This window comes from Vombatus ursinus, unplaced genomic scaffold, assembly GCF_900497805.2.
Source record: "Vombatus ursinus unplaced genomic scaffold, bare-nosed wombat genome assembly UNPS02014841.1, whole genome shotgun sequence".
NCBI classification, from domain to species: domain Eukaryota; kingdom Metazoa; phylum Chordata; class Mammalia; order Diprotodontia; family Vombatidae; genus Vombatus; species Vombatus ursinus.
In genome coordinates, this window is record NW_020954619.1 from 6,407,222 (window position 1) to 6,476,946 (window position 69,725).

Genomic DNA, 69,725 nt, shown 5'->3' on the forward strand with positions numbered 1-69,725 from the left:
GTGATAAGCATATTTAGAAATCATAAAGTTAACAAAAGCAAAATATATAGCAGATTTAGGTCAGTCAGGTAACAATCTGCTTGTTTCTCCCTTGTCCTCAGCTTGTCCAGTCCTCTCATGATGACTTAAATCAACAAAATATCCCAAAGGTTTGAATCATAAGACCAGAAAACCAAATAATTAAGAACTAACCAAATTCACCAACTCACATTCTAATCAACACTTGGCTAGGTGCTGAGGATAGAAAGATAAGAGTTGACCCAGGGCCCATACTCTCAAAGAGTTTATAATTCAAGTGAGGGGGGGGTTGAGAAAGGTAAACACAGACAACTATGATACATGGAAGAAGGAAATAAGTGCAAAGAAGGAGAAAATTCATTTTTAGCTGAGTTCAGTGGGGATAGGAAGGGGAGGAAGATATTAGGGATGGCTTCATGGGGTTGGTGGGACCTGAGCTGTGCTTTGAAGAAAAGGAGGTACTTAAGCAGCTCTATATGGGGCCTGTCCATGCCAACCTTGAGGACTGACAAGAGCAAGTACATAGAGATGGAAGAAAGATGGAAAGGAATGGGAAAGAGAAGCAGCCTGAAATAAGGTGGAGAACTCTGTAGATGCAATATGTGGTTGGAAGCAGATTATGGAGGGCTTGAAAGCCAGGATAAGGACTTTATACTTTCTTTGGTAGCTCTGGGGAACAATTAGAGGTTTTGGAATAGAGAAATGGCATGAAATTAGGTTTGTGTTAGGAAAATTGCTCAGGTAGTGGCATGAAGGATGGATTGAGGAAGGGAAAACATGAGAGGCAAACAGACCAGTTAGAAGGCTATTGCAATAATTTGGGTAAATAAGGGATGAGGGCTTCAATCAGGGTGGTTCTATCAGGAGTAGAAATGAGAGCATATATATTTGGGAGATGTGAAAGTAGGACCAATAGGATTTGTTATTGGTTTGGATGTGTAAGGAAAATGGAGAAAAGCCAAAATTGATTGTGAAGTTGTACTCCTGAGCTTCAGGGGCCGTGCCATCAAAAGAAATAGGGCATTTTGGGGAAGGGGAAGGTTTTGAGAGGAAGATGAGGAGTTCACTTTTGGACAAAATAACTGTGAGATGATGTTACATCCAGGTGGAGATGCCTTGCAGGTAATTCCACATTCTTTGGTAGGCACAAGTTGAATGGCTACACAGTATTTGGTTATTGGAAAGGTTGCCAGATCTTGGTGATGGAGATAACTGGAGGCAAAACCAACCTGTGAAAAATACTGCTGTCCCTGAAGTATTATTGGTTGACAAAGGAATTATTGGAGAAAGAATTAGAGATATGCAGTACTTTGCAGATAGTAGGAACTTAAATATTTTTGGTCAAACTTAATGTTTGTTGAATGAATGTTATTGTCCTAGACTTCTAATTTAGCCACAGAAGTTGTATTTTTGGCTTTGCAATGTTTGGCTGAATGAGAGCCCTAATCTCTCTGAGCCTAGGGTTTTCTCATTTGTAGAGTGAACAGTATTACCCTCTTCTCTGTCTGCTTCACAGAAATATGATGAGGATGGATTACCCTTTTTAAAAAAAATCTATATCATGCTTTGAGCTCCTCAGAAATAGATGTTTTATAAATGAGGTGTTATTATGTTTAATGAACCAGATAGTACCATCACATAATGGATAGTACCAGCTTGATGAATATTAGATACTCAGAAGTCATAACATATATCATCAATCATAAATTCAATACCCTTGGATCAGTATTTAAGCCATAGTTTGTAATGACCAATCTTGGTTCAAGAAAACAGATAATGAAATGCACCTTCCTCCTTTTGACAGAGGTGGGGGATTATAGGTCTAGAATGCTGCATACACTATGAAACATAGTTCCTGTGTTGGTTGCTTTTTTTTGAACTTTTTTGTATTATGGTCAGGCTATCTGGAAGTGAATGATTTAAAAACAAAAGGTAATAAAATTTATCTTTCCAAAAGACTTCTATATTTATACCATGTTGAGAAAAAAAAAGGTATTATAGAACTTTTCAGGCAATTATCATTTTATCAAGCTCTTCATGTTAACCCAGCTCCTAAACCTAAAGACAAATCATTATGAGAGAGATAAAAGACCTCAAGCCTGTGACAAAAGACCTTAGTAAAAGCTCCAGAAGGCTTAAAGAAAAAGTTCAGCTATGACCCCATGATTGTTTCCTAGTCCAATGGTCCCCAAATAGAGGGCCAGGGTCTCCTGGTGAGTTGGGGGAAGGAGAAGGGGCAATGGGACTTTTAGACCTTAGTGTTATCAAACAATCAGAGGGCTTTCTCATCTCACCCTAGCTGAATAGCAAATCAATAGCTAATCCAGGGGCCGGTCTCCAACACAATCATATCTACCTTTATCTCCACCACCCTTACAGTTCCCTCCCAGTTCTCTGCAAATCCCTAACCCTCCACCCTACCCCCACTCAGCCTAAACCAACCTCTCCATAGCAGCTCTGGAGATGCCATTAGGAAAATTCCACCTCTACACTCAGGGGGTCGTGACCAAGGAGCCTTCCCCCTTTTGTGTTTTGGGTGAGATAGATTCAGTCACACAGGATCAGGAGGTAGAAACGGGTTATGACCTATGTCATAGATATTTCATTATCTTTCCCCACCCCCACCATCTTCCTGATTGCTGTCAAAGGCACCACGGTCTTCCCAGACACCCAGGGTTTTACAATATTGACTCTTCCCTTTCCCTTATCCTACCCATTGAGGAAATTGCCAAGTCTGACAAATTCCCTTTCCACATCTTTCATATCCAATTGCTCCACATTCACACAGCTAGGCCCTAGTCACTTCTCCAATGGACCACTGTGAAGGCCTCTTTGTTAACTGGGACTAAAGCTTCTCTCCACTCCAATCCACCATCCTCCACACAACTGCCAGTTACTCTTCTCAGTCCAAGTCTGAACATGTCTCTCTTCAGCTCAATAACTTGTGGCTCCCTACTGACTCTGGGATCAAATTTACAATTTCATCTTTTTCTCATGCTCTTTTCATTTTTATTTTTCATTTTGTATTTTATGATGTACACTTACAATTAGCAGTACAGTAGTACATAAATGGGACTTATAAATAGCTTAAAAATTTCACTAAGACTTAGGGGATGTTATATATACCAAAACAGGGTGTGTGCTCAAAAAAGGTTTACTGATAGGTAGGCACAATCCAAAAAGTTTGTTTTAGTCTATGAATTTTCTGGGAATATGTTCTGCTAATCCTCATGTCACATTCACAGATTTCTCAGATTATTCTTCTCCATGTTTTATGAGAATGATTTCTTGATGTCTCTGAGTTCATTTGCTGAAGTGGTAAGTGCTAACCATCTGGCAAAAAAAAACAGCCATAAAGGACTCATGGCTCTAGTATCTGTGTATGCTGGAGCCAGCTCTTACCTCCCCATCTGCTGCCTGTTAAATTTTCAGTGTATTTACACTCCAGAAATTGACAAAAATCAGGGCTTGATTTATTGTTTTGTTGATTATCTAGTCTTCTGAAAGTGCTGGAGAAAATGTTAATAATAATGCAGATTAAACTTAAGTGTGTACACTTTTTTTTTGGAGAACAAGTTGTTAAACATTTACCAGCACACCATCATTATCAATTAGGTGCAATAAGCCACAAACACCGTGTTAAAGACCACAAGGGCTCTCAGTTCTAAGACATTTCCAAAAGTTTCATGACGGAAAATGCTATCCACATCCAGAGAAAGAACTATGGAGTTTGAATGCAGATCAAAGCATACTATTTGCTATTTTTTCTTTGCTTTGGTTTGTTTCCCCTTTCTGATGGTTCCTCCTATTCCTTACAACATGACTAATGTGAAAATATGTTTAATAGGAATGTATATGTAAAGCCTATATCAGATTGCATGCTGTCTTGGGGAGGGAGGGGAAGAAAAATTTAAAACTCAAAAGCTTATGGAAGTGATTGTTGATAAATCAGAATAAGTTAATAAAAAAATAAAAATAAAAACATTTTAAAAAAAGAATATAAGGGCTTGGCACACAGTAAACACTTAATAAATGCTTTTGGCTTGACTGATTTGCTCCTCTGTAAAACCAAGAGGTTGGATTACATGTTCTCAGAGTTCAACATCCAGCTCTCTCTCATATTAAATGACCTGATAATTCTGATGCTACTTTTATGCAATTTCATTCAGCCAAAGCTGATATTTTTTGGGATATTTCCCTATTCATTGGAAGTGGGGGTGGGTAGAGGGAATGCCTCTGAAAGATCAGCTGTAATAGAGGTATTGTGGGATACTAGAAAGAATGCCCTCTCCTAATAGTAGGCAGGCCTGCTAATCTAGTTGCAACTCTGCTTACTTACTATGTGAAAGATCCAGGTAGGATAAGTAACTTCTGAGTCTCAGTTCTGTTCTCTGTTAACACAAATATAATAACACACAGGTTGTTGCTAGGTAAATGTTCTGCAAATTTCAAAGTTCTATATAAATATGTCCTGTTGAGAAGAAAGAGTTGTTTTATCGTTGCCTTGAATATTATACATCCTTCGGGTGACTTGTTTGAGGTCAAAGTCCTTTGGTTTGTCAGCAGAATTTCGTGGGTCACATCTGGGATCCAAACAATATCTCAGTTTTCATAGCTGAGGTGAAAAAAGGACGAGGACGAGCAGGGTGAACCCTTGTTCTCTTTGCCTTCTTAGGCCAGGAATCCTGTCAGCACGTAAACTTCTTGAGGAAAGGGACCAAGCATGCTCTGTTCTCAAACACAGTGACCTGTATATTGAGGGCTCAAAGTACACAAGGAAAGACTCAGCCTAGGACAAAGCAAAGAAATCCGTTAACAGGTTTGCCGTTTCTAAAGGTCCACTTCAAGGCGGAAGAAGAGAGAGGGAGAAAAAAAAAACCGCTGTGTTTATTTCCCTGTTGTGTTTGCAAGGGCCTGAAGCCTCTCGGGTTACGGAAAACACAGACAGGTGAGATTTTTAGATCTGGGAGCTAGAGAATCCAGCCTTCCTTTCAGCCACCCAGCTCAGGAGGAGACAGACATCTAAAGATCGCTCCCTGCAAAGCAGACGGCAAAGTGCCTGGAGCTGCGGAGGTCGGGTTCCAACTCCAGCCACGCTGCTACTGTATAAGTTTGGAATGTACTGTATGTTCCCACAAAGTCAGTCCTGATCTCACATGTGTGTGCGGATGAGTTCAGAAGCCTGGCTGTAACCTTCCTCCCTCCCTCCCCTTCGGTATACTCCAGAATGTGAAGAGCTGCCTCAATTCCCTCATGCCCTCATTCAAGGGGCAGACCTATGATCCCAAACTTGCGTCAGTTTCTCTCGAAGAATGTTTTACTAAACATAAAAATAACTCTTCAGGATTATTTCGCCACTCTCCATCCCTACCCCCATTACCTGTGCTCTACCAATACGGCAAGAAAGGAGGCAGAACCCCACAATCATCATTGGGGATAAGAGGTGCAGAGAAGGGAGAGAAGTATATATATACCCGTCCCTAAGTTCCAGAAGAGGGCATTTCTCAGCCCCTTCTTTCCAGGTATCTCCCCCCCACCCCGCACCCCCCTTCCCCCCACATAAAGCTCCGGCATCTGCAATCTGGTGAAATTCTTCCTCTCTTCTCCCCCTCCCCCCATGATTTCAGCAAGCCCAGGGAACCATCCTCAAGCACCCGAAAGAACGGAACCATTCGATTGCAAGGCGATCTGAGACAAACCCACTCATCTCCCCGGCCATTTCGCGAAAGGGGTGGGTGGGGAAGAGAACACGATGTACAGTTTAAAAAAAAATAATCCGAGTTGGGATTTCCCTCTGGGATTTGCATTGACTATGCATGTAATGGGGGAAGGAGCGTGTGTGTGTGTGTGTGTGTGTGTGTGTTGGTGGGGGGGATCATGAAAAAATGTTCTTCCCTTTTAAAAAAAATTTTTTCAGACGTTAAATTCTTTTGCAAACATTCATGCCTAAGGAAGGGTTGGAACAAACCTGAGCTGCCTGAACCGGTCAGACAGGTAAGGAGGCTTGTTGACACCGTTATGTTTGCAGGGCGCATGCTCACTCCCAAGTTTCCTGGTGCATTTTCTATTCCACCTTATGAAACTTTTTTTTTTCTCCGTGTGGTCTCACCCACGATTTAAGAAATAAGCGAGGAGCAAGGCAGAGAGATCGAGGACAGGGTGGGGGCCCAGCTGGGATACTAGAGGACTCGGGGCCCTGGGGGGAGTGCAGGGGAAAGGCGAGGCAAGGCGAGGCGAGGCGGGAAGGTGGGGTGGGGAACCCTGGAATCCCCGGGCAGGAGAAGCAGCCGTCTCTTGCGGAGTTCTGAGAGAGGAAGAGAAGAGGGGGAAGGGGGCTGCTACCCGCGTGGAAAAGTTCAGGGACGCGAGCTCGCCAGTCTGAGGGGGAAGCTTGAACCAGGTAAAGATAGAGGTTACTCGAACCTCTCTCCCGTATTCTTCCAAACCCCACCATGCCCAAAGTCTTCCTGGTGAAGAGAAGAAACCCAGTGGCTGCGATTCGCAGTTGGGATGAGCTCCCAGACGAGGAAAGAGCCGACACCTACATCCCAGGTGAGCGGGGAAAGCGGAACGGGGATGGGACCTCACCGCGTGGGCCCCCTCTTCCCAAATGGGAAGGAAGCGGGGGCGCTGATGGGCCAGGGCATGGCTTCCCATCCCCGCTAAGGGGATTGGGGGGGGAGGACTGGTAAGACCAAGGAGGAGCAGAGGAGGGGGAGGCGGGGACATTGGACAAAGTGCCCCCAGTGGGCGCTATTACCCGGGCACGACGGGACCCCTGGCTGTAGATTGGGGCGGGGGGGGGGGGGGAGGGGGGGGGGGGGTGTGTGTGTGTGTGTGTGTGTGTGTGTGTGGAGGGGGGGGCGGTTACGGGCGATACCTATTTCCCTGATTTGATTTCCACCTCCCGAACACTCCTGCCCAAGGACCTTCCCCTAACTCATCTCCGCTAGAAGCGGGAGATGCAATTCAGCTGATGAGACCCTTGCAGCTCGCCCGCTGCCTCTCATAGAAAGCTTGCTCTCAGACCCTGGCGTACAGTGCCCACCCGTGTGCCTACGCAACGCTACCCTACTAAGCGTCGATGGCGACCCCCAGAGCCGTCCACTGCAGCTGCTGTTGGGATAAAATTGGGAGGGGGAGGGCCGTGCTCCCGCTCCCCCCACCCCATTCTCGTCTCCTGTTGACAAAGCAAGAGAACCCACTTTGTAGTCTCCCTGGGGCTCCTAGCCTCCCCACCCAAACGCCTTTCCCACTTGGTAACACTTGGCACTATTCCCAGGTCCCAGGCTGGGGCCAAGGCTGTGGCGGCCGCTGCTAAGGCACCGCCCGGAGGTCAAACGGTTTGCTTAGTCCTCTCCCCACCGCCCCGGGCTCCCAGTACGGACCCCCGCGGGGACTGACTCGCCCATGTTCGGTGTTGTGTTTTCCCCTCCCCCCCCCAGTGAGCCTGGATTGCATGCTCCACTACAGCACCGAGGACTACCGCAGCGAGAGCAGCAGCAGTAGCAGCAGCGAGAGCAGCGGCAGCGGCGGCGGCAGCAACGGGGACCCCGGGGGCGCCGACCTCTGCTGCCTGGAGAGCAGCAGTGGAGGCTCCGTGCAGCAGCCGGAGCCCAGGGACCATCTCGCTCCCCAGCCGGGAGCCCCGGAGCCCAGGACCAACGAGGAGCCAGTGCTGCACCTGGCAGGAAAGCGTCCGACCGCCAGGTCTAAAATCAAGGTACTAGATAGACTGTGCCCCCACCCCGCCCCCGCCCTAGCCGCGCCGCCACCACCACCACGCCCTGGCGTCTACCCCTCTCCCGCTCCTCGCCCCTCCCCGCCCCCAAGCCCGCTCTGCGCCGCGCCCGGGAACCTGTGCACGCAACCGTCGCCGGCTCGGTGCACCTGACTCTGGGCCCGGGCCAGCTGCGCTTTCCTGCAGGGCGGCAGCCACAGCTGCTGCCTCCGGGCTTGGGCACCGTCATGATCCCTGATGGATTGCTTTCTCATCACAAATGGATGTGTGCAGAAAGGGGAGCGTGGCCACGTACACTCGAGTAGTAGGTGTTTTTATTGCACCTTTTGTAGCTTTCTGCTTATTGCAAAATGGCCCTCGCGCGTCATTTGGTGAAGGCGTCGGGTGCAATTTTTGTTGCAGTTCAGTAGCTGTCGTTTGTAGCGGAGGTAGACCCCACACAGTCAGAACATCTAAAGTTGACGGGACTCCATATTGAAAATGTTAGGGTTTTGTATGGACCACCGAAGGGGTTGGGTTCCCGAGGGTCTGCTTTGTAATCCGAAGTAGTTTGCATTTCCATTGATCTCTGTTGTTTCGGGGTGTTCAGTAGAGTAGGAGGTGGAGGGAATTCCCACCCTTCCGCCGAGGGCAAACTCTGATATTCTCCTTTAAAGGGAATGGAAGGACAAAGGGGCCTACCAAAGGTCGAGGAAATCAGTTAATTGGAAAATGGGATAGTAGATTTCCTACAGAACTTTTTCAATGCCCCGTACTTCAGCCTTGATCAAGCCTCCCACTTTATGTGGTTCCATGCGAATTGGTGAGACCAAGCTATTTTCAGAAGGGAAGAACTTATTTCCGAGGAAATTGACTAGTGTTTAATTCTGTGTGTTTTCTGTCGGGAGGGGTTGGATGTGTGCTGGGGGCTGTTTGGGATTGAGTCTTTTAACCATTGTTAGTAAAATGTGGGGTGGAGGGGGCCTAGTAGCGCCAAACAGTGGAGTGATGTTTCTGATTGTGCTAAGTCTTCTTTGCAGGAGGTGGCTTGTCTTGAATTACTAAGTCTATATCTTTGATTACATTCATTTGGTCTTATTCAATGATTTTTAAATTCTTTTTTTGGGCCAGAAGAGAGGAAGGAATTTATTTATTCCCCATACTTCCAGTTTCCTTCCACACTATTGCCACTTGTTGGAAGTGAAAGACATCGATAGGGAGGTGTGAGAATACAGGAGAGCATCCCAATCACTTTATCCATAAACTTGCCAGATTTAGTAGATCTTTTTCTAATTGGGGCAATTAACTGTCCTGTTTACCCTCCTCCCCACCGCTTTGTGTTAAAGGGAGAATAAATTGTTGGAGAATAAGGCTAGGTATTAAAGCTTTCTTCCGGATTTGGCTGTAGTGCAAATTTAGTTTTAGTGGCACCTTGTGTCCTTACAGAACAATTTCCATTTCCCTCAAGTCCATAATGAGCAGAATAGGAATTCTCTCCCTCTCTTTCTTTGCATTTCAAGGTTTTCAACTAATTGTGTCTCTTCTCATCTGAACTCCTAGTCCCCACTAGCAAAAGAAAAAATTTCTTGCTTTTTTGTTATGCAGCCACAGTACTAGGTAGCTCAAAGTGTGAGGAATATCTCAGGATGGCCTGTGGGATCCTGGTAAATGTAGGATTATCATTAACCCATGTGACTGAGTGAATTTCCAGAAATTTAGAACTCTTTTCAGGGTATGTTGTTGACTACATAATCTTTAAACACAGAGTAATCACTTAAGGCTTGTCCAAGGAATACTGCCTTAACTGGAAGAATTATGTGTCTAGTTTGAATATTCTGCTGGGCAGCCAGCTATTATGATAAAAAGGACTCAGGAAAATAGAATCAATTTTCACCAACATTTTATTAAGTGCCAACAGTATATACACTAGCATTGTGCAGTTTGCTGGGGAAAGATAGGAAGTTTAATTTGTATATTCAGTGAAGAAAAGGATGTAGGATTTCAACAGGTGGAACTGGGGAAAAGATTTCCAAGTATAGTGAACAGCTTAAAAGAGCAAAGGTTTGGAGAGTGGAGAGTTTGTGTAGGGAATGTTAAGTAGTTCAGTTTGGTTGAAGCGTGTGATACTAGGAGGGGAGCAGCAGATACACTGTCAGAAAAGTAGTGAGGTACCAGGTTGAGCAGGACCTTTAATGCCAGGGAAGGGAGGTGGAACTTTACTTGGTAGGTCATAGAGCAACAAGAAAGGTAATGAGTAAAGACGATTGATTTGACCAGGTTGTTACAAAGATAAACCTAGCAGAGCTGGGAAGGATAGTTGAGGAGGAAGATAGGTGAGATTGTTTGGAAGCTATTCTAATATAAGCAGATGGTAAAGAGCATGCCTCTACTGAGGTGGTGGCAGAGAGAAAAGAGGAGAGACAAATTTGAGAAATATCACGTACCATTTAGTAACTAATTGGATAGGAAAAATGGGAGAGAGGACAAAAAAGAATTGGTTTCAATATGGGTGCCATCTGAGAATGATGGCAGAAATAATGAGGTCAGAAGGAAGAGCTGGTTTAGGGGAAAGATAAGCTTGATTTGAGATCACTTGGGTGTGAGTTGATGGCAGTAGGATATCCAGGTAGGGGATCTTCTCTAGGCAGTTGGAGAGTGATCTGGGCTAGAGATTTAAGATTTGGAAATCATCTGGCTTCAGGCTCCAAGAACGAAGTAGCATATGTATTTAAACATATGTATATATTCAATATATTAAAATATATGTATATATTTAATATATCAAAAACATATGTATATATTTTTTAATCCAGGAAAATAGCTGTCCCAAGAGTGTTAGCCTCCTAACTTTTTTCATCAAAACTGTTGCTGACAAGCAAGAGGGACTCTTTTGTTGTTGTTTCTACCTCTCGCCCCCCCCCCCCAAAGCCATCACTGCTGAAGCCATCCATTTGGTTCTGATGTCCCAAGCATATGCACTGGGATATTAAAATCATCTGAGTCTGTATGTTACATGGGCAATTGACCCTCCAGGTCCAAGATAAACCATTGGCTTTATACAAAATTCTCCATAGACAGGAATTTTTTTTTTCAATGCAGTTTCCTTGCTCTACTTTTCCTTATAACTTAAGAGAAAAATATCAGAAACCTGTTTGGCCAACCAGGTGTTTAAAAAATTCCTTTTCAGGTGTTTGAGCGTGGGACTGGGCATTGTATTGATAGCAGGAGGCGAGCTCATTTCTTTGATTAATGGATGGCCTAGGTCTCTGAGTGCCATACCTACTTTTTCCAAGTATGAAGGATTATTTTTCCGTGTCAGAAAATGTAGACCCCTGCATGAATACTTTGATTATTTTTTGAGTGAGAAAAATTGGATACCAAAAAGCTACCATGCATCTTCCAAAGTTTTAAGTGAATTTGCATTTTATTAGTCATAATATTTACACATATTTGAAAATAGTATGTGTGGGAGGTATTATTTATTCACTCTGCTGAGGTAAGTTTGCTTATTTATTACACTGAGTCAAGTTGCATATTTTATTTGTTGTAGTTGAGTAGAATAGATAGAGGGATCTGGCCTCTTTGTCCAGAAGACCTGAGTTCTAGGGGGCTTCCAACCTTAAACTGGCTTTACCATCCTAGGCAAGTAACTTAATCTTTTAGTGCCTGAGGCCCTTCTACGTCTCTAAATTATAGAGGTATTGCTAATTTGCATCAGGACCAAAAGAAAATCTAGAAGAAGGGTTGATCTGAATATGGATTCATTTACTCCTAGCAACAACTTCCTCTCTCTCCCCCCCCTTCTCTCCTCATCCCAGCCTCACACCTCCAACTCAGATTTGGTTTAGAATTATGGTGTTTTTTGAGGTAGATGGAATCTTACCGAGTTCATTCAATTCTATGCGGCCAGTACTAGAACAAAAGAAACAGTTTCTGCTCTTCAAGAGCTTGCATAATAGCACACAGATCTGTTCCTTAAAACAAAAAAAAAACGAAAAAAAACCCCATCTGTGCTAGATGCCCCTTTCTCATTCAGACTTCTTGAAAAAAGTTTTCTTAACTCATCTCTTCCTCTCACTCTTCAATCCTCTGTAATGTGGCTTCGAAATTTATCCCTCAACTGAAATTACTCTCTGTAGTTACCAGTGATTTCTTAATTGCTAGATCTAATGACCTTTTCTCAGTCCTCATCCTTCTTGACCTCTCTGCAGCATATGAAGTTACTGATCATCTTCCTCTGAATATTATCTTCCTCTGGTGACACTATCTAATATTTGTTCTGCTTCATCATCTGTGCCACCCCCCCCCAACCTTGGATGTACTCTAAGGCTCTCTATTTACACTGTCCCTTGATGACCTCATCAAATCCCATATGTTCAACTATCCGCTCTATGTAGATGGCTCCCAGATCTATATATCCATCCCTGGTATTCCTTCTGAGCTCCAGTCCTTTGTATTACTAAATGCCCGTGGCACATTTTTAGGCTTTGTGTCCTGTAGGCATCTCAACTCATTATATTCAAAATAGAACTTGTTACCTTTCCCCCAAAACCTTCCATACTTAAACTTGTCTATTAGCTCTCTGGAGTGTCATTCTCTTTCCCTGTTCACAACCTAGTTATATTCTTGACTCTTCTCACCCCACTTCAGCCAGGCAGAGCAGCAGATGTAGAGATAGGACATGCAAGTGGATATTATGTCCAACTGTAGATCACAACCCACCCACTCATGCCAACCCATCCTATGGGACACTTGTCCCTATCATCCCATAAACGTTGGAGTTAGTCCAATGTGTTGGAGGTCATCCCTGTTTTTTCTTAATACCTTGAGGACACCAGTGGAACATACAGTCTGAGAATTATCATTCCTACTCATCACATGACCAGTGCTTAGCACGTAGTTGATGCCGGTTGACTTTATAATAAATAATAATATATACATATATAATAGATGCTAATTGACTCTTTTTTTTCCATCATTTACTCCTCTTCTTCTCTGGAGATCTTCATTAGTTAAGTGTGGCAGATTGCTAATGTTCATTCAGTTTACTTTTCTTCAATTTTGATTCTACAGAGACTGTCCTTAAGAAAGAAATCTAGCCTGTAAACACCAAGGTATCTTTCGAGGTTTCAGTGATCAAAATTTACATTCCTCTGGCTCTCACTGATTGGCCAACAATAGTGCCAGGCCACACCAAACTTGGTCATTGTTTGGGCCCTGATTGGCTCAGTGAATGTAAATAGCAGTTCTTTCTGTTTTGGCCAGAAACCCTGAGGGTCTTCCCCTCCCAGATCTTTTTTTTTTTTTGACTAGGTAAAAAAGGCCATTCTCTGCCTTGTTTCTTACCTAGCCTTATTCACAGAATAGGTGTTGCCTCAGTTAAACTGAGACCTGTTAAAGAACTTAGCTTAGAAAGGCTAAGGTGTCCCACTTCACCCAGGGCTTCTTCTCTTCTCCTCCCCATTTCAATAAACTCTGCTGACCCTTTATTAACTCTAGGAGCAAATACAAGCTATTTTTTGGCATTTAAATCTCTTGGCCTCAGCCTACCTTTCCAGCTTTATTTGTCTCTTCCATGCCCTTGCCCTGGACTCTACTTTTGGCTGGATTCTGATGGGTTAGCCCTCTGTGTCGCTTCCTGTGGAGAGTCACACCCTGCTATGACCTTACCACCCCACTGCCTTCCAAGTTCCCATTCATATATTATCTTCTCCCCTTTAGAATGTAAGCCTCTTGAGGGACGGTGAACTCTCTTGATCACTTATATTTCCATCCCCATCCGTGATCAGTGTTGTTTAGCCTACCTGGCACGTAGTATTAATAAATGCTATCCATCTAGCTATTCATCCTTCTGTCTATACCCTATCTATCCTTCTGTCTGTTTGTATCTGTCCTATCATTCTATCTATCATTCTATCCTGTCTGTCTCTGGTTTCCAACTGTTCTGGTCTAATTCACTTTTAGTTCTTAGAATCCCTGACATCCTTCAAAATTTAGCTTAAGTACCATCTTTATCGGGAGGCCTTTCCTGGACTGGCCAGCTTTCCCCATCAAGGTTATACCCTGTGTTTGCTTTATATGTGTTTCGGCATTTTGTTCAGTTGTGTTTGACTTTTCATGACCTCATCTGGGGTTTTCTTGGCAAAGATACTGGAGTGGTTTACCATTTCCTCCCTCAGCTCATTTTATAGATGAGGAAACCGAGGCAAATGGGGTTAAATGACTTTCCTAGAGTCATTTAGCTAATCTGTCTGAGGCCAGATTTGAACAGGAAGGTGAGTCTTCCTGACTCTAGGGCTGGTGTTTTATCCACTGTGCTACTTAGCTGCCCTGTGGTTTGATATATATCTCTCTACTCTATTACATTGTAAGCTCCTTGAGGCCAGGAACTATTTTGCTTTTATCTTTTTTTTTTTAATTCTCAGCACCTAAACTGGGAGCCTGTGACCTTTCTGGTAGTGAGTAAAGAGGTAAGACTTGAAACCAGGCCGCCTTGCTACTATTTATGTGCTTTCCCCCTTAGGACTTGCTATCCCTACCTCTAAGTCAGGGATTCTTAACTTCTTTTGTGTCATGGACTTCTTTGGCATTTTGGAGAAACTTAGACTGTCGTCTTTCTCAGAATGTTTTTAAATGCCCAGAGTGAAATGCATTGGATCACAGTGGAAACCAATTATTTTGGTTATCAAAGTTATCAAATAACAGTTATCAAAGAATTTTGAAAATTATTTCACTGACCCTGGGTTAAGAACCCTTTTTCTACCTGTATTTATTGTACCCTGGCAGGATCTGCCATGCTGGAAAGAAATTGTCTGCTTTCAGATGGACCATAGCTAAGTATGAAAAACTGGCCAACAGTAGGAAGTAGGATAGACACTGATGATTTTCATAAGATTTGACCTAACTCAAAAATTTTGTGATCCTGGAGCAGAAGTTCTTAGCCTTTTCTGGGTCACAGACCCCTTTGGCAGTCTGGTAAAGTATATGGATCCCTTCTCAGAATGTTTTTAAAATGCATAAAACAAAAATTACCGAGTTACAAGGAAATTTATTATATTGAAATACAGTCTGTAGACAGGAAGACTGAAATCATGTGCATTCTAGTGGCAGGTCAAATAACTTAAAAGTAGTAATGAGGTAAAAGATATTTTGAGATAAAATAATATAATGTAATGAGATAAAAGATGTTTTGAGATAAAACTGTAATGTGATATGAAAATATCTGATATGTATTGGTGAGATAGTCCCAGTTACTGCTTATACTGTGGATTAGTTGCCCACATTCATAATTGGAGGAAATGATAAATTTTATTTAGAGGTTAGTGGAAATAAGGATGTAATTTTTTTCTGCATTCAAATTCATGGACCCCCCCCCCCCCCAAATCTATTTATAAACCCTATAGTGGTTCTTGGATCCCATATTAAAAATCCATTCTAGGGGGAAAAAAACAGATCTTGATGAATTCTTTGGTTATAGCACCCCATAAAACCGCTGAGTATGAAATATCAATGATAATGCCTGCTCCTCCCTTCCCCTAGTGGTTATGATAAAGTACTGCCTTGGAAAGTATTCTATGGAAATTTTCTGTGGTAAAAAGATGCACTTAGGAGTGAAGATCAGCCTTGGAGTCAAGACCTGACTTCAAATTCTAATTTTAATACTTACTGGCTGTGACCCATACTAGCCATGGGATCTCTCAGTGTCCCAGGTAACTCTCAGGAGGCTTTACTGAGAAACTGATGACCTAGGTGGGAATGGGGGGAAGGGGAGGAGAACTTTCTGGCTAAATCTAAGTAAAGGATTTGGGAATAGCTACACCAGTACTTTGCCAAACCCTTTATAAATGGGTTCCTCTAAATGTGTAAGGCCCTAGTATTTATATATTTTATTAACTAGGTGGGTGGAGGGAGGGCATTAAATGTTTTAAAAGGCTTTGCCAGATCGATCAAAAGTGAAGATAAAATCCCTCTGATGAAATGAAATCAGTCCTCAGGTATTAACAAGTGAATGCCTAATGTGGGGCGCTGCGTTATAGAGGGTGATATAATTTAAAGGAGTAAAAGATCCAGAGTGGCAAAGGAAGTATTTCTGGGGGACTAGGGGACTTAATTTAGCAGTCTGGGGAAGCCTATGGATCCTCTCTCAGGAAAAAAAAATGTTTTTTACATTCATAAATATATGACTTCTTTTTTTGTTTGTTTGTTTGTTTTGTTTTGGCTAGGCAATGGGGTTAAGTGAGTTGCCCAGGGTCACACAACTAGTAAGTGTTATGTGTCTGAGGCTGGATTTGAACTCAGGGCCTCCTGAATCCAGGACCGGTGCTCTATCCACTGCACCACCTAGCTGCCCCCATAAAGATATGATTTCAAGGGAAACCAACTATATGGAAATACAGTCATCAAAACATATAAAAAAGCAATAAGTTCACTGACCCCAGGTTAAGAACTAGATCTAAGCTTTCTTGTTGTATCATAAGCTTTTCCTAGATTTAACACTACTGTGACAGCCCTAGAATGGATTTTTAATATGGGATCCAAGAACCACAGTGCACAGTGCTGAGTCTTTCTGACTCTAGACCCTGAACTCTCTCCACTGTGCCACCTAGCTGCCCCCACCAATCCTTTTAGGTCTCTTTAAATGTCAGTTTCTTGCAGCTGTATGGCTTATTCTACCGATAGATCTAGCTCCGTGACCCTGAGGGGAAGGGAGGGTGCACCTAAGGAAAAACATTTAAAACATTTCAGCATGTTTGGAACAACCATCCTTATTGTAAAAAAGTGAAAGGAAGGCCCAGTACTATATCCCAAGGTGACTGAAGCAATCTGAAAGAGGTATAAAATATACACCCTCTGGAAATAGGCCCATTAATTTAATTAACTTATCTGGTGGAAAGATCATCAGTTAAAAAAGAAGAAGTGGTAGGTTTTGGTTGTGGTTCTTTTTTGTTTTTGTTTTGTTTTGTTTTGTTTTTTTGGTTTGTTGGTCAGTACTTAGGGAAGCTTTGAAGTAAAATGCCACTTGATGTGTTCTCCCTTTGCTTTCTGGCTGCTATTGTTACTCTAGTCCAGGTAAGACAATAGTACATTTGTTTATGCCACAGAGATTCTGTTTGTGAGAAGAGCAAGCAAGAAACTTAGCATGTTTTTTAAAATGAAAGCTGAGATTCTGTAGCAAGCTGGACAGTCTGCAAAAAAACTTTTAAGCCCCTGGGGCTTTTTGCAACTAACTACTCATCTTTTATGTTTTCTCTCCCTGTATCTAGGGAGAGACTGTCCCATTGGACTGTCTCTGTTTTGTTTTTTTTTTACCCTCAGGACAGTGTGTCCTTTTCTCTTAATCAGTCTTTCAGACAGCATAGTTGGGATCAGAAGCTCTGGGTTTGAAACCTGGCCCTGCCACATTCTCTCTCTGATGACCTTGGCCTAGATGGTAATAGTAACTCATAGTTTCCTCGGGCTTTCAGAAGGAGGACCTTCTCCCACAGTTCCCTTTCTCAGGGTCAGTGAAAGTATCATTATCTCAATTTTACAGATGAGGAAATTGTCCAGCATCTCAAAGGCCTGAAAAGTGTACCGAAACCCTGGTTTTCTTACCCCATTCAAACTTTACTTCATTAGCTGCCTTTCAAGTAACTGAAAAACTCTGGGATCGTCATTTTCCTTCTCTGTAATAATAAGGGGTGGAACTTTTGCTCTATGAGGGGCACGTCTTTAGTAAGTGGGAGAGTGTATTCCAGTGAAATCTGGTCCTCGAGCTGAGATTACTTAAGATGTGCTTGCCTTGAAAAAGTCTACAATTCACAGAAACCAGACGCTATGGTAGGAAGGCCCGTGTTGAGCTTTGGGAAGATAGGTGTGTATAAACCTAAATAGATTTAAAAAAAAAATATAAGTCTGGGTGCTAAAGAAAGTGAGTAGACACTGGGAAGTAAGGGACCGACCGTCTCTATTGAGGAGGGTAGGAGGGGAACCACGTACAATTCAATTTGAACAACATTTATTAAGCAAGCCAGTTACTATGGGAGGTATGATGGGGTAGAAAGACAAAATGATAACCAATACTTAAGAAAGATTGAGAATGTTTGGAAAGAATTTCACTACCTTCAGAGTTTAAAAAAAAGTGAAATTGTCTCAGGGAGGTTGGTGAGATTGTTTGTAACATACCTTGTTAATATTACTGGGCCTTTTAAGAAAAACTTACAGGTCTGTGGTCTGAGAGAGATGGCCAAATGACCAAACTTTATTGATAACACTGCTGGTCTTATTAATAACATGATTAAATTACATGGAAACTATGTCTCCTTTTTAAACATTACAACTGGTTGAAGAAATAAGGATGGAGAAGAGAAAACACATTGATAGGGAGTGAGCCAGTGAAGGTTTTAGAATGACATGGAGAGACTTGTGCATTAGAAAGATTGTTTTGAGAGTGACTGGATGTTGGGAATGAGGAAGAAGGGAAAGTCAAAGGTGACTGAGTATTCCAGTCAGATGACTGGGAAGATGGTGAAGCCATCAGTCAGTTAACAAGCATTCACTAAGCATTTACGTTGTACCAGCCGCAGTACCAAGTGCTGATCGTCCTACAAAGCCCTACTCCTCCCTCAAGGAGATTGTGTTACAACGAAGTCTACAAATGTTAAGTGCCTACTATGTGTCAAGCCAAGAAAACCCCAAATGGCATTGCAGAGAGTGGGACACGATTGAAACAACTGAACAACAATAACAACAAAATATGCTAGGCACTGTGCTAAGCACTGGCAGTACAAAGAAAGGCAGAAAACCCAATCAACCAAACAAAACCCAGCCCCTACTCTCAAGGAGCTTGGAGTCTAATGGGGGGACGACATGTAAACAACTATTTACCATCAAGATACAGACAAGAAAAGTGGCAGAGAAGGTCAGAGGGAAGGCACTAAGGTCAAGGAGGACTGGAAAAGGCATTGTTGGACCTTGAAAACCATTCTTCCTTCTCCTTGAAAGAATGTTTTTCATAGTGATTTAGGTTCCCATGTGAGCTTACAAAAATCTACCAAAACCCCAATGAAGTTATAGAATCAAAACAGAAATAAATGTTTAGCGTTTGCTCCCTTTTCTTTGCACAGGAGACAGGCGTCCAGAAAGCTCTCCAACCTCACATTGGTCTGTTAAAACTGCTAGCTCTTGGAGCAGCTAGGTGACTCAGTGAATGAAGCACCGGCCTTGGAGTCAGGAGGATCTGAGTTTGAATTCAACCTCGGATACTTCTTGGCTCTGTGACCCTAGGCAAGTCACTTAACCCCCATTGCCTCAAAAAAAATCCAAACTGCCAGCTGTCTTCAAGACAGCCAAATTTTCACTTCTTTTCAGAGGCATTTTCTTATTCTCTCAATTGTGTCCCACCCTAACTCCCATTACTTCGTGTTTAGTTTATATATACAATATCTTATGTTTATTTAAATATAATATCTTATATTTATTTAACTGACCATGTAGCTCCCTTTTGTTGTTCAATGTCCAACTCTTCCTGACCCCATTTGGGATTTTCTTGGCAAAGATCCCGGAGTGGTTTGCCATTTCCTTTTCCAGCTCACTTTATAGATGAGGAACTAAAGCATACTAGGTTGAGAGACTTGCCCAGGGTCACCCAGCTAGTGTCTGAGGCTGAATTTAAACTCGGGTTTTCCTGATTCCAGGCCTGGCAATCTTTCTACTGCACCACCTAGCTCTTGCTATCTTATAAACTTCTTGAGAGTTGATTATCTCAATTTTGTATTTGATTCCACATCATGAAGCAGAGTTGCTCGACACACAGCAGTCACTTAATAAATGCTTCTTGATTCACTAGTAAAAAAAAAGGTTATAATTAATAGAATTTTTATTGTATTAAATAAACATTTATTAAAGAGTTACTATGTGCCAGGAGCCATGCTAGACACTGGAGATACAAAGCTAATAATGAAGATGAATAGATTATAATAAATAGATAAATCTGATGATGGGATTAGGGTCACCTAATCTGAACATAGGGATAAGGAATGGGGTGGGTGAAATAGGAAAAATGAAACTTGGGGGTAAAGTTGGGTAGTTACTAGCCAGTATACTTTCACAAACCACCAACGAAACGATTGCTGAGTTAATACAAAGCTATGTATAGCTTAGTGATTTGCTGTTAAATCCTGGGACCTTATTTTTTCTCCTTCTGAAATGGGGATAATTCTATTTGCCCACTTTTAGTGGCCTGAGAAAACTAGAACCTGTAGGTCTTTGCAGAGGGATAAATGCAGAAGTGCAATCTTTATCCTAGAAAGGAGAGTGAAGGTCACACTTTGTGAATGGGAATACATAGTCATTGTTTCTCCCAGTTGGAGGCTGTTATCTTTTCCTGATGCTGATTATATACTGGCATTCTAAAGGGCCTTTGCTCTCTTGGCTGTGATTTTCCTTCAGCTTTTACTACTGAGGGAATGTCATTTCTTTGGACTTTTTTGGTTTGAATAAGTGCCTTTTTTGATTTGAAGGAGTGAGATTGTAAAGGAAAGAAACTATATTTCTTGAATTGTTTGTTTTTAAATGGGGATTTACCAAAATGAGGAACATGGATGGTTCTATACCTATACTATTGAGGCTTCCTAGGTGACAGTGAACTACCACAGACTTTGAATGGAGAAAATTGAGAATTTTGGCTCTTTGAACTCTGTCTCCACTGCGAAGACCTCATCGGTTTGCTCTAGTGTCTACCCTGATTTTCAGTTGACCCACTCTTTTTTTATTGAATTATCTGGATGCATCTGGTATTGAGACTTCTGCCATTTCAGACCACGACTGGTCTTTTCTTTACCCTATACAATTTTTATCTAAGTCTTCCCCTAAATCACAAAATCTAAGAGTTGGAAGGGACCTCAGAGGCCTTCCAGGCCACCATCTCCATATAGCTCAACCTGTTCTTGTACCTACATGAGACTCTCCTCCGCAAAATACCTGACGAAGTTTATCCAGCCTTCCCTTGAAGACTGACCAGTGAGGTCATTCTCTGGGCATTCTCCAGCTTATCAAATGTCCTACCCAAAATTGAGGTCAGAACTGAACACCACATTCCAGATTCTGACTAGGCCAGAGTACAGAAGAACTCTCACCTTCCTTGTGCCGGACACTATGCCTCTCTAAATATTGTTTATAAATCCAGTTGGCTTGTGGAGCTGCCTCGTTGCATTGTGGACTGCTTGCAAGTCATTAAAACCCCCAAGACTAGCTTCTTATCTGGCTCTATTCTCCTCCCCCTCCCAAATTGTATCTTCTTAGGAGGTTTCATATAGAGGACTCAACTTAATGGAGACTTTTCTTTGGTTTTGTTGTTGCTGCTGCTGTTAATATTATTTTAATTCCAGTGCAGCGCTCAAGTTGTCTGTTATACCTTGGTCTGGCTACATCAGCCGTCTTATTTTATTTAAATTTTATTTTATTTAACTTTTTTAACTTTTTAACTTTATTTAAATGTTTAAAATTTATAATTGTAAGTGGATTTTTTGTAGATTCTTTCACATCTCATATGAATTGGTATCTACTGTTTTAGAAATCAATAATTTATTTTAGCACATCAGTCAACCAGCATTTGACAAGGCTCTGACTATGTGCTTGGTGCCGTGGCCAGGGCTAGAGATAGAAAGACAAATGAAACAGCTTCTGTCCTCTTAGGAGCACACCTCAGTTACTTAAGAATTAAACAACACAGTCCCTACCTCCCCCATAAATACTTTCCATTAAAAAAAAAACAAACCGTTAAGCTAAACTTTTCAGTACTACAATTGTGACTGACAGTCGTGTATTTTACCATTTGTTAACAGATTGATAGGAAGGATGCACGTTTGAATTTCAGTAACTTGGAGCAAATAGCGTCCATTGTGTTGGACCTGAATTCTGTTGCCTCCTAGTGTTTTCATTTGCATTATCGTTACGTGCTGTGCATTTCCTCTGCTTTCTTTACTCCATGCAGCTCAGTTTTATTAGATTACTTGTCAACTCTGTTTCCAATTACATTCTGTAGACTACCTATAGGTTAAAGAATGGATGAATAAATGAATGAATGAAAAAGAATTTATTGAGGCTTGTTTTTTTGCGAGCACTTTTGTTCTGAGCCCTGGGGTTATAAATGCCAAAGCGTTTAAAAACAAAAAAACCTTTCCCTCAAGAAGCTTATATTCTAATAAGGGGAGATGAAGCAAACCGGAACTTGTTGCCCAGGGTACGGTGCTTTGGTCTAGGAAGTTACAGGGATGGTGAAGAAGCAGAAGGCAGGTTGTGAATTTCCTTAAAATATGGACCCTTTGACAGCATGGCAAAATGGGTAGAGTGCTGGACTTGAAATTAGTAAGAGTTGGGTTCAGCTCTTACCTCTGATACTATATGACTATAGACTAAAGGTTTTTTTAAACCTTTCTGTGCCTCAGGAAGCTCTCAGATTACAAATTAGTCATTGAGTGGGAATCAATCCTTTCATATCCATGTGAAAGAGAAGTTGATGTGGATAGGGAAAGCATAAACAGAGTCTGGATGTGACTTGTACAGGGTCATAGGTGGAGACTTTCTGAAGTGACTTGATAGCTATTCATTTGGCCAGTCAGTCAAAAAACTAGCATTTATTAAATGCCCATTATGTGCCAGGTATTGCACTAAGAACATGTTTGTTAAAAACGTTTTATGTGTAGTTCACCACACTAAAGCACTGGGAAAGAAAAAACAAGACACTGCCCTGTCCTCAAGGATCTTACCATTTAGTACATGCACAGATAAATGTAATGCAAATAAGAAAAAGATAAACACAAAAGGGAAGTACAGAATGCTGTGAGAGGGGCCGCTAGGTTGGTGCAGCGGATAGAGCACTGGCCCTGGAGGGAGGAGGACCTGAGTTCAAATTAAGGCCTCAGTCACTTGACACTAACTAACTATATGACCCTGGGCAAGTGCCTTAACCCCAATTACTCCCTCCCCCCCAACTGTGATATTATATTTGAACTTGGCTTTGAATGCTGGTTCAGATGGCAGTAAACAGATGGAGTGAGTTCACTCTAGGCCTGAGGAACAGGGGGTGGGGCGGGGCACAGGTGGAAAAAAAAATGTTTAGGTGATATTTAGTAATCCATTTTGGCCAAGCAGAGTGTGGAGTAAAAGAAGCATACTGTAAGGTAAGCCTGGAAACACTGGAGTTTGGCCTTATACATTAAACAGTGGGGAGCCGTGGAAGGTTTTTGATGGAAGGCATTTGGAGGGTATTTTCGTGAGGATTAAATTGGCAGTAGTGTATAGGATAGATTAGAGACATACCTGTACCAGGACTATCAAGAGAACTCTGAATTAGGGTTGGAGCAGTAGGTTAAGATCGGCAATACTTGAGGACCAGTAAATGAGATGGAGGCAAGGGAAGAGTCAGAGGCGATGCTTAGGTTTCAGTTTCAGTCTTGAAAGGACAGGATTGAAGTTTTGGGGGAAAGATGTTGAATTTAAGGCACTAATTAGAGAAAAGGTATTTATTGAAAGTCTATTCAGTGCTAGGACTGGAATAAGTACCGTTGGGGATACAGAGAAATATAAGATAAGGTTCTGTCTTCAAGGCATTTATAAGTTTATAATCTAGTTGCAGAAACTAGACAGTTGTGGAGCCCTTAGACTGCAGTAATACACACCAGCTAATCAAGTGATAATTTGGGTGGCACAGATGGGAAGTGTTTCTGGCCTACAGGAGGCTGAGGTCTGTTTTGAAAACCTGTCCTGTGGAAGAGACTTTTCCAGCTTGACCCTGGAGGACAGGACCAGCAATAGTTCGTGGAAGTTGGTTGAGTCATTTTTTCATTCATGTTCCATTCTTTGTGACCCCAATTGGTGTTTTCTTGGCAGAGATACTGGAGTGGTTTGCCGTTTCCTTCTCCAGCTCATTTTACAGATGAGGAAACTGAGGCAAACAAGGTTAAGTGACTTGTTCAGGGCCACAGAGGTAGTAAGTACCTGAGTCTGGATTTGAATTCAAGTCTTCCTGGCTCCAGACCCAGCACTCTATCCATTTCACCACCTTGCTGCCCTTAGGCCTATCCAGAAGTGGAATGGGCTCCCTGAGGAAATGGTAGGTTTCCTTCTCATTGCAAATCTTCAGGAAAAAGCTGAATGTCTTACTTCTTATCCGGGGTGATGTTGTAGGGATTCTTTTTTCAGTACCAGTTGAGCTCCATTGATACTTCTTCCAAATCTGAAGTTTGATGGTTTAGTGTGTGGGGTAGGTTGTCAGGGAAGGCTTTGTGGAGGGGGCAGGGGGAAGAATTTGAGCTGGGTTTTGAAGGGTGGGCACACTCTGCAAATGGGAGGAGGAGGCATTTCAGTCTGGGGGGTTACAGTAATACCAGCATAAGACACAGTCATCCTGCTGCTGAGACAGTCACAGTTATTCATAGGAGAATGATTTTTCTGGCAGTCACCTTTTGTGGTGTAGTGGAAGAACAATTTATTTGCAGTTAATCTGAACTCTGCCTCTTAGTAGGTTGAGCAACTCACTCTATTTCCTTGGGCCTTTCTTCATCTGGCTGCTAGGTGATCATTAGGATTTCTTCCAGTTAGACTGATTCCTTAGATAAGTGATTGGTTTAGTCATGCGATCTCATTCAGTAAGTAGGAAACCCAGGGAAACAGTGGTTATCAGGACTCCAGTGTGATGGAGTGGGATGCTTTCTTACTGTTGACCTTGGTCTAGTCACTTGCCCTCCAGCCCTTAGTTTTCTCATCTGTAGTTCACCTCAGAAGACCCTTCCAGTGCAAAATCTAGGATCCTATGATTTGTCCCTGCCACTATTCTGGTTTTCAGACTCACTTTTAAGAAAAACAGAATACAAATAATTTACGCCTTCCTCATTCCCATTTGGATTCTGATGCAACATGAAGCATTTGTCTGGTATTTTTAGATAGTGGAAACCACATGCAGCCAAAGCTAGAGGCTTATTTTAGGCAGAACATGCTTCAAAGTAAGCCCCTGCCTACACTTCCTTCATTTGATTGTTGACCTTTTTTTAATAAGGCCTTTTGGGGGGAATTTTAGAAGCCAATAGAGTGTAAGTTCCTTGAGGGCAGGGATTTTTCCCTTTTTTTCTTTTTTCTTGTCTCTATATCTCCAGCTTCTAGCACAGTGCATACAGTAGGAGCTTATTGGTTGCTTATTGAATTAGAACCCAGACATCCTCTCCCTCCATTCTACCATCCTCTCTTTTCTACTCAGTTTCTCCTTCTCTGCTAACCTGGCTTCTTTTTCTGCCTCTCAGTTCACAACAGGGACCTGTAATGAAGCTATGGTGTATAGTTGTGAGCTGTGCGGCAAAGGCTTCCGACTCCAGCGGATGCTCAACAGACACCTCAAATGCCACAACCAGGTGAAAAGGCACCTGTGCACCTTCTGTGGCAAAGGCTTCAACGATACTTTTGACCTGAAAAGGCATGTCCGGACTCACACAGGTAAGGAAGAGCATGGTGGTGGTGATGGTGGTGATGGTGATGGTGCTGGTGGTGATGCTGATATTGCATCGTCTGTTCAAGTCATTTTATGTCTCTTCCTGGTATGAAATTGACCCTGGAGTCTCAGGGCTGTGCTAAGGCTCACAGAAACCCTGACTGGTTCTATCAAGCTGGAGTTCTGGGCATGGAGGTCGACTCAATATGAGTCTGGCCAAGTGCAGACACTCATCCACAGGTGGTTCATGTTTTGGCCATAGCAGATCTTTTTTTTTTTTTTTTAATTTTGATTTATCAACAATCACTTCCATAAAGTTTTGAGTTTTAAATTTTTTATCCCCACCCTCTCTAAGACAGTGTGCAATCTGATATAGGCTATACATATACATTCCTATTAAACGTATTTTCACATTAGTCGTGTCGTAAGGAAGAATTCAAACCAATAGGAGAAACCATCAGAAAGGAGAAACAAAACAAAACAGAAGAAAAAAGTAGCAAATAGTATGCTTTGATCTGTATTCAAACTCCATAGTTCTTTCTCTGGATGTGGATAGCATTTTCCGTCATGAGACCTTTGGAGATGTCTTAGATCCTTGCATTTCTGAGAAGGGCTAAGTCTATCAACGTTAGTCATTGCACAACGTGGCTGTTACCATGTACAACATTCTCCTGGTTCTGCTCACTTCACTCAGCATCAGTCCATACAAGTCTTTCAAGGTTTTTCTTAAGTCTGCCTGCTCATCATTTCTTATAGCATGATAGTATTCCATTACATGCCACAGCAATTCTTAAAAGACTTCCTTCTACTAAGATCCTGAAGTGTAGTGGTCTGCTTTGGTGGAGGAAGTGCCCAAGCCAATGAAAAATCATTAGATTATTGAAGAAAAAAGTGTAAGTGATAAAGTGGTCTTTTATAGAAGGGACACTTCTTTTTTCTTTGAAAGTTTTATTAATGCCCTTGTTTTATGATGCAGTCCTTTTCTGATATGCTTTCTAGCCCATTGAACCTGCCTAATACTAAGGAAAAAACCCCTACCAGTTAAACAAAACCAGTCAAGGTAGGGGCAAGGTCAGATGCATTTGATCCGTTCTGCATTCACAGTCTCCTAGTCTCCTACCTTTTGACTAAGAGATGGGGAATTGGGTTTCATCATTGATCCTCTGGGGCCAAGATTGCCCCCTGAATTTAGGCTGCTTTTCTTTGTAGTTTTCTTTTTTCTTTTTATTTTCAGTTCTAGATTCTTTCCCCTTTCTTTACTATCTTCTCCCCCCATTGAGAAAGCAAGAAATATGAGAGCTGTTAATACTGATGCATCATTGTTGTTATTTTTAGGCCTTATATGTGTTGTTTGCATAATGCTACTTTTTTTTTTTTTTTTTTTTGGCTAGGCAATGGGGTTAAATGACTTGCCCAGGGTCACGCAGCTAGTAAGTGTTATGTGTCTGAGGCTGGATTTGAACTCAGGTCCGCCTGAATCCAGGGCCAGTGCTCTATCCACTTCCACCACCTACCTGCCCCCTGGATCTTCCCATTCTTTAAACTTCTCAGTCATCATTTCTTACAACCTTGTTCTTTTTCCAACTCTCAAAGTGTGTTGGAGGGAACATTTTTGGGGAAATTATGCTGTGGGTAGGGAGTGTCAGGCCTGGAGTCAGACAGACCTGAGTTCAAATCCAGCCTCAGATGCTTACTAGCCATGTGACCTTGGGCAAGTTACCTCACCTCTTTCTGCCTCAGTTTCCTGAACTGTAAAATGGGGCTAATAATGGCACCTGCCTCACAGAGTTAGGAAGAGCAAATAAGATGTTTGAAAAGGAGTTAGCATAGTGCCTGGTACAAAGTAGGTCCGTCATGGTTGTTCCCCCCCCCTTTCTCTCCCACTCCTCAGTGTGGAAGAAAGAGCGCTGCATTTGAAGTTAGAAGGTTTTGGTGTTTATTACAAAGCTCTGCAACTCAGCAGCTACAGGGTTTAGGGCATGTCTTGTGATCTGAGCCTTGGTTTCCTCTTCTGTAAAATGGGGATAATAAGATCCTGTTCTCTGTGCCTCACGGTTACTGTGGGGACACAGCGGGATGGTACAGGTGAAAACATTTGGAAAAGCATGAAGAACTGGACAAATCCAAGTTACTGTTAATTATTCCATGTTCCTCTGTCTTCTTTGACTGCGAAGATGTAGTTCTTGATGGCACTGTTCCCACTGATATTTTATACAACTTTCCTGGGAAATGAGCCTAGTTCTAAATGGCACTGTGTTCCTGTTGAAAGGACAAAAACAGAAGAAGGGAGAGCTTAGTTCTGCTTGAGATTCTGCCCCAGCCTCCCACTCTGACCTGGCATACACTGCTTCTTGTCCCTTAGTGTCCCTATTTAGAAAAGGTATTCAGTTTTCCTTGTCTTCTAACTCAGTGGCCATGGCGTTTTGTCGGTTAGTCATGTCCAACTTTTCCTGACCCCATTTGAGGTTTTCTTGGTAAAGATACTGGAATGGTTTGCCATTTCCTTCTCCTGCTCATTTTACAGATGAGGAAACTGAGGCAAATAGGGTTAAGTGACTTACTCAGGGTCACCCAGTTAGTAAGTGTCTGAGGCCCCGTTTGAATTCAGGTCTTCCTGACTCTAGGGCTGGTGCCGTGTCCACTGCACCAAACAACCTGCCCCAACCTAGTGGTGTCAATCTCAAGTAGAATGGGGGCCACTAATCATACATGCATAAGGATCCCTGAAGACCAAATACTGACTTACTTTTAAAATGTAAAGGTATTACTGTATTTTTATTTATTTTGTTAAATATTTCCCAGTTACATTTTAATGTGCTTCTAGCTGCACATGCCAGTGTTTGACGGTGATAATGGGAAAATGTTTTGAGCACAAAAGTGAAGGAAAGGGTTCTCGGAGGATGTTTGTACCGCATACAAGGAGACTGGAGGCTAAGCAAGTAGTCATTGTATTTGGACTGGGTAGATAACTGATTCAGGAAAAAGAAGGACTCAGTTAAAATAACTGTAGAATCCAGTACAGATATCATCTGAAGGCCCCAAATCTTTGCAGTTCTCCATTTGGTGATCTCCTGTGGTAATTCTCTTGTCATTCAAGGGTGTGATGAAAGCATCCAAGTTTTTCTAACGGTCTCTTCATCATCAGCGTGGATAGCGGGCGGACACTTGATAGTTGTGGATAATGGACGTGGACAGCCTGGGTCTGATCCTGCTGCAAATACTAGCCGTCCGATGATTGGCAAGGCCAGGCACTTTGCTAATCTCAACCTTGTTTTCCTCATCTGTGAAATGGTAGTGTTAAAAATGTCTGTAACACATTTACTTTACACAAAGGGTTGTTGGGAGGATCACATTGGATATTATGTAAAGCGCTTGGCAGAATTATATAAATGTCAGTAGTGATCAGGATGATGTAGAAAAATCTCTGTGTTTAGGATATATGTGACATTATTATTTTTTATGATTTCATTGGCATGGGGCTTTTTCAGTGAGGAAACTCCCTCTGCTGATGCAAGTCAGCAACTGTTCTAATTTATTGTCTTAGAGAATTGGCTGGGGTACGTGGAGACGGAGGTTAGGTGACTAATAAGGAGCTTAGAGCCAGTAAGTGTTGGGCCTGTACTCTGTATTACACTACCATTCAGCATTCCAAGCTGCCTCCCATGTGACATTCATTATACATTTAATTACATTTTACTTCAATTACAGTGTGGAGTAGTGGATCAAGTCACCCTTTGATCAATAAAGACTCTACATTGCTTAGACCATAATAGGCTAAAATCTGTCGTGCCTAAATTGTACTCTCAGGGCATATGGAAGTGGAGGGTCCTCATTGAAAAGTTTTTCTTTCAGTATAGATGTAGAGCTCCATTAATGGTATTTAATGGTGTGTGTGTGTGTGTGTGAGAGAGAGAGAGAGTGTGTGAGATCTCATGTCTGTCCATGTGCATCCCCCTCCAACAGAATGTGAGGCAGCCAGAATTTTAGCTAGCCCCTCAGGTTTACATTTATTGAGTGTTAATTGCATTTAAAGTTCTTTGGACTGAAAAATGAGCTGAGTGCCTAGGCTAGAATTTATAGTCTAACAAGGGAAAAGGAAGATAGAACGCTAAATGTTTACCCTTCTTTGTATTTGCCATCTCCCCAGTAGATTGTAAGCCCTTGAGGGCAAGGGCCTGGATCTTTTTTTGTCTCTGTAGTCCTAGCTTAATACAGTGATGTTCACATATTAGTTTGCTAAGTTGAAACTTAATTCAGATGCCCCAAAATATGTGTATGGGAGAGTCAGTGAGGAGGGCTGGATTTTCAATCACAGTACTGTGGTTCACATCTTGGCTTTGTTGCTGCTTATTATCTATGTGACTTTAGGCAAATCAGTTTTAATATTTGGGCCTCAGTTTTCCCATCTGTAAAATGGGGGAAGAGATTTGGACTAGGTGATCTCTAAAGTTCCTTCCAGTCCTAAATCTATTATCCTAGGAATTGGGGTTAAATTGGAGTGAACCAGCTGGTATTATAGAAGTCTTTGTAAAGGAGGTTAAATGTGAATTAGTCTTGAGGGAGAAGGACATAGTTGAGTTGGAGAGGAACAGAGAAGGCATTCCAGGTGGGGAAACAGCCTGGAATTAAATTAATTTTATTTTAGTTCAAACAATTCAACAAACATTCATTAAGTGGCTATTTTGCTAGTTTGATACACATTGGATGGGATCCTTGCCCTCATGGAGCTTGCAGTCTATAAGAGGAGATAGTAAAAACCTGTAGGTTAGCAAATAGCTATTTTAATTATGATCAGTAAGTCAACCAACAAATGTTAATATTTGCCTACAATATGCTAGTCACTGTGCTAGCCTTGGGAAGGCAAGTTACAAATACAAAGAATGAAACAAATACAATAAACGTCAAAGAAGTAGAAAGTAAGTGTATGTAAGAGTCAAGGATGGAATGAGGAAATAAATTGACCTCTTGAGAAAGATGATTAGCCAGTAGGAGTTTTTTGTCTTTGTTTTGTTTTTGTTTTTGCCTGGAAAAAAGTCAGTCCTGGGAGATAGACATCGCAGGCTAGAATTTCTAGCCCTGGAAGCTCAGCACATTGGATCCATGATGGGCCAGTGAATTCAGGGCTTCAGCTCTGTTTCCCCCACTTTACTTCTGTGGTTTCACTTAAAGGTTCAAGGGTTTAAAAAAAAAAAGAAAGCCCCAATTAACACCTGTTGGGTTGACCCTGAAGCTGAGAATGAGGTGGACTAGTTCAGTTTATCCCCCATTCTTGCTCTTTGGCTATGGCTGGCTCACAGAGAGAAAGGTGTGGTCTGAATACACAGTCACAGCCTGGTCCCCTGAGTCCCACTTGGAGCTGAAACATACAGATAAATCATATAGATCTTGTCATGATGGAATTTTGTATGTTTTGTTTGAGGATAATGCTGATGTTTCTCTTAAAAAGGGTACATTAACATGTATAGTATTAAATAAAAAAACTACACTACCTTTACATAGTCCTTTTCCTACTGTTCTTTTTTTTTTCAAAAAGTTTTTGTATGCACAGTCTTATTGGAGGAGAAAAGATAATTCCTATTTCACTGATAGAAGTGTAGAGCAGAGACGTTCAGCTCTTAACTTCAGAGTGTGAACAAGATAGAAATGTTTAACAAAACAAATTAAAAAAAACAAATAAAAATACAACACAACATAGATAATATTAACTTGTGGTTTTCTAAGTCAATATGTGGCCTGTAGGGATCCTTATGTAGAGTTTAGTGGCTGGTTTCTAAGAGTTTGATATTACTGTATTGGAAAGTTTGCAAAACATGGATAATAGAAAACAAATAAATTTTATAGCTTAAGACATTTTCACTGTTAATCAATTGTAACTTTAACAGAGCTTGTAGTAAATAGGCAGATTGACTTAAATGAATTTCCCCTCTTCTTCCTGCCTGGATTCACTTTTTGGTGGACTTGCTACTAGGTATTGAAATGGTAGGTTTAAAAAAAAAGAGAGCAGAGGGATCTAAGTAATCCATAAGCTTCCATCCAGGAATGTTGGCCTCTTTGTTGTTCCTCAAAGAAGATATGCCATCCCTTGGCTCTTCAAATGTTTTCTTGCCAGCCCTCATGCCTGGAATAGTCTTCCTTCTCATAAACACCTCCTGGATTCCTTGGCTTTTCCCTTCTGCAGAAAGCCTTTCCCAATCTCTTTTATTTCTAGTGCCTTCCCTCTATTAGTTACTTCCTATATATCCTGTCTAATAGCTTGTTTGTACATAGTTGTTCTCATATTGTCTCCCTCATCAGACTGTAAGCTCCTTGAGGGCAGGGATTATTTTTTGTCTTTCTTTGTATCCCCATTACCTTCTTTTTTTTTTCTTTTTTAGGCAATTGGGGTTACGTGACTTGCCCAGGGTCACACAGCTAGTTAAGTGTCAAGTGTTTGGTCTGAGGCCGGATTTGAACTCTGGTCCTGCTGACTAAAAGGCCAGAGCTGTATCCATTGTGCCACCTAGTTGGCCCCCCCCCCCCCCCCCGTGCTTTCTTTGCCTGGCATGTTGCAAGGAGCTTGGTAAATTTTGTTGTCTGCCTGGATAATCTGCCCATAAACAACTAAAAATTGTGCTCCAGGTATAAAAATATTCATTTAGGATTCCTTCTTGGCATCAATAGAAGACCCTTTTGGGTCTCTCCACTACTTATCCTCCTCTGTTGTTGTTATTGAGTCATTTCAGTCATGTCTGATACTTCGTGACCCCATTTGGGATTTTCTTGGCAAAGATACAGGAGTGGTTTGCCATTTCCTTCTCCAGATCACTCTACAGATGAGAAAATTGAGGCAAGCAGGATTAAGTGACTTACTCAGCGTCATATAGCTAGCAAGTGTTTGAGATCAGATTTGAGCTCAGGTCTTCCTGACTCCAGGCCTGCTTCTCTTTCCACAGTGCCACCCAGCTGCCACCTTAGTTCTACTCTGGTATAAAATGGTACCAGTAGATCAAGGGCGGAAGTTTGAGATTCTGCATATTTTTTGGTCAGTGTACAACTTGACCATCACCAAAGACCCCAGTATGGGTTAACCAGAAGACAACATATTGTAGTGGTGAGAACACTGGGTCTCTCACCAGAGTATCTGTATTCCTTTTTTTTTTTTTTTTTTTAAAGGCAATTGGGATTAAGTGACTTGCCCAGAGTCACACAGCTAGTTAAGTGTCAAGTGTTTGGTCTGAGGCCGGATTTGAACTTAGGTTCTTCTGACTTAAGGGCCAGTGCTCTATTCACTGAGCCACCTAGCTGCCCTGAGTACCTGGATTCCTAACTCTGCCATGGAGCCACCCATGTGGTCTTGGGCAAGTAATGTCTCCATTTTCTCATCGATAAAATGAAAGGGCTGAACTAGTAGGCCTCAAAAGGTTATTTCAAGCTCAGTATCCAGGGAGCTATAAGCCATACCACCAAACCAAAAGTACCTAATCAGAATTGCTGGAAAATTAATGCTGTGGTCAGACGAGACAGCAGGATTTGTTCTTTATTATTATCTATTTTCTTTATTTTGTGATTTGCCACTTTCCCACTGTAATTGTGATATGTTGATTAACAAAACAAATTGACTTGGTAGAGCAAATGTAGGTTTAAAGTCTTTCTTTCAACAAGGTGTATTTTCCTTGCATAGATGAAAAAAACAAGATAACTATTCATTAAAGCTTTGGTTGTCACTGTCAACTGAAGTTATAAAATAAGGAAACTTACAGTCGTGTTTTGCTAGTGTAATGGGTGAATGCAGTGTCCAGAAGTATATCACGCCTCTCATGTGGGCATAGTTCTAAGTTAGCTTGGTCGGCCCCCTCATGCTGCTGTTCTAGGTTCACAGAGAAGTACTACCACCACACAGTTACACTCGTATTCTCTCAGAGTATTAGAGGATAGTTAGTTGTGGGGGATTATAATTTCTCTACCCACCACTTTGGCCCCTGCCAGTGTGTTTCCCCTTACAAAAAAGCAGACATTCATAATCATGACACTTTTAGATCTGAAACCTAGTGTAACACCACAGGTACTCATATTAAAGCAAATGAAGGAATAATCCTGGGTTGTACTTTTTCATCAGTGAAACCAGTAGCTGTTGAGGAGAGTGGGCACACATAAAAAAATGCCCCCAGTGAGGAAAATTTATATGCTTAAGGAATTCTACAACTCAGGAATTGTAAACTTTAGTCAGTGTCCTTTTTCCTGTCTTGGGCATGATCTTAAAAAGTTTCTTGATGAACATAGCCTCTCTGTTGAACCAGTACTTCTATTGCTAAGTTGATTTGTTCCATGCTGCACTTTACTAATATCTTAATAGGCTTCAGCCAAACTAGTTGATCTACTCAGTGAATTCTCTGATTCTCTGCTTTCAAACTATTTTTCTGCTCGGCTGAACTTAACTCCTAAACAGCAACTGTAGTATCTACAACTTCTGGCTTCAAATTCAGCCAGTGCAGTTCTAAAAACTCCCTTTTCATCTTTCTCTCTCGTCTTACCTTGTTCAGTCAAACTGTGAACAACCGCACCTTAGCTTATGAATAGTAACCAAATTATCTTTCATCTTTAATCAGATAAATTTGTCCCACAATGATAGAACATTTCTGGTGGCCATATCTTGTAAAATTCAAAATGATCAGCTGCTTGCCTTAGAAGGCCTTGAGTTTAACCATCTCATTTTACAGACAGAGGAAACTAAAGCAGAGAGAGGTTAATTGATTTGACCAATTAGTGATAGACTAGACAGTTAGTGTCTGAGGCTGAATTTGAACTTGGGTCTTACTGATTCCAAGCCCATTGCTCTATCCACTTAGCTGCCTCTTAGAGGTATAGTAAAGGTAAAGAGCAGCAGATGGGCAACCTGAATGTAGCAACTGGTATTTATAGAGTGTAAAGCAGATAAGAGTGCTGAGCCTGGAGTCAGGAACAACTGAGTTCAAATTTAGCCTCAGACCCTTACTAGTTGTGAGACCCTGGGCAAGTTACTTAGGTTCTTTTTGACTTAATCTTCTGGAGAAGGAAATGGCAAACCACTCCAGTATCTGCCAAGAAAACCCCATGGACAGTATGGTCCAAGAGGTCAGACATGACTGAACAACAGTGGTTAGTTGAGCCTGGGATGTTACTGCTGACATGTCAGGCCCAGAAATTGCTGCCAAATTGACAGAACTTTAAGTCTACTGCCCAGCCATCCTTGATGGCCAGTGGAGAATCTGTATTTTAATTTCCAGGGTAAGGCAATTACATGCTGGTTGCCCCAAACTTCTAGCTTTCTGTTACTTTTCACACATTTTTCAGTCCAGTGTTCAGTGGACCTATTTACTGTTTCTCATCCATGGCATTCCATTTTCTACCTGTGGGGCTTTGCAGTCTATTCCTTAGGAGTACAATGCATATTAACTAATTTCCATCTCCTATGATGCCTCAATTCCTTGTCTGTAAAATGAGCTGGAGAAGGAAATGGCTAACCACCCCAGTATCTTTGTCAAGAAAACCCTAAATTGAGTCATGAAGAGTCAAACACAACTAAAATGACTGAACAGTAACAACAACAAATATGATCCCTATAGCTTGGTGTACCACCTCTTAAATGAGACCTTCTTTGACCCCCCCCACCCCCCCCACTGCCCCATCATACTTTTGATTCAAGAGGCCAGCGCTCTCTCTACCTCTTTAATTTAGTTTGTATATACTTTACTCATCTGTGTACAGGATGTATCACTTCAGTAGGATATAAAATTCTGGAAGGCAGGTACTGTTGTGGTTTTTGTCTTTGTATTATTCCCAGCTTGAAGCATAGTGTTTGGCATATAGTAGGTCCTTGATAAATGTTGACTGATTACTTTGTTGTTTGAAAAAACTGAAGCAACTAAAGAATAATGCCCATCAATGGTCGACTGCTTGTTGAGGTGGTGGGCAATCTGAATGTGTTCAAGGTTATGTGGTAGTTCCTTAAGATAATAGGGTTGCATGGGCTATGAAATTTCATTTCTTCCTCTAAAATGTAGCTTTGACCGTGAGGTTCTTTATCCCTTCCCTGCCCTTTCTTCCCCCCTCCTCCTTTTTTCTCTATCCCCCAAGGTATAATATTTCATTTTAGTGGTTAACTTTCAGGAAAAATAGATGTAGGACCAGAGAGGTCCAAGGACGCATTGGCCAGCCTGAGGATGGTGCCTACCATCTTTTATAGGGGTCATTCTGCACCATGAAAAGCTTCTCATAAATTAAGGTGTGGGTTTATATTGGAGGTAGGGTGAGGAGGAGACATGAACTACATTAAAGATCAAAAAAGTGGCCTTAGCCCATGAAAATTCCTTTTGGTTCTTCAGTAGGTCAATGAGGGGCTCTGTTCACAGAGAAGATTGGTGAATGAAATGGAAATTCATAAAACCAGAGGTCATTTAGATGGAAGGCCAGAATACAACCAGAAATGGGGGAATATGCAATGTCTGTGGTACTTAGGGTATTTCCCCATTCTACCCCCAAGGGCTACTGGGTCTCCTGCTGCTACTGGAGCTACATGTTGATTGGAGAAGCTGTCATTTATTCAAAAACAAAACACTCTGTCTCACGGTTCCTGGCATTTTCTCTGGCTGTCTGCCATACCTGGAATACTCTCTGCCCTCTACTCCAGCTGCTGACCTCCCTGACTTCCTTTAAGTACCAACTAAAATCTCACCTTCTATAGGAAGCCTTCCCTATCCCCGGAGCTTTCCCTCTGTTCATTATTTCCTACTTATCCTGTATATAGCTTGCTTTGTATATATTTGTTTGCATTTTGTCTCCTCCATTAGATTATATAAGCTCTGTAAGAGCAAGAATTGTCATATACCTCTTTCTGTATCCCCAGCACTAAGCACATTCTGGCACATAGTAGGTGCTTAATAAACATTTATTGAATTCGGTCAACTTTACCTACAGGAAGAATCCTCAGGATAACAAGTGACAAGTGGTCACCCAGCCTCTGCTTAAAGACCTTCAAGGTTGGGGGCAGGGGCACTGTCTCTTAAGGGGGCTGTTCTACTTTTGGAATAGCTCTAATGGTTAAGACTTTCTAGGTCTTAAGAATACATTTTCTTTTTATTGTGCTATAAGAAATGATGAGCAGGCAGACTTCAGAGAAACCTGGAAAGACTTGTATGGTCTGATGCTGAGTGAAGTGAGCAGAACCAGGAGAATGTTGTACACAGTAACTGCCATGTTGTGGGATGACTAATAGTGATAGTCTTAACCCTTCTCAGCAATGCAAGGATCTAAGACATCTCCAAAGGCCTCATGATGAAAAATGCTTTCCATATTCAAAGAAAGCACTACGGAATTTGAATGCAGAGCGAAGCATACTATTTGCTATTTTTTTCCTTCTGTTGAGTTTTGTTTCCTCTTTCTGGTGGTTCCTCCTATTGGTTCTAATTCTTCCTTACAACATGACTAATGTGAAAATATGTTTAATAGGAATGTATATGTAGAGCCTATATCAGATTGCGCTCTGTCTTGGGGAGGGAGGGATTGAAAAATTTAAAACTCAAAAGTTTATGGAAGTGATTGTTGATAAATCAAAATAAATTAATAAAGTTTAAAAAAAGAAAGTACATTTTCCCCTTTGCAGCTTATTCCTATAGCTCCTAGTTCTACTCTCAGATCAAACAAAAAGAAGCCTGTATCTCTTCCACATGACAGTTTTTCAGATATTCGAAGATGACTCTTATGTCCTCGCCTCAGTCTTCTTTCTGTCAGGTTAAATATGCCCGATTCCTTTAACTAATCTTTCCATGTCATGGACTCAGCTCTTTACTCTCCACCGTCCTGGTTGCCTTGTTCTGGACACTCCACTTTATTAAAGTGAGGCAATTGGGGTTAGGTGACTTGCCCAAGGTCACACAGCTAGTACAAGTCAAGTGTTTGGTCTGAGGCCAGATTTGAACTCAGGTCCTCCTGACTTCAGGGCCGGTGCTTTATCCGCTGTGCCACCTAGCTGTCCTCACTCCACTTTATTCTTAGGGATACTAGTCAGGACTGAGCTTGTGATTCCATTAGTATGGAGAGGAGGAGAAAACTCTCTCCAAATGTAGTCAGGCACCTTCTCTGTAACTTAGAGCACTGAAGGGTTAAGTGATTTGCCCAGGGTTACAGAGCCCGATTTGCTTTGAGAAGACGTGAACCCAGGTCTTCTGATTTTGAGATCAATTTTCTATTTATTGTGCCACATTGTCTCTCCTGTTTCTCAATTTTGTTGTTGTTCAACCGTTTTTTGTTTTTTTTTTCAGCTGTGTCTGACTCTTTGTGATGGGGTTTTCTTGGGAAAGGTACTGGAGTGGTTTGCCATTTCCTTCTCCACCTCGTTTTATAGACCAGGAAACTGAGATCAACTGAGACTTGCCCAGGGTCACACAACTAGTAAATAAGGCCAGATTTGAACTCAAGAAACTGAGTCTTCCAGACTCTAGGCCCTGCACTTTATCTACTTCACCACCTACCCTCTGTTTCTCAATAACCTTCTTAAGTTGTGGTTCCCGGAGCTAACACTGCAGAATGTATTAGTTATTACCACCCACTGACAATCACAGTTGTATTGGCAGTTTGCTAGTAAAGTGGGCAAACAGACAGCAGAAGAGACAATTTCTCTGTTATAAAGCAGTTGTAATCAAGCAGGTTCAGGTGTGAGGAGGGTTTGAGCTTAGGATGCTCGGGGTCCAGTTTCTGGCCATTGGGGTAGGGCCGGAGAATTCATCTTTGATGATCATAGGTGGGCTATTGGTCATCTCCCTGAGGATTCTGATGGGTCTTCTGGGAAGTAATAGATCAGGGATTGTTAGTTTTTTGTTTGTTTGTTTGTTTTTTCTGTACTAGATCTTGTTACTGACTCCTGAAGACGTTGTCGAAGTTAGTGACTGACTTCTGTCTTGGTAGTTGGCAGTCTTGGTTTACTTTATATTTATCTTGCATGTGCTGATTTACATAAATTGCTTCCTTCCTTAGAATGAGCTGTCTTTGGTGGTAGACCTCCCTTTCCCCTTTGCTTTTTTTTGTCTCCCCAATGCTTACCACAGAGCCCAGCACATAGTAAGTGCTTAATAAATTGTTGTTGATTGATTGCAGGAGGTCATCAAAAATCTGGAACTTTTGGATGAAATCCTTAAAACAGCTCAAAAGGGCACTGTTCTCAGATAGAGTATGTGCCAGTAAGCAGCCTGCCCCAGTAAATCATGGTATGACATAGGCCACCTTTGTCTGGCTGGAATAGAATTCCTTGGATTAGGTCATAACAGGCACCCAGGGGTCCATGGATCATTTTGTTTGGGCCAGAAAACTTGGGAGCTTGGATTGGCTGAAGGACTCACCTGGGAACTCATTGCATTAACAAGGATTGAATGGTGTTCTCACCACATAAAGGTTGTTATTGTGGCAGCCTGAACCTACAACTCCCACTTTAACATGGCCTCAGCCAGAGCCTTAACTACTGTGCAGATGAGAAAAGGCAGCAGGTCAAAAATCATGGGGCCCTGAGGCATGTGGGCGCCATCTTTTGGGTACGCATGATCCAGAGGTAAGGTCAGATTGAGATCAGTTTAGCACTGGAGTCAGAGGATAATTGAGGAACTTATACCACAGATCCCGCTTTCAAGGTCAAGATAACTGGGGACTTTCCAACAATGTAGCTTGGTGGTGGGAGCTGGCCCGTGTCAGGCTGGCAGGTGTGTGAGAACCAGGGGAGCAGCATAGAGGTGCTAATTGTAAGAGTCTAGGCCTTGTTTGTTCTAGAGCAACGGTTCCAAACCTTTTTTGCGTTATGGACCCCATTGGTAGTCTGGTAACACTTACGTACTCCTCAGAATAGTGTTCTTAAATGCATAAAATGTAATCCCTAATATCACAAAGGAAACCAATTATATTGGGATACAGTTGTCAAAATTAAAGAAAAGAGCAACTGTACAGACCAGTTGATGAAGAACCAGTGTTTTAGAAGGCAGATTCAAAGCGGGAGCCAAGGACCGCACCAGATTACAAAAACCCTTGATGATCCAGGGTAATTTATTTCACCAGTGATCCCTCCTCAGTGTGTGTATTTTAATAATATATGAAGAGGATTGTCCTGTTCTACCTTTAGTTGGTTTTGCCTGGGGGAGACTCTGCTCTAGTGCTGTCCCTTCCTCAGCTTGAGCTTTTCCTGCAGCCTCTCTCATTGACATGTATATGATATTCTTATCTATTTTTCCCCCATCCCCCGGATAGAATGTAAGTTCTTTGAGGGCTTGGCCCTATTTGTTGTTGTAGTTGCTGTCCGCTTGATGGAAATGCTTGCTTGGCTCACCGTGTTCCCTTTTTGCGCAGGGTCATTCGTTTGTGAGAGGTTGAGCCTTGTGTATAAGGGCTGTTTGCAAGCCTAAAAGAAAAGCCAACTCTCCCTCGAGATATTTCAGTAGCCCGAGGGCAGGAGGATCTAACCCTCAAACCCTAACCTAGATGATATAAACCTAGCTCTCTCCTCTTCACTTCAGAGGTGGGGCAGTCTATTGGAGAGAGTGTAGCTGCTGAGGCTGTCTCTGGGAAGAGTCAGGGGGCTGGTGGATTCAGAAATGTTGACTTTTCTGCTTTGATGCTGGTGCTCCAAGCTTGCCTTATCTTGCTTGGGTTTGGAGCTCAGGAAACAATGGGATTGCTAAAAAGGTAAATAAATAGTCTTGGAAAAGTTGATGGTTAAGATGGTTGTAAACATGGTTTGCCCTGAGACTACCTTTTTAGAGCCTTAGGGATGAGATGCTAGGTACTGCAAAAAGGAAAGAAAGGTTGGGGTGAGAGAATTAATTACAGACTGCCAATAGAGAAGAGTAATTTTTAAATTTAAATGAATAATTATTATTTATACTATATATTAGATTATGTACATAATATGATAATAAATTAATAATAAAATTAAATAAATTTTTATCTTCACTAATGGTCCTCCTCCCACTTAATAGCTTATGACAATTCATTTTAAAAAATGTTTCCCCATCTCTTTTAAAAATTCTTTAAAATCTTATTTTAATGAAGCCTTTTGTTTTTAACACTATAATTTCTGAATATATCTTTTCTCCTTCCTTTACCTGTAAGCCATCTCTTGTAATAAAGATATAAAAAAGGTGAAAGGGGGGGAAAAAAAGATGAGAAAAACAAAACACATTAACTGAGAGAATAGCCACCTTTATTTACCACCTGACCCACCACAAGGGATGAACAAAAGCTCCATTTTAAAGTGGAAAAAAGAAGTATTCAGACTGAGGGAAAGTGGCTACATGTTAGATTTGGAGACTGGATCTAGGTTCAAGGCCTGGCTCTGCCCCACTTATTTGCTGTTGTTCAGTAGTGTCCCACTCTCCATAACCCCGTTTGGGGTTTTCTTGGCAAAGATGCCTCAGGCTCATTTGACAGATGAGAAAACTGAAGCAAACATGGTTAAGTGACTTGCCCAGAGTCACATAGCCAGTTAAGTATCTGAAGCCAGATTTGAGCTCAGGTCTTTCTGACTCTAAATCTGGCCCCCTCTATCCACTGTACCTCCCAGCTGCCCACTTATTACCAGTGGAATTTTGACAAATCACTTAATTCCTCTAATTTTCTTACCTATAAAAAAAAAGGAGGAAAAAAAGATCCAGCAGGAAGCTTATTAAGCAACAGATTATTTCTCCCCTCATTTTGGCTAAACGATGTGTAACTCAGAGAATGTCTAGATTTGCTAACAGCTGGAACAAAAATAATTAAGAAAGACTTTTTCCTTTTGTAATGCATTTCTAAAATAGCTTTAAGAACTCCATTTTTGGGTGGGGGGATGAGTACTGTGATACAATCAAAAGAATGGAGGTTTTGGAATGAAAGAATCTGTTACTTGCCTACCTGTGTGACCTTGGACTAATCACTTAACCTCTCTTGTGCTCACCTGTAAAATGAGAGGGTTGCGTTAGTCAGCTGCTGAGTTTCCTTCTAGCTCTTAAACTGGGCTATAGTTCATATCACTGATATTGCTCAGACATAGAATATAGACTTTAAAGCTTTTGAATACTTTTTTCTGTTTATTATTCATTTAATCCTCACAATAACTGTGAGCTACGTGAGGAAAGTTTTTAGTCTCTATTTTGCCGATGAAGAAACTTGAGTCCAAGAGGTAAAGTGGACAAAGTCCTTTGCATTCCAATTCATTGTTACAATATACCCTATGATGCCTGTGTTTTTATAATCACAATAACTCACATTTTTATTGTATTCCATAAGCTTTGCTCCCAACAACTTTCTCAGTAACTTAACTAAACCTGTTAATACTGGCATGTTTTCAGTTCCATTTTCACCCTTCAGTACCTAGCCTCAAGTGATGTTTATTCACTAATACTGAGCTGTGTCACATAAAGGGAGGGAGAATGACTGTTATCTGTAATAGGCCAATGCAGAGGATTTCTCTGGGCTGCTATGGTGCAGTGGATAGAGCGGTGGGCCTAGAGTCAGGAAGACCTGAGTTCAAACCAGGCCTCAGATACTTAATTAGCTGTGACCCTCGGCAAGTCATTTAATCCTGTTTGTCTCAGTTTCCTCATCTGTAAAATGAGCTGGAGAAGGAAATGACAAAATCACTTCAGTATCTCTGCCAAGAAAACACCAAATGAAGAGTTGGAACACTGAAAAACGATTAAACAACAGAGGATTCTCAAAATTTGTCTTATCTTCAAACTTTTTTCTTGTGATTGATTCTTCCTTGAAGCACTACCCTTCCCCACCTCTGACCCCCAATGTTAGGGCACCCCCCCAAAAAAATACAGCGTGGAATAATAATAATATCTTTTTATCCTGAGAGACCACATTTTTTCCTGAGAAGGTCAGAACAGAAAGGGGGAGGTGATCAATACCTGTTGTTTATAGTGCTTAGGGAAGGAAATAGGGAAGTTAGGGAAACCCTGGAAATGAGGAAGAAGAAGGTACATCACTTGTCCCTAAAAGAAAGAAAGGGAGACACAGTCATAATGTGTACATCTTTCTGGATAGGCCTGTGTTTCTCATGCATGGAGGATATGGGATTTGACTTGGGCCTTGAAGGATAAGTCAGATGGACTGCTAAGGGGAGAGGGGGAATGTGGTAGATATTGGGGAATTCACATTGGCAGGGTAGAGGGTGAGAATTGTATAGACAAAGAGGAGACTATGGGAGGTGATACTCAAAAATTCTAGCTGTTTTTGGCTAGCCTCACTTCAACATTCTTATTCTCCATTTCCTGGATTCCCTTACCTTCCCTACTTCCAGGTTCTAGGCCTGTATCAACAAGATGGAGGACTAGCCATTTTCTAAGATTCTTATGATCTCTCATACTTTCCCAAAATAAGAACTATGTATAAGAGGTAAAGCAATTTTAGCTTTCTCAGTGGTCTAGAACAGTGATGGGCAAACTCAAATAGAGAGGAATTCCTTAGAAAACTACATACTAACATTATCTTTATTTGTTTTGTTAAAAATTTCCCCAATTATATTTTAAGCTGATTTGGGCTGTACTGGGGAGTTTTGCAGGCCACAAGTTTGACATTTCTGGTCCGTGTTAACCAAGAACCATAATGAGGTAACAGTCTATTCTATTAACATCAGAGAATTCCAATCCCTAATATAATTATTACTCAGCACCCTGCAGGGCTGCACAAATCAACCCTCAGCTTCAAACAAAATTCAACTTTTTCTCCTCTCCCTCTTACTAGAGATATAGAAATCCAAAAGGCAGATGGTTGTCGTAGCGGGGACAGGAGTATGGTAGTACTGTGCTGCAGCAGAGCTCAGCCAGACAACTGAGGAGGTCACCTGGGGCAGAGACTGAGGGCTGGTAAAATGTGAATTGCTCAGCATGGGAGGAGGTCTAGATGACTTTGAGGTCCAGCCCCAAAGGAAACTACCATCAAAGGAGAGAGAGTCAGAAAGTGAGCAATAGGGAAATATAGAGGGGGAAAAAATTTGAGAAGATCTCAGGAGGAAGAAAATTCAGTTAAAAAATAGGAGCGTAAGCAAACAAAATACCAAGAAGCATATTAATAGAAGGGAAAATAAACTTCAGATCAAGGAAAAGATTTATTCAGGAATCAATAAATATTGCAAGACAAAGGAAAAACAGCAACACCTGATGAGGCAGAAGACCCTGTGGATTCCCAAGACAGCATGAAACCACAGCAGGATATTCCTGAATAGTTTAAAAGAGATGTAAACAATTATTTGTAGTTTGTGTCTTGATCTTCCCTGTCCCCATAGTAGCTTTTTATGGGCAGGTTCTTTTTCAGTTGTAGTCTGTTTCTTGATTTTGAATTTATGTTAAAGTTGGGCCCTGTCGTTGGCATGGGGGGCGGGGTGCAGGAGGGACACTGTCCTAAGCTTCACACTTTTTCGTCCTATTTTCAGAGCTAGTTCTGGGCGTTTGGAAGTGTTCAGTGCTTCCAAGTTTGTGTGATCTGGGGAAAGGTATGGTCATTGCTATACGGAGCTGTGCTTTGAACCTTTATTTAGGAAGGGCCCCATAGCTCTCGGGATTGAAATTGATACTGCTCTTTTGCGACTCTGCTCCCTTGAGATCACAAGCAAAACTGCTCCTCAGAGCTCTGTAATCTCTTTCTGACAAGTTGCTCAGTCCCCTCACTGTCTCTGGCTTGAGAGCTCCTGGCACTACGGCAGCCTCCTCACCCCCAACTAGTCCCACCACCGGTGTTACCTACATGTGGGCTCCAGGCCAACTTCCATAGCCGCGTCACCGATCTTGCCTTTTTTAGCCTCCTGACTTCTCTTCGTCTGGAAGCATGACTCACCCTAACTTTTTGTTAGCTCTGCCACTCCAGAATTCGATTTGAGGCATTATTTTAAAGTTGTTTGGAGGGGAATGGTGGAAGAGTTCAGCTGAATGCTCCCTGTACTCTGCCATCTTGGCTCCACTCCCAGAAGTCTGGTTTAAAAGAGAAATCAGAATTGTGAAGACAGAAGTTACAGATTGCACAGCTGAAATAATTGACAGAATAGAAAAATGTGAATCCACAGTAGCAAGTCTCAAAGAGATAATAACTTACTGAGAATGAAAATACACAGAAGTAAAAGACAATCTAGAAGAAACAAAAAGCATTAATGTTAAAAAAAAAAAACAAAACCTAAACATCTTAAGAAAGAATGTGTATTACTATACACATGTAAGAAATAATACAAGAAAATTGCTCAAGACCTTTTGAGCACAGAAAGCAAAGTTCCGATTGAAAGGAGCCACAGATCACCTTCAGGAAAATACTTTGTGCTACAAACTCCAAGATCCAGAGTGGTTAAATTTAAGAATTTCAGTGCCTAACAACAAATTCTGCCTATCTCGAGAAAGACCTTCAAATATAAGAGAAAGTTAATCTGAATAACATAAAACTATTCTGTACCCACCCTAGAGGGGATGGAGTAATGTTTTTGGAAGAGCAAAGTTCAATATGCCCCCCAGAGTTACCTGCCCTGCAAAGCTGAACCTAACCTTTAATGAAAAAGTGAGATGTTAAATAAAAGAGAGTCCTTCGAAGCATCTCTAGAAATAAAATGAGACCTGAACAAATTATTTACTTTGCAGATACTCCAGACAACTGAAATGCAAAAAGGTAAATAAATACGGCAGCTAGAGAGATCATTAAGAGATGTCTTTTCAAAAGTACACAAGGAGACAAGGATGAAAGCAGAAAGCAAATAGAAATGATGATGGAGAAATAAGTCTAAAACATCATGGACTAAACCTTACAATGCCTCACCTATAGGCAAATCAATATTTTTTTGTAGGAAAGAATTAATTTCCAAATGGGAACGAGCATACAGGGTAATAAGAAGAGAGAGAGGAATATATAATAGACTTTAATCAAGTCAGAGGTTGACAATGAAGGGAAAATAATTCCCGTAGTCTTTCAAGAAGAAGAGAGCCTATAGGAGAGGAGATAAAGATACAAAGGGAAGGACTGAAATGATGAAAGATAAGGAGAAAATTTTATTTAATTGGTGGGAAGGGAGTACCACTGATTAATGCTTCCGTGGAGGGGAAAAGATGTAAGAGGGAGATGGGGACCTTACCATGGGTGTAATCTTCAGAGATTTAGTGCCTAGAGAGAACACTCATCCTGTCTCAGAAGAGTAGTCCAAGCTTCTTGGGGGCCATAGACATCCAGAAAGGTAAGGAGGGCATGAACCCAAGAAGGATATTTCATGGTAAATGGCAGAAAAATAACTATGGAGAGGGCAAAGGTTAATAATGAACTGTACAATCAGGGACGTAGGGAAATTACTCTCATGGGACGCTATGCTTTCTATTACCTGCAGAAATCATTATTTTTAAGAGTGAGGCACAACAGAAAAGAGGAGGCCAAGGAGCAAGATTACGAGGAGTTATAGTCAGTGTTGGAGGGGTAATGGGAACATAGTCATGCTAGTTATTGTTATTGTTAGTGGAACTATAAATCAGTTCAGTCATTTTGGAATTATGTAAATACAGTAACTAAAATGTCTGTACCCATTGACCCACAGATTGCATTACTAGGCATACCCTAAAGAGGTCATTGATAAGGAAGGGGAAAGTCCCCATCCATGTACACCAGATATTTATAGCAGCCCTTTTTTGCGTAAGCAAAGAATTGGAAACAAAGTAGGTGGTCATCAGTTAGGGAATGGCTAAACAAATTGTGGTAAATGAATGTATTGGAATATTATTGTGCTGTAAGAAATGAGAAATGTGATTGAGTATGGAGAAGCAGTCCAACATCCGCATGGATGATGCATGGAGAAGAGCCAAGAAAACTATATATGGCGACTACAACAATCTAGACAAAAAGAATCAAAAGGGAATGATTCCTTGAAAAATTTATAAAGAACGAAGGTGGTAAGAGTGAAGAGAAGAGAGGCGGCTAGGTGGCACAGTAGACAGAGCACCGGCCCTGGATTCAGGAGGATCTGAGTTCAAATCTGGCCTCAGACTAGCTGTGTGACCCGGGGCAAGTCACTTAACCCCCATTGCCCAACCCCTCCCCCCCAAAAAAAAAGAATGAAGAGAAAACACTCCCACCCAAAGCCTTTGCTGAGATGAAAGGGTCACAAGTGTTATACATTGCACTTATGTCAGACTTTTTTAGTGTATTGATAAGTTGTGTTGATTTTTTTTCTTTTCCAAAATACTATTTTTGTTATGTAATGATAATAGCTAGCATTTATACAATGTTCTAACAGGTTTGTAAAGCTCTTTACAAATATCTCATTTTATCCTCATAACAACCCTGGGTGTTAGGTGCTGTGCTGTCATTATCCTCATTTTACCTGGTAAGAAGCTGAGACAGAGGTTAAGTGACTTGCCCAGGGTCATACGGCTACTAAGTTGTCTGAGGCAGGATTTGAATTTGGGTCTTCCTGCTCTCGGTAGGGGAGGTGATATAACAAAACAAAAGACATCAATAAGTTGGGGTTTTGTTGTTGTTGTTGTTGTTTTAAGAACCCCTGTAGAGAGATTTAGAATCTAAGGACCTTAGCTACTGAATACTTTTGTGACCATAGGCAAGTAACTTAATCTCTCTGTCCTCAGATTCTTTATCTGTAAAATGAAAAGATTGGATGATAATCTAGTCCAATCTAGAATCTGGTCAGATCACCTCTAAGGGTATTTTCCACTCTATGTCTATAATCATGAGCCTCATAAAAAAGAAATTACTAAGTGCATGATTGTCTTAAACCCTCCACAATGAAAACTATACAGTCTCTGCTTTCTAAACTAATCTTAAGACAGACTTTGGTAGCTTGTAGACCTTCAGGGAATAAAATAGTTGGTTGAAACCAGGTAAAACTTTTATGTCACGTAAAGGTCAGAGTAAGTCTGTTTAAGTTTATTTTTGGATATCATGGAAAATATATAATTTAGAGTGATGATGAGAGAGTGTCCCCTCATCTATAAAATGAGAGAATGGGACTAGATAACCTTGTAGTTCCAACTGAATTTATGGGAATAGTAGTTTTTTTTGGTCTAAACTGTGTAAAGGGTGTTCGGGTGTTCTTTGTCATATCTGACTCTTTGTGACTCCATTTGGGGTTTTCTTGGCAAAACTACTGAAGTCGTTTGCCATTTCCTTCTCCAGTCCATTTTACAGATGAGGAAACTGAGGCAGACAGGGTTCAGTGACTTGCCCAGGGTCACACAGCTAGTAAGTGTCTGAGGTCACATTTGAACTCAGAAAGATCAAGTCTTCATGATTCCAGGGCTGGCATTCTCTCCACTGTGCCACCTCACTGCTCCCTTAAGAAGGATAGAAAGAAGTATTTGGCCATATAGGAAGCGTTCAATAAATGTTTGTTGATGGGCCTACTGAGGGGTGATTATGTCAAGTTGAAATGAAGGGGACAATAAGAAGGGAACTCCTTAGGAATGGTCTGTTGTTTAGAAAAATTTTGACGTAAGAGGTAAGCTGAGAGGAAAGGCAGAGAGGCTAGTGTGGGAAACCTAGCTCTCCCATCTTCTTTCAAGTCTCAGCCAAAGTCCCATCTGGGGCAAGATGCCCTCCTCAGTCCTTCCTAATCTTAGTGACTTCACTCTGATACTACCCCCAGCTAATCCTGCAAATCTCATTTATACATCGAATGTTGTCCCATCCTTCATTAGACTGTTAGCTCCTTGAGGTGGGGAATACTTTTAACCTATCTTTGTATCTCCAGTGCCTACCACAGTACCAGACGTGCAGTAGGTGCTCTATAAATGCTTATTGACTAACAGATGTTAGTCAGCCTTCAAGTCTCAGATTGAAATGGGAATTGTGAAAGAGAGAGAGAATATGCTGTTAGTGAGGCTCTAATAAGATAATATATAAAGCAGTTTGCAAACCTTAAAGTGATGTATAAATGTCAGCCTTTTTTTTATTATTAAAAAGAGGGAAAGTGATAGATTTTAAAGGGTTGATAGCATATTCTTTTTTTGTGTGTGTGTGTGTTAAGTTTTTTGGAGTGCTAAGCCTTGAATGTAAAGAATTTTCTGGCTAGAGTATATTATGTACCAAACCAAATTAAAAACAAAATCTGGTGGAACTAAGGTGTAAATTTGCTATATCATAATCTGATAGGCCTTCCTTCCTTTAAAAAAAAAAAAAAAAACCTCCTTATTTTTAGCATTCTTTTTAAAATTTTGAGTTCCAAATTCTCGTCCTTTCCCACCCCTCCCCCACCCACTGAGAAGGCAAGCAATATGTACATTCTTCATGTGAAATAAGCAAAACATACTTGTATATTAGCCATATTGAAAAAAAAAGACAAGAAAAATAAAATGAGAAAATTATCCTTCAATTTATAGTCAGTTCATCATCAGTTCTCTTTCTGGAGGTGGATAGCATTTTTTCATCGGGAGTCCTTTGGAATTGTCTTGGATCATTATCTTGATTAGAACTGCCTCACAGTTGATTATCATTACAGTATTGCTATTACTGTGCACAATGATCTTCTGGTTCTTCTTGCTTTGCTTTACATCAGTTCGTACAGATGTTGGTATATTTTTCTGAAACCATGTCATTTCTCATAGTACAGAGTAGTGCCCTTCACAGTCATATGCCATAACTTGTTCAGCCATTTCTCAGTTTATGGCCATCCACTCAATTTCCGATTCTTTGCCTCCACAAAAAAAGGCTGCTATAAATATTTTTGTACACATAGGAGCTTTTCCTTTTTTTTTTGACCTGTTTGGGATATAGACCTACTAGTGGTGTTGCTGGGTCAAAGTGTATGCATATATTTATAGTCCTTTGGGCTCCTTCCTTAAAAATATGGCAGATGTTAAGGCTCTTAAAAGTGGTCTAAAGCAAAAAAGACTGAGTAATAAAAAAGGCTGGTGTCCAAAAGATGTAATGAAGATAATGTGAAGGAAAAACAGTTGTAATCAATTTAATTGGGATATTTCTCTGTTTCCAAAATCTGCTACTTTTTTGGTGACATGAACAATTTATGGCACTGTTTTATGTTCAGATTTTGTGTAAAGGAGAGAAGGGTAAGGGAATAAGCATTTATATAGCACCTACTATGTGCCATGTACTATGTCAAATGCTGAGAATACAAAGAAAAAGACAAAAACAGGCCCTCACCTGATTTTATAATCTATCTAAATTATAATCTAATATATAACCTTATAATGTAATTATAATATAACCATATAATTTAATTTGCGAAAACTCTGTGTGTGTGTGTGTGTGTATGGGTATGGGTGTATGATTGAAAAGAGTTTTTTGCATGTCATCTCCCCCTTTAGAATGTGAGTTCCTTGAGAGCAGGGGACTGATTTGGGGTTTTTGTTGCTTTTTGTCTTTCTTAGTCTTGTTAGCACTTAGCACATTGACTGGCACATAGTAGGTGCTTAATTAGTGCTTGTTGACTTGCCTTGCCTTTGGCTCCGGAGAGCTTGGGTGAAGGATGTTACAAATTTTGACTCCTTACTATATAGTAGACCTTTCTAACAGTTCAAGCTGTCTGGAGATCTGGGTTATGGTTTCGGGTTCCTTAACTGTGTTAAACTAGCTTACCTACTAGTCCCTCGGTATCTGAGGAAGAATCTACAGCCCAAATTGTATGTTTTCTGGCAGAATATGCCAAGTATTTGACCCTTGGTTACTGAATTTTCCCATGCTTTCCCAATTTATATTTCATAGGGAATATTGTTATCTCGTTTCTAACCTGCTCTGACTCCTCTCATAGACTAGAAGGTGACAAGAAGGTTTCATTAACTACCCGAAGCAGCTCAGGGAGCCCCAGGCTGCATACAGGCTAGTGTTTGGAGGTGATGGCCACAAGCTGGACATTGGCCATTGGCCAGTCGTTACCCACCTTTTAGATAGTTGTCAAGTAATCTGAAAGGATTTGTGTTTGGAATTAAGGAATCATACTGTAGCGAAGTCTGCTTAGGATTCAGGCATTTGGGAGAAGTGCAAGTTCCCTTTATTCTAATTCAATTTAGTATGTAGGGTCTGTTATATAACAGTGCCCAGCATTATGTTAAGCACTTAGAAGAAGATAAGAGGCCCTGCCCCCCAGGAACTTAAAAATGAATTGAGGAAGTGATATGTGATGCCATGGGTCACTCCATTGGGGGTGGAGTTGCTGTGGCTTTGTCCCAGGTTCCAGTATGGAGGAGGGAGCAAGGTTGCTTCCTCCCTATGGTGGTTTATGTGTTCCTCCAGAGGGGTTGGGAAGAAAAGATGAGCCCTGAGATGAAGAAGTAGGGTCTTGGCAGGAAGAGATCCGGGGAAGTCAGTGGGCCAGTGGAAGAACTAATGATGCAAAAATTTGCTTGATCCATGAAAGCATTCTCTTAAATATTTGTCCTTTTAGTATTGTCTACTCTGTGCAAAGTCCATATTTTCCAGGCTTACCTGAGTTCAAGTTATTTTCCATGGAGTTGGCTCATTTTCTTTCCTTTGCAACCCCATCCCCCTATTTCATGTCTAGGATTTGACCAAGAGTTCAGCTAGGGTAAACTAACTGTGTAAGCAGGGAAACACCATTTTGTTTTGTTGTTATTATATAATATTTCATTTTTTTCCCAGTTACATGTTAAAAAACAATTTTAACATTGAAATTTTGAGTTTCAAATTCTCTCCCTTTCTTTCCTCCCGCTCATTGAGAAGGCAAGCAATTTGACATAGGTTATACGTGTGTAGTCCTATGAAACACATTTCCACATAAGTCATTCTGGGAAAGAAATCACAGACAAAAGAACCCTAAGGAAAATAAAGAAAGTGAAGAAAAAGTGTCTTTGATCTGCATTCAAGCTCTACCAGTTCTTTCTCTGAAGATGGACAGCACCTTTAATCATATAATATTGCTCAGTGTACAATGTTCTCCTGGTTCTGTTCATTTCACTTTGCATCGGTTCATATAAGTCTTTTTATGTTTTTCTGAGAGCATCCTGCTCATCATTTCTTAAAGCACAATATTATTCCATCATAATCATATACAACAACTTGTTCAGCTATTCCCCAGTTGATGGGACATCCCCTCGATTTCCAATTCTTTGCCACCACTACTATAAATATTTTTGTACACATGGGTCCTTTCTTTTTTTTTTTCCTTTCTCTCTTTGGGATACAGACCTAGTAGTAGTATTGCTTGGTATGTATGCATGGTTTTGTGGTCCTGTGGATATAGTTCCAAATTGCTCTCCAGAATGGTTGAATCAGCATACAACTTCACCAATAGTACATTTATGTTTTAATTTTCCTGCATCTCCTCCAACATTTGTCATTTTGCTTTTCTTGTCATATTAGTCAATCTTACAGTTATCAGATGATAACTAAGAGTTGTTTTAATATGCATTTCTCTTATCAATAGTGATGTAGAGCATTTTTATTTGACTATAGATAGCTGATTACTTTGTCTGAAAACTGCTTGTTCATATCCTTTTACTGTTTATCAATTGAGGAATGGCTCTTATTTCTATAAATTTGACTCAGTTTTCTGTATGTTTGAGAAATGAAGTCTTTATCAGAGAAACTCACTGTAAAAAATTTTTTTTCACAGTAATGATTACCAACTATATATTTCCCTCCATTCTATTTCCCCCCTGTTTATCCTATTCCTTCTCTTCTTTTAACCCTGTGCATTCTCCTCTACTTTTCATACTTGATTTTCAAAATCCTTTTTGAGCTCTTCCATGGCCTGAGACCAATTCATATTTTTCTTGGAGGTTTTGGATGTAGGAGCTATGACTTTGTTGTCTTCTTCTGATTATATGTTTTGATCTTCTTTGTCACCAAAGTAAGATTCTGTAGTCTGAGTTTTTTTCCATTTGATGCTCATCTTCTCAGCCTGTTGCTTGACTTTTAACTCTTTGTTAAAGTAGAGCTCTGCATCCAGTGTGGAGAACATACTGTCCCAAGCTTCAAGGGTTTTGTGCAGCTATTTTCAGAAATACTTCTAGGGACCTGTAAGTTTTCACTTCTTCCAAGGTGGTATGATCAAGGACAAGGTGTTTACTCCTGTCCTGGTCTATGCTCTGGTCTGTGAGTGATCACAAGTACTCTTTTCTGCCCTGGAACTGTGAGGAGGGTTCCCTCTCCACTGCTGCCATAAGCTCTGCTATGCCAGTGCTCTTTCTTACCCCAAGACTGCCATCCAGGACTGTGACTCAGATCCAAGTATGGGCAAAGCAACAGAATCCAGCCTCAATGCCAACAGAGAGATCCCTGTAATCTCCTTTTTATCAGTTGTTCCATCCCTTTACTGTGTGTGAGCTGAGAGCTCTGAAAGCAGCCACTGCCATCGTCATTGCCACCTTGTTGCACTGTGGTCTTCTTTCACCCAGGTCCGACAGACGTTTCCCACTGACCTGTTAAATTGTCTTTGGCGTGTGTGGGTTGAGAAATCTGGAAACTGCCACAGATGCCCATTATTCAGTCGCCCTGGGGCCTGGTCCTCACTAGTGTGACCTGTACTGGACTGCACTTTTCTCTTATCCTGGTGCAGCCGACATTTCCTGCTGACCTTCTAAGTTGTCTTGGGCTGGAAAATTGTTTCACTCTGTTTTTTTGTGGGTTCTGCCACTCTAGAAGTTGTTTAATGTCATTATTTACAGACATTTGGAGGGGTTTGGGGGAGAGCTCAGGTAAGTCCCTGCCTTTACCATCTTGACTCTGCCCAAGACCATTTTCTAATGATCATTTTCTGTTTCATCCTCTGGACCCCTCCCTGTACCCCAAGAACTCAGGAGTGGTCTTGTTTTCTTGTGTTCCTGGGGTTGAATCTACTGAGATAATTTAATATGGATAGATGTAAAGTCTTACGCTTGGGTTCAGAAAATCAACTTCACACATACAAGATGAGAGAGATAGGGTCAAATGACCTTTCACCTGAAAAAGATGCAGGGGAAAAGAGTGCGCTGCATGCTTAATTCAAATTACCAATCTGATATGGAAGCCACAAAAACTAAATTAAGAAAGACATAATTTTCAGGAATTAGCAGGCGATAATTCATAGCATCATAAATGAAGAGCTGGAAGGCCAAATAGTTCAAAGCCTTCATTGTAAAGATGAGAAAACCGAAGGTGTCTTGTAAAGGGACCTGCCTAAGATTACACAGGTAGTAAGTGGAAGAGATGATGTAAGAGGAGTTCCCCTGATTACTTATCACAACAATTTTTGTGGTAGCAAAGAATTGGAAATTAAAGGGATGTCCTCAGTTGGGGAATGGCTGAAAGAGTTGTGATATAGGATTGTAATGGAATACTATTGTGCTGTAAGAAATGACTAACAGTATGGTTTCAGAGAAACCTGGGAAGACTTATATGAACTGATGCAAAGTGAAGTGAGCAGAACCAGGAGAACATTGTACACAGTAACAGCAATATTGTACAGTAATCAACTGTGAATGGCTTAGCTACTCTAATCAAACCAGTATCGACGCCATTGAATTCCAAGGGACCTGTGCTGAAAAATGCTATCCACTTCCAGAGAGAGAAAACTGATGAACTTTGGGAGCAAATTGAAGCATATTTTTTCACTTTTAAAATTTTTCTTGGTGTGTGTTTTCTTTTGCAACATGGCTAATATGGAAATGTGTTTTGCATGATTTCACATATATAATCAAGATCATATTGCTTGCTTTCTCAAGGGGTGGGGGAGAGAAGGAGAAAATTTGAAACTTAACTTTAGAAAATGAATGTTAATTTTTTTTTTAATTTAATTAGGAAATATTCAATGAAATAAGTAATGCATAAAGATGAAAACACTAACCCCCTCAAAAGGGAAGCATATATGTATGTGCAGGAGCTCAGATAATCAGCCTGGTTTGGTTTCCTCAAAGTTGAAACTGAGCAGTTGGTTCCATTTCCCAGTCAGTGGCGGATGGGTTTCATACTCTCTATCTGATTTCTTTTCTTACAGGTATCCGCCCCTACAAATGTGAGATCTGCAACAAGGCCTTCACTCAGCGCTGCTCTTTGGAGTCTCATCTGAAGAAGATCCATGGGGTGCAGCAGCAGTATGCCTACAAACAGCGTCGGGACAAGCTGTACGTCTGTGAGGACTGCGGCTACACAGGCCCTACACAAGAGGACTTGTACCTGCATGTGAACAGTGCCCACCCAGGAAGCGCTTTCCTCAAAAAGACATCGAAAAAACTGGCCGCCATTTTACAGACGAAGCTGACTTCTGTTCTCCAGAGGAATGCTAAACTAAATGAGGAGGACAAATGAGGGGAAAGGAGGAGAAAAAGAGGGGGACTGATGTTCTGAAGTTTACATGTTTGATAAGTTCATATGCTGGTTTTGTCCCCCTCTCTTTATAGTTTTTTTTTTTAAATTAAGAAAAGTTCAGAGATCTCTGTCCCTTCTGCTTCCCTCAAGATAGTGGCCTCATTCACCTTTGATCCTTTTTGATACCACCACTTTTATGTTGGTGTCTGTTCTTGAAACTGAGAGAAATTGAGGCAAGACTTGCAAAAAGCTAGTTTTTTGTTTTTTGTTTTTTTTTTTTAAACAGGGGCCACTGTTGTGTTTTGTACAATCGTTGTTAGGACTCTGTAAAAGGGGCTAAAGGTCTTCTTGAAGACATTACCGTTTTTATTCTACAAGATCCTGAGTTGCTGGTACCTTGAAGGAAAGTATCCTCACTCTAATGTTGTTAAGATGAGAATGGGATTATTTCTTTTCTAACCAAGTTTACAGAAATTATTTTAATAAATTAAATGGCCCTATGAACCTTTTTTTCTAAGAAGAGACCAACTATATTTTCATGTCAGGCTTTATGGTGTGAACTTTGACTTCAGATTATGTTTTTGATTGTTTTTGTGATTGTTTGGGAAGGGAGTTTTTAAAAAAAAAAATTGAGGCAGTTGAGAGCTGGGGCAAAAAATCGGAGCTAAACGTGCAGCACCCCATGCAGATCTTCCAAGATCCCCCACCCTGTTTTGGCAGTCGTGTTCGCACCTTATTGGCACACTGGCACGGGGCTGCTGCAGCTGTAAAAAAATAAAATAAAGGAAGGTAAATTCACAAACCCTTCATTTTGCTTTATTGTCATGGCGGCAGCTCCACACTGTACATAAGACATTGCTGAGACTTAACAGTCTCACTCTCTGCACTATCCCACAGGTAGGCAGAATGGGTCCTAATTCTGTACCTGTTACGGAGGCCAGGATGTCTGAGTTCCTAGATTTAGAGTTGGAATGGACCTTAGGTCTCTTCTAGTCCAACTCCCATTTTACAGATGAGAAAACTGAGGCCCAGCGGAGTCAGGATTATAATCTCAAATCCAGAGCTCTTTCCATTGCACTAGGTTGCTCGAGTTTCTAATTCTTGACCCCTAATGTTTGAAGTCTAATGTTTCCTATGTGACTTGGGTAACTGACTTATTCTTCCTATGCCCTAGTTTCTTCATCTGGAAAAGAAGGAATGAATGAAAAAGCATTTAAGTGCTTACTACATGCTAAATTCCAGAGTTACAAAAAGAAAGTCGAGACAGTCCCTATTCTTGTGGAATTCATATTCTTACTGGGGGAGACAGTCTTCAGAGGTCTGGAGGTTTCAATAGCAGGGCAGATGGTTAGGCTTGGTGGTCCTCCATTTTGCCTGAAGGATGGTAGATAGGAGCTTCTTGTTTATACAACTGATATGAGTGATCTTTTGTGGCCAGGAAGGTAGGAGAATGGGGAGGGGCCCCCAGCCCACCACTGCTGGGAGAGGAGTGCATCTGAACTTCAGAATGGAAAGGAGACTCGGGGTTCCCTTCCACAGGGTTGGGAAAGAGCATTGGCAGGAAGGTTGGGGAGAAGAGCTGTGGTAGGGCCCTCTGGCGCCCTACTGAGATCTGGGGAGATAAGAGGTGGACTTTATGATCCCTGAGGTTTCCTCCAGCTCAAAAGCCAGTGCTTTTCTAAGAAAGTTCCGTTGTAAAGCCTATTTCTATGACTAAACAAATAAGGGGGGAGGGAGAATCCACACGTGGTTAGCAATCTTACCACTAGCATGTGTGTTAATTGACCTTTGTCTACATCTTTTTCTGTACCTGGAATGAGGCCAACCCACTGTTGGGAGGAAAAACAAATTAAGCCTTTCTTGACCAAGACAAAGTGAGAGGTGCTAATGGCCCCAGGCTGTGTGGTCTAAATCTCCCTCTATACTTATTGGGCAACAGCAGTGAACCAGAATGCAATTCTTTGGAAATCTCTGGAATTCAAGACTTAAGGAACTTGGTAGAAGAGAACCATCAGATTTAGAGCTAAAAGAAGCCTTTGGCATCATCTAGTTTCTAGTCCAACCCCATCATTTTATAGAGAAGGTAAGACCCAGAGAAGTGAGATGACTTACCCAAAATCACAGAGTCAATAATAATGATTAACTAGCATTTATATGCTTTAAAGTTTACAAAGTACTTTACAAATATTATCTCATTTTATAGAAAGAAGGGGAAAAACACATTTATTAAGCAACTACTGTGTGCCAGTCACTGTGCTAATAAGCACTTTACAAATATCTCATTTGATCCTCACAGCAACCCTGGGAGGTAGGTACTATTATGATTCCTGTTTTACAACTGAGGCAAACAGGTTGTGTGACTTGCCTATGGTCACAAAGTCTTATACCTTACCCTGGGGGTGGGAAACCTTAGGCTTAGAGGCCACATGTGGCTCTCTAGGTCCTCAAGTGCGGCCTTTTGTCTCAATCCATATTTCATGTACGAAATCCCCTTAATAAAAAGGTTTGTTCTGTAAAACTTTGCCTCAGTCAAAAGGCTGCACCCAAGGACCTAGAAGGCCACAGCTTGCCCACCCCTGCCTTACTCCCTGTCAGTACTCTTTGATCCAGTGACACTGGCCTTCTTGTTCCACAAACAAGACACTCCAATCTCTCCAGTCTGGGTATTTTCTCTGGCTATCCCCCCTATTTTCCCTACTCTCCTCTGTCTAGTGCCTTCTCTGGCTTCCTCTGAGACCCAACTAAAACCCCATCTTCTATAGGAAGCACTTTCCTTCTCAACCCTTCTTCAATCTCCCTAGTGCCTTCCCACTCTTATTTCCTATTTCTCCTGTATATGGCTTGTTTGTATATATTTGTTAGATTGTGAGCTCCTTGAGGGCAGTGACTGTCTTTTGCCTCTTTTTATATCCGTAGTGCTTAGCACAGTGCCTAGCTCATAGTAGTGCTTACTAAAAGTTTATTGACTGTGTGCCTAACTCAGCTAACTGAGGCTGGATTTAAACCCAGACCTTCTGTCTCCAGACCCAGCACTCTCTCCACTGTACCACCACCTGCCTCTGGATTAGTGATTTCAATCTAGGGCCAGGCCTCAGACTCTCAAACCACTGCTCTTCTTGTTTATCAAGAGCTGCTATTGAATTTTAGTATCAATAATACCATTTTTTTCCCTTTAGCCTTAGGATCATTTTTCTGGAGGTATTGTAATCTTGTCTCAATGTCATTGCTTCTTAGAGCTACGTCCTCACATTGGAAGCTTCTGAGGTCCCTAAAGTTACTTTCATTTAACAGGGAACTTTGGAGCAAAGGTCCTCAAACTGCTCTTATCTTCTTAGTCTCAGGACTCCTTTACACTTTTCGAGAACTCTCTTTGGCTTTGAAAGCTCTTCATGACCTGGTGGCCCTGTATGTCCTACCTTTCCTGTATTCTTACATCTCATTCCCCACCATATAATCCCACCTTCTGAAAGAAGATTTTCCTGATCCTCCTTAATGTTGTTGGAGACTACCTCCAATTTATCCTATGTGAACCTTGTTTGTAAATAGCTGTTTGTATGTTCTCTCTCCCATTCGATTGTGAGCTTCTGGAGAAAAGGAACACTCCCAGGACCCCCCCCCCCCCCCCCCAGCCATTCTTTGTTTCCCCAGCATTTAGTATGGGGCTTGGCACATAGTAAGCATTTAATAAATGCTTATTGACTTGAATGAAGGGGAGGATTCCCAGGAACCCTTCCATCTTCTCTCTAGCTTTTCTGTATTGTTAATGCCAGTCCACAAGGCAGAGTGAACCTGTGGGTTAACTTCAGGTCCTCTCACATCTGCCCATCCTCATCTGAGCCCACAGAAGTTTCCAAGAATCTCACAAGTCAGTCTAAGGCTGTAAGCTGGAACTTGTTGCAGCCTAAGTATACCTACATGAGCAGCAAAGGCCCCAGGCCAACTGTGGGATGATTGGGAGCCCCTGGTAATCCTTGAGCCGCAGCTCATGGCTCCATAAGACTGATCTTTTCCTAGGTACATTGCTTGGTTGTCTCTCTATTTGCAGTCAAGGGTACTGTGGGGCAGAACACTATAAAGATGGTCAGATCCTTGATAGTGCAAAGTGGAGGAACTGGTAAGATGATGGATAATTGAGCCAAACCTTGTTTTATTTACAATTGGGCCAATTCCAGCAAAAGCAACAGATTTTTGTTTGGTTGTTTGATTGACTTGAATTTTGCCTCCCTTTCCCCAGCATTTAAGTGAAGTAAGATCAGGTAGAGTTACTTACCTTTATAAATTAATTTTACCTTGTAAGTCACAGAATTTTAAAGCTAGAAAGGAAACTTAGTCCAGCTCCATAATTTTTTAGCTAAGGAAACAGGCCCAGAGAAGTCAAGATGCTAATACAAAGTAACACAGCTAGTTAAATGGAGGAAGGAGGACTGAGGGGATTTATTGATCAATATATTTATTAACTGCCTACTATGTGCCAGAGAATGCCAGGTGCAGGGGATTAAAAGACGAGAAATAATCCCCGATCACAAAGAGTTTGCATTCTACCAGAAGAGACAATACATGAGGAGCATCTACACCAAGGTTGTGGCTATAGGAGGGAAGTAAAAGGGAATGTGATTTGAAGGTAGAAATGAGAACACTTGACAACAGTTGGATGTGGGGGGTAATATGAATGGGACTGGGAAAATGGTGGTGCCCTCCACGAGATAGCAAAATTGGGAAGAGGAAAAGATTTGGGGGAACAGGTAACACCAAGTATTGTACAACAGTGAGACTTGGTAACTTAGGGAAAGGGGAGTATTGACATAGGGCAAAATCTTGAAGGTGGCAAATTTGTCTTTAGGGCTATCTCCTGTTCTACAGTAGTCTTCCACGGATCTCCTTCCTCCTAACTTCTTAGGGATCAGTTAAGCTGGTTCAAAGGTAAAGCTTCTTAGGAGTGTGGGTTTTTTTTCTTTTTTTTTCTTTTTTGTGTTTTAATCAAGACCAGACTTGAGAGCACAAAAATATGAATCTGTAAATATGGAAATGAGGGGGGTGGTGTTTGAAGGAGATGTTTGGGCTGCTGTTGTTGGATACTGCACTAGACTGGAAATCAGAAAAAATGGCCTCAGCAGCATTCAAAAGAACATTATTTTGGATGGAAAGATAGAGACTGGACCTGTGATGTGATGTCATCAGAGGGAACTCTTCCAGAGGACACTGGAGCACACCTTTTCCAAGGATAATCTCAGAGAGTTGCCCAGAGGCAACTTTGGTATCAAAGATGAGGCTGCCAACCTTGGGGACAGATTAAAATGTAATAGGGAAATATTTGGCAAAATAAATGAAAATTCAATAAAATATAGCAAATATTATATTTTACAACTAAGCCAATATGTACCCCTAAAGAATCCTGTACAGATCAGTGTGGGGGGAGTGGGAGGCCTTTCTATTTCAGTTAGACTCCACTGGCATAGGATACTGAAAAGTTGTGATTTGGCTTCCCTCAGGTAAATGGGACTTGAACTCAGGTCTTCCTGGCTCCAAGTCAAGTTAACCCTTTATTAAGCACTTACTATGTACCAGGTGTTACTTCTAGGCACTGCCTGCCGATACAAATAGAAACAAAAAGAAAGACAAGCCTTATCCTCAAAGGCCTTGCATTTTAATGGAGATGGCTACAAAAGAAAGGGAGTTTTGAGGGGAAGACTGGAAAGGAGAAGCTTTCTGGAGCCGGGTGGCAAAGTCCAGTGAATGAAAGACGGCTAATCTGGGAGGAGGGAGAAGGCAGCAGAAACATGATGTCAAAGTCCAGAGAGTGTATATGGCTGGTCTGGGCCCTTCCTCAAAATGGCTCCAGGGCCAGCTCCATCTGCTCCACCCTGCTTTTCCAACTGGAAATGGAAATCATTCTAAAATATGTCAGCCTCTCCCTTTCCTTCTGACACAGTGTACTGAACGGAATCTGACCTTTTCTTTAAAAAAAAATAATGGTTAAAAAAAAAACCATTAACAAAAATGAAGTTATACTCCAAACAATTTGTAGTTATAATTTAACCTCTTTATGGCCTTTTGTAAGCCTTGAAGCACTATGGAAATGTGATCTAAGGTGATGATGACTAAGTACTGGTTCTGGACTCAGAAGACCTGGGTTCAGATCCTACTTCATTATGGCTTAGGACCTTAATTATGAATACCAGGATTGTAAATAAAGATAGCAGACTTGCAAAGCATTTCACATAGGCATTCTCATTTGATTCTTAAAAGAACTGTGCTAAGTAAATACTATACTTAACTCCCTTGCACAGATGTGGAAAACAGTAAAAAGAAGTTGTGACTTGCCCATGGTCACGTAGTTTATAAGGCTGCATTAGAACCCAGGGCTCCTGACTCAAAGGCCAGGAGGAATGGCCTCAGTGATTATGGTGCCCTCTAGCTTGCCCCTAAGTATAACACCCATCGTCAGATTTCACTGCTTCTTGAGGTCTTCTGTTTCCTACTGCTTTCTTGTCTCTTATCTTATTTGTTGCTGGTCTGTCCTGTGTTGTTTTCACTGTTGTCGACGTGCCTAACTCACCATCCCCCTACTTTCTACTTGCTTGCTGCTAAGCCTTAGTGAGCTTAGACTGTGGAATAACTGAGACAGTCAGAACTATGTGTCAGGGAAGAGGGCAGAGGTTCCGGATAAAGGGGCCACAGGAGCTCCTGATTCAGGGGCATGCACGCACATGAGCTGAGGAACCTAAGTGCTATAGAAGCTGGGGGAGCTGGGGGAGGTCACCTGATGGGTTGGTCAGGGAAGGCCCCACGAAGGATGTAGCCTTTGATCCCTGGGTGAGATAAGTTGTTCTCCCCTCACAGACCATATCCCTTCTTTGGTTTTACGTACATTCTCTTCTACTCCTGTTGCAGTAACCCCAGCTAGATAAAGTCTTTTTTTTCTCTTTTATTCCTTCCTTACCACTAATTCCCCTCCCACTCCCCCAAAAAAACAACCAAGCAAAAAATTCGTAGGGAGCTATAAAGACAGCTAGGTGATACATGGAGTACTGAACCTGGAGTCAGCAAGACCCGAGTTCAAATCCAGCCTCAGATACACTAGCCATGTAAACCTGGGCAAGTCACCTGACTACTATCTGCCTCAGTTTCCTGGATTGTAAAATGTGGATAACAATTGCACCTACCTCTCAGAGTTGTGAGGATTAAATGAGATATTTGTAAAGCATTTAACATAGTGATTAGTACATAGGAGGCACTTAATAAGTGCTTATCTTCCTTCTTTCCTAGAGAGCCATCAGACTGGGCTGAATGGGACTGGGGCAATCACTGTAGTTGGTTAGAGAGTCAGACAGTTGTGCTGTCAGCTTGTGGAATCCTTTGCCAATTATTGAGGTCTCATTCAGCCCATGCAACCGTCTCTTGTTTGGAGCCCCGGCCTTGGGGGATTGGAGACTTTGGGGGTTGCCTCAGCCCCAGTGACGCATTTGAGGAGTAAAGAGAGCATTTAGTATAACATGGAGGCAAAAGGTTCAATGATAGTTGCAGCACTTGGGAGAAGTTATATCAGCATTAAATGAGAAAAAAGGTTTCCAAGGGACACACTGTTGGGGACCACCATGCTGACTGATGGGACTTTGTCCTGTGGAGCCAAGACCCTTTAAAGAGGAGAAAGTGGAATATGGTGAGCATTGGGCTAGACATGGAAGGGAGTGGACTGAGGGAGGCATTGTGAGGGTCAGAGGACCCAGATTCAAACTGTGACATTGGACAAATCACTTAACTTTCCTGAGTCTTAATTAATAATTGATTAATGAATAATTCCCTCGTCTGAAAAGTGAGGAGGTTGGACCAAGGGTTTTCTAAGACCCTTTCCAAGTTGTAAGTTTGTGATTTTGAAAAGATGAAGGAGTAACTCATCGTATTTAAATGACTACACCCAAAGCATCTTGAACACCTGCCAAGCAGCTAAACTTTTATCCTCATTTTCCTGAGGCAGTCACTCTGAAGCCTATCATGGTGTGGAGGGGAACCTGACCTCCCAAAGGCTGCTGATGTCTCAGCAGAACATAAGCTCTGGAAGGGCATCCTAGAGTGAGCCAGAGAACTTAGACTCACACCAGGAAGCAGAGATGATGGGCTCTCCATCCGCTGTCTGGCTAAGCGCAGGAGAAGCTCAGCATCAGGTTAGCTTCAGGGGGATACATTTTTCAGCCCTGGCAACTTTCAAAGCTACCTCCCAGTTTAGAGGTTTGTAAATCGCATCAGTAGAGAGAACATCTGCCCCAAACTTTGGAGCATTTATTTATAAGAGGAAGAACTTCTGGGTCCTTGTCTACTAAAAAATTCATCCTGCAGTTACCCTCAGGAAGTCAAATAAAAAATTATTCATGAGGCACATAAAATTAGAGCTGACAATTCAAGTGTCCCCTATACTTGGTGCTGGGGATATAAAGACAGGTTGAACAAGCCTGCCTTAAAGGATCTTAAGCTCAATTGAGTGGAAACTACATGTAGGTGGGTAAATTCCATACAAAATGATTTTTTTCAGATTTGTGATTTCTTTTTTAAAATTTTCATTTCTTTTTAAATTTTGTTTAAATTTTTTGGTGAGACAGTTGGAGTTAAGTGACTTGCCCAGAGTCACACAGTTAGTGATTGTTACGTGTCTAAGGTCACATTTGAACTCAGGTCCTCCTGATTCTAGGGATCTATCCACTGTACCACCTAGCTGCCCCAAAATTTCATTTATTTTCAATGAACAGAAAACCTATTTTCACTATCTCTCACCTCTGCCCATTAAGAAAAAAAAAAAAAAAAAAGAAAAACAGAACTCTTGTAATAAATATGTATAATTAAGGAAAACCAATTCCTATGTCAGTCAAGTCCAAAAAATACATGCCTTAATCTGCTCCCTGAGTCCATCATGTCTTTTCAGAAGATGGATAGGATACTTCATCTGGAGTCCTTTGAAAAATGTAGTTTCAGACCAGTGATTTCACTGGAGTAAGTTATCCTGGTTCTCAATGTTTTTTGTTCTTTGAACTCTTAATAACTGTAACAAAAATGTAATTAAATATGCTACTCATAATATTCTGCAATTATTTACTCCTTAAGGCACCATTAAAGAATTTTCAGTGCTAATCCATTGGTCCATCATTGCCAACCCCTTACCACTGAAAGTTCCCAGGGAGGAAACTCTCTCTACCAGGGCAGATCACCAACTCTTTTCAATGCGTAGTCTTAGAGAGTTGAGTGCATCTAGTCTACTCAGAGACAAGATTTGAACCTAGGTCTTCCTGACTTAGAATCAGCTCTCTAGCTATTCAACCATGCTGCCTTACTAAATATGAAATGTTTACAAAGTAATATGAGCTGAGGTGGTGGGCATGAGCAATGGCTTCTTGTAGGAGTTGCTACCTAAGCTGAGAATTGAAAGGAGTTTAGAGTTAGAGGAGGTGAAGGGGAGGAGAGAACCCATTATAGTCCTGAGCAAAGGTAGAGGCAGAGAGTAGAATGCCATGGATAGTAAACTGCAAGTTTGGCTAGAAGGTGTAGTGGGTGAAATCGGTCTGGAAAGATAGGTTGGAGCCATATTGTCAAGTTTGTATTTCATCCTTAAGTCAATAGGGAATCACTGAAGCTTTTTGAATAGAATGTTGACACGGTCAGACTTACGCTTTTATATATTAGTTTACAAGTATCCTGGATCATCACAGCCACTCTGTGAAGTATGCCCATATTTCAGTTGGAGAAAGTGAGGCCCAAGGTTTCACAATTAACAAGTATAGAAGGTAGGAGTTAAATTTGACTCCAGATCCGGCATGAAAGTGCTGAAAACCTCTACCAGGTTGCCTTTCTACAATGAGCAAAGTACTATTGGGAAGTCAAGGGGTCCAAATCTTTGTACAAAACCCACTGCTTATGTCCTTGTGTCCCATAGGTCAGGGCTGTTAAACGGTAGCCTGATTTAAATCCAATTAGAGGTAGGAACAACAGATGTACCTCCACCAAGAGGGTTCTATATGGCAGAGAGGAAATGGAAACCAATATATGGAATTCTCTGACTACCTCCTAATACTAAGGACCTGGTCAGATAATGGTTCAATAATCTGAGGCTCTGTGGCTTTCCCATGAACGGACAGATCTGTAGCCCTACTCTTCTGCCCAATTGCTATTTTGGTTTTCTTTATTGTACACATCTTGTTAGTTGGCTGGCCTGACATTTACCAGACAGATTCTGGGTACCACTTACTTACCATTTTAGTTGACGTGGGTGAGCATTTCATGGGGGCAGCAGATGGATGGGATGACAAATAGCAGGATGGTGGTTAAAGCTGAGAACTGTTTTTTCCTGTACCATTGGGAGACTTATGTGGTGGCCATACATCCACGTGTTCTAAACACAATTTCAGGCATGTTCTGTGAAATTGTAGCATGTGCCTAGCTGGGTGTTAGTTATAGCATGTGGAAGATGGAAGTAATTTGAAATATAACAGATCCAATCTCATCACTTTGAAGATCAGGAACCCTGATCACACTGAGCTAAGAGGACTAGATTCTATCCACATTATACAATCTCACACAGCTCCCCTGTTTTTCTAATCCTACACAGTGAAAGCCTAGGACACGATTCCCAGAACATTCCAGAAGAACTGATCAACATGCCCCCCACCCCTTTCCCCTATTTTGCTGTCTTACTATACTTCCATCCAACTGAAACCTCGTTCTTTTTGCTTCAGTGATTTTTCCCACTTTTCATAGCCTTTGAATTCTAATCCAAATAGGCAATATGATGCAGGAGAAAACACTAAAATTGAAGTCAGAATACTTGGGTTCAAATTCCAGTTCTTTCATTTACTATCTGTGTGACCTTGAGTAAATCATTTAAGAACTAGTTTTAAGTCTAGTTTCTCTAGACCTAAATTTTCTCACTTGTAAAATGAGGGCTTTGGATTAAACTCTAATCTATAATGATGCTAAAGAATTTTTGATAAACTTGATAAGCATGCCCTGTCGTTACTACCCAGGTCATGAATAAAAATTTAGCAGGTCCTGATTATCAATGGTATTAGGGTTCAGGGAAATTAATTATTAAAATATTGGAAAATTCATTCAACAAATGCCATATTTTATTGAGTCTTCCTTTGTGCACAGTACTGTGCTAGAAGGGTTGAGAGGGATACAAAGAACTAAGATATCATCCCAGTATTTATAATACATTTGGAGAACTATCACATATCACCCATGAAATGTAAGTAATGGAAGTGTGGTCCAATAGGAAAAAGTCATGGACCTCTATTTGAACCCTGGCTTTTCCAGTTACTTTCCATATTACTACCTTTGTGACTTAAAGCAAATCCTTCAGCTTCTCGGGCTTCATTTCTTCCTCTATAAAATGAGAGTGTTAGACTAGATGGACACTAATGTGCCTTCTAGCTCTAAAGGTTAGGAGCCTCTGAAACATGTGATTAACTGCCGAGAAGAATGGTATAGACAAAAGTGTGCAGAGATGAAGAAGATCTGGACCGGGCTTGGGCTGAGTCTTGAAGAATGGGTAGGTTGGAATGGTAGGCAGAGGGAAGAAAGGAGGGTATTAGCAAAGCTTTGGACTCAAGAATGAAGTGTTTTGGACAGTGATGTACCAAGCTTGCCTGAAGGGTGAGGGCTTTAATCACAGCTACTCAACGTAGGTTCAGAGATCTAGAGCTAATCAAAGACCATTGGTGGATATCCGGATGGATGGATGGATGGATGGATGGATGACTAGGCCACCCACCCAAGGTCACACAAGTAGGAAACCCCAGAGTAAGAATTTGAACCCAAGTCCTCTGACTCCAGAGATATTAATTAATTCTAGTAACATGACTCAAATCAGTACCACTGGCACAGCAATCCTATCTATGTAGGCAGATTTTTTTTTTTAAATGTAATAGGCATGGCAGATTATTTTAAACATGATTTTATTGCTATTTTATTTTTACACCTTCATTTCCCAATATATACCTGCCCTTTTACCCCACCCAGAGAAACAGTTCTTATATTAAAAAATTTAAAAGGGTAGATTATTTTTTAACAGTTTAATTTCTGTTAAAGGTATATAAAAAAGGCCTTAGACTAATGCATATTTCTCACAGCTTTTCCCATTGGAATATTAAAGAAAAATGCTTAAGAAAGTCTCTTTCAGATTTCTAACTACAATTATATTAAGTGAAAAAGAGCCTCAGTCCTGCTTATTTCTATCTCCTCTCCTGTTCCAGTGTGGACGTTCACCACTCAACTGAAATTGCTCTTTACAATTTTAAAAACTTCTTACTTGCTCAGCCCAATGGCCTTTTCTCAGTCCTTGCCCTTAAGTCTTGACATCTCTGCAGCATCTGAGACCCTTAACCGCGCTCCTCCTCCCATGAATTTTCCTGACAATACTCTTTTCTGCTTCTCCTCCCGCCTGTCTAACTGATCCTTCTTAGTCTCCCTTGCTGAATTGTTAGTAATGTCCCAGCTCCTACCAGTGAATGTTCTCTAAAGCTCTATCCAAGACCCTATTTTTTTTTCTTTTTACGCCTTTCTGTCTTGGTGATCTCATTAGTTCCCATAGGTTCAGTTATTATTTTTACACAGAAAGCTCTCATGTTTAATAATATCCAACCCTACTTTCTCTCATGCTTCAGTTCCACCTCACCAAAAGTTTTTTGGGCATCTCCAGATGGATGTTCCATAGGTCTTTTAAATTCACAATGTCTAAAATGGAACTCGTTATTTCCTCCCTAAACCCACTTCTCTAAGCTTCCCTCTTTCTGTTGAAACGACCACGATCCTTCCTATCACCCAGGTTTGTAACCTTGATGCTTTTCCCCCTTACTTCCTATATTTAATTAGTTTACAATTCTTGATGATTCCACTTGTACAATGGAGCCAGAGAAGATCACAAAACCATACTGATTGGGTCCACTATAAATTTACATTATATAATATCAACTGGGTTCTCGTCACTGTAGCAAAGCGATTGCCTATGTATTTGATTTTATGCCTCTGTAATTGATCCACTATCGCATTCAATACACTGGGCATTTGGAACCTTTTTGTCCCTTCTAAAGCCTCCCAAGGCACTCCCCCCCCCCCATCAGTCGACTTGAATTTATTAAGCTTCTACTGTGTGTCAGGCACTGGGGATACAAAGGAAAGCAAAAAAACCAGACTTACTTTCAAGGAGCTCATTGTCTAATGGGGAGGACAACATGAAACAACTATGTACAACCAAGTTATGTACAGGATCAGTTGGTGGAAGTCTCAGAGGAAAGGATTTAAGATGAAGGAGGACCAGGAAAGGCTTCTTGCAGAAGGCAGGATTTTAGCTGAGAACTGAAGGAAGCCAAGGAAGCCAGGAGGTGGAGGCGTGGGAGTGTTCTAAATATGAGGGACGGCCAGTGAAAACACTTGAAGTCAGGAGAGAGAGAGAATTATGTGCCAGAAGACTACAAACATGGGACAGGGCAGGTTTTGAAAGGCTTTGGAAGAAGATTTTACATCTGATCCACTATCTCAGCTAAAAACTCCGCCCTGTACTTTGCAGAAAAAAATTGAGGCCAGAAGTTGCCTCTTTTTTCCTCCTCATTTTATGTCATTCAGATGTTCCCGCCCATCATCACCTCCTTCACCCTTGTCTCACATGAAGAGGCATCCTTTCACCTTGCTAAGGCAAACCCCTCTACACGAACCTTTGATCTCATCACTTCTCATTTTCTCCATCAGATTGCCCCCTCTGTCATCACCACTTCCTCACTAATCTGCAATCTCTGTCTACTGGCTGTCTACAAACTTGCTTCTATCTCCCCCACCCTCCAATTGCATCTCTCCTTGTCAGCTGTCATTCTATATCCCTCCATTTCATGGATAAACTCCGTAAGAAAGTCATCTACATGTGCTCCCTCCACTTCCTTTCCTACACAATCTCTTCTAAACTCCTTGTAATCTGGCTTAAGACCAAATCATTCAACTGAAATTGTTCTCTTTAAAGTTAAAAATGATGCCTTAGTTGCCACCTCTACTGGCCTTCCTCCTTCCTCATCCTTATTGATCTCTCTGCAACCTTTGACTCTCAATCACCCTCTTCTCCTGGATGCTCCCTTCTCTCCTTTTTTTGTGACACTGAGCTCTCCTGGTTTTCCTCCTATCTGACTATTCTTTCTGAATATCCTTTGCTGGATCTTCTTCTAGGTCATCACCACTTAGTGTCTATCTTTGTCACCTTAGTGTCTATCTTTGTCACTTTTTCTTCTCCCTCTACATTATTTCTTTTCTTTTCTTTTTTTTTAAGGCAATTGGGGTGAAGTGACTTGCCCAGGGTCACACAGCTAGTAAGTGTCAAGTATTTGGTCTGAGGCTGGATTTGAACTCAGATCCTCCTGACTTCAGGGCCCGTGCTCTATCCACCGCATCACCCAGCTGCCCCTTCCTCTACATTATTTCATTTGGCGATCTCATTAGCACCCATTAATTCAATTATCTTTTCTACATAGATGATTCTCAGATCTATTTATCTAGGCTTAAACTCTCTCTGGACCTCCAGTTCTGCATCACCAGCTTTCTTGGATTCTGATTTCATATAAACAAATCTCCTGCTATATATAATCCAGGCCTGCAGCTGCGAGACAGTCATGCAAACTAATTAGCTCTTCATTCTAACCCACAGAATCACGAAGAAATCACCATTGATGTGATTACCAAGTCTAATTGGCCCTGATGCTGCAGCTTGTAGCAGTGTGATGCTGCTTTTCACACACAGAGCTCCACCAGCACAGCCCGATGGCTTGAGTCTAGATTGAGCTTGATCATTTATTATTTCACGGGCATCTGTTTGCTTGGGCTGCTTTCAGTGCTTTGCCTGCACACTTAAAATCAGCCTTGTGTGCTTTTCCCACACAAAATCACACATTTGCAACCATCCTAGCTCACAAGAGCTGTAGAAAGCTGCACATGAATGTGTTTTGCAACCATCTTCGCCACTGTCATCCAAGAAATTTTAGGAAGTAAGATTGTTAGTTAAAAAAAAATTTTAGGTAGCAAGAGAAATATCGAGTCAGGTCAGGTGCATACGGGGGTCTTGAAACTAAACCAACAACTGGGCAAGAGGACTAAATCAAGAGTAGTCATTTTAAGTTTAACCTTGGCAGTTTAAGTAGGTGTTCTGTTTGCAAAGATGGTGTGACTTGGAGATATAATCCCAAACTGCACAGCTGTCACTCCAAAAGGCCCCATGACCATTGTACTGGAATAAGGTTTACAGTTTGCAGAAGATACTTTTGTGAGGTGTTAACACACAAGGCAAAAGCATTTGTAATGCTT

At 41.3% G+C, this 69,725-nt stretch overlaps 1 protein-coding gene across 2 annotated transcripts; it reads left to right on the forward strand.

Moving 5' to 3' along the window:
- The first annotated feature begins 5,661 nt into the window (after window positions 1-5,661).
- On the forward strand, window positions 5,662-55,188 carry OVOL2 (ovo like zinc finger 2). 2 transcript variants are annotated; one of them, XM_027840399.1, is made up of 6 exons: window positions 5,662-5,749; window positions 5,936-6,012; window positions 6,481-6,570; window positions 7,464-7,741; window positions 25,015-25,204; window positions 54,094-55,188. In XM_027840399.1, the coding sequence occupies exons 4-6, from the start codon at window positions 7,478-7,480 to the stop codon at window positions 54,402-54,404; spliced, it is 765 nt and encodes a 254-aa protein (XP_027696200.1). In that variant the 5' UTR covers window positions 5,662-5,749; window positions 5,936-6,012; window positions 6,481-6,570; window positions 7,464-7,477; the 3' UTR covers window positions 54,405-55,188. The 2 variants fall into 2 exon arrangements, with proteins under 2 accessions (XP_027696200.1, XP_027696199.1); XM_027840398.1 differs by lacking the exons at window positions 5,662-5,749; window positions 5,936-6,012 and having other exon boundaries at window positions 6,090-6,570.
- The last annotated feature ends 14,537 nt before the right edge of the window (window positions 55,189-69,725 follow it).

Excerpts from the sequence above, each read along its gene's own strand:
- OVOL2 (XM_027840398.1), top strand. The coding sequence starts at position 6,471 with ATGCCCAAAGTCTTCCTGGTGAAGAGAAGAAACCCAGTGGCTGCGATT. Across the intron at positions 6,571-7,463 it reads AGCCGACACCTACATCCCAG|TGAGCCTGGATTGCATGCTC; the intron begins GTGAGCGGGGAA and ends TCCCCCCCCCAG. Across the intron at positions 7,742-25,014 it reads CCGCCAGGTCTAAAATCAAG|TTCACAACAGGGACCTGTAA; the intron begins GTACTAGATAGA and ends TCTGCCTCTCAG.